This window comes from Diceros bicornis, chromosome 17, assembly GCF_020826845.1.
Source record: "Diceros bicornis minor isolate mBicDic1 chromosome 17, mDicBic1.mat.cur, whole genome shotgun sequence".
NCBI classification, from domain to species: Eukaryota; Metazoa; Chordata; class Mammalia; order Perissodactyla; family Rhinocerotidae; genus Diceros; species Diceros bicornis.
The window spans coordinates 32,381,255-32,453,343 of NC_080756.1; the positions used below are offsets into that span (position 1 = coordinate 32,381,255).

The window sequence follows — 72,089 nt, forward strand, 5'->3', positions numbered from 1 at the left end:
ATTTTTCTGATGTTTAGCAAGAATCTATATTCTTACGATTTTCAAGACTGATTTGGTTCCTAAGCATAAAAACACAAGCCCATTCGTTTTTCTAATGATGGTTCTTCAGATAGTCAAAGATTGCTCTCTTGCTCAATCAAAACACAGCCCCTCCTTCAATTATTGCTTTTATGCTGTGGTTTCCAGGCTCTTGCATCATCCTGATTTACTCTCCTGTGAACTCATTCTAGTTTGTCAATGTCCTTCTTAAAATAAAATTACTTTTGTTACCAGTAATTTGATTTTTTTATAGTATGCTTAAGATGTCATAATGTCATAAGATAGTATGACTTAAAATTTCTATAAATTCAGAGGTTACTCTTTCTAAGAATAAAATTGTGACAATTCTTTAAGTGCAGAAATTTGAAAAGTTAATTTTGATTATGTAATAGATAACTTTTTGCAGCAGCTGTCAACGGTTGTTGGAGGATTGCTTAGATCACATGTCCAATTCTATACCTTATAGCTTAAAATTATCTGATTTGCTCTGACTACTTGCTAGTTGAACATCAAAAGGATTTAAATAACACAATACTGTGCTCATTTTGGTGTAAGGAAAAGGTTTAGTTTTATAGCTATTACCTGTGAAGGAACCAAACCCAATATTTAATAATAATAATCAGCTCTTTCCTGGGCTCAACAAAAATGTTTTGATGTGGTTGGCACCAGCGTCTGATGAGGGTATCAGCCTTTATTTAAAAACAATCATTAGTTTGAGTTGTCATTACAAACATTACTAAATTGCTGATAATATCCTTCGTTACCAAGCAAGAATTGTCCTTTTCAGTCCTTTATATGTAATTCATCCTCCATTCCAAGAATATTATAATAAATTGTACAGTTGCTGACAATAGTTAAGTCTCAAAAGAAGGCAATAAATGCTACAGAAGAAAAAGTAGCAAATAAAATACAATTATATAGAAATAAATTAGAAGAGGTGAAGGGGACTTGAGCCCCTCCACTTCTGAAATGGTTTTACTATCTGGCACATAGTTATGATCATTAAATGTTTGCTAAATGAATGTAAAGATTCAAGCATTATGGATAATTCTACAGCAGGGACAACATGTTATAAGCAAGGTAGTTGGCTTATCCAGAGTATCTGGCAACTTATTTTCAATTTCAATTTCAATTTTTACTATATTTTCAATTTCAATATTTTTGAGAACTCAGTGTGAGTGCAACATAGCACTACAGTCATTAAAAAAAACCCTCAATTTTCCTAACATGGTATAATTCAATCTCCTATAATCCAAATTTATATATTATAAATTACTTCTTTTCTTTCTTCCTTTCTTTTTTTATGGTGAAAAATTCACTTGGGCTATTTAGATAATAGTATTTTAAAGTACCCCATAAATGAGCTATTGGCCCTGGAAAGAGCCAGCCACAACGACATGTTCAAGCAACCAAATGAACAAAAGAAACTTTGGAATGCACCTGGTTGTTCAAAAACAGCAGGGATTTTTTTTTTTTTTTAAGAGTCTGAAGAACTCAAATTTCTCGGATTTTGTTGTTACCTTTCCTACAAAAATTACCCAGATTACTTCTTGACCTCTACTTGGAGAGCAGAGGAAGTCTTGCTGTATGGTATTAGCTCGGTACCTCTGAAGCTTCCAGGTACTTTCTTATCTGAACAGTATATCCTAAATACTGTAATTCCTTCATTGCTTGCACATTTGAACCCATTCCATCCCTGGATTACAATATGTATCCTTCACTAAACTTTCAAGAGAAAAGGCATTCAAGGTACAGCTTTATATCTTATATAAATATATATATTTTTATATATATAAAAAATATATAAATATATCCAGTAAGCAATAATTGAAGTTTGAAAAATATTATACTTGCAATTTTCATACTTTCAAAAGCATATACTAATTTGAAATTATTTTTGGAGGATCTATCATAAACCAAACAAGTGCTCAGGACAACTTTTTAAAATTCTCTTCAAAAAGAAGAAAGTAAGAGTTTACGCTCAGGGTCCTGTTTGCCACCAATGAAAGCCCAGAAATAGTTATTAAGCCTATTCTGCTTTATTTGTTACAATAAAGACAGGCATCACATCAATCCAGGTGATCATTATAACTTTCAAACTCATTTTAGGTTCAATTCAAAAATTCTAAACTAAAGTAAAGCTGTTTTGATTTGAGATAAATCTATAATACATTTGAACATGTCCATTGATTTATTATTTTACAAGCAATTATTCAGACTCCATTATCTGCTGTGCCCTGTCTTAGGCACTGGAGTACAAAAATGAATACAATAGGAAATTCTTGCCCTTAGGAAGCTCACATTTTAGTGAGAGGCGTCAGTTTTTTCTCCTTTGCAGGTATTTAATATATGGTTTTCATATACAGTTACAGAAATAGTATGTTACAGAACCTAAAGAAAAAAAGCATTGGTTGAAAACTTCAGAAGTGGGTTTGTCTTGTATGTACTAGGAATCGGCTGTTGAATTAAATTAGTGTTCCAGAAGTATCTATTTAAATCCATATTGTTGACACTACAGTGAAAGCAGTGAAACTTGTCAGCAGATGATTAAGTTTTATGGCTGATGTCCACACTTTTGTAGCTTGGGACTAGTAAGTTTCTTAGAGAAACATCTTTCCTCTTTCCCCACCCTCCCGCTATTATTAAATCAGGGTCTCAGCCTATTGATGTGAGGTGTGTTTTTGGAATAAAGGTGTATCACAATCGTTTTTCATTTTTCACTTATCAATCTGAGAAGAGTTACTTCAGTTTTTCATTTTTTTTTCCCCTCCTGGGGCAAGAAGTGTTTAGATTGTTGGCTTATTACACATTCCATAAGGGGAAGTCTGCACTTCACTGGCTACTTCCTCAATTCCCAAGACCACCAGTGAGTGGTATTATTTCTGGGCGAGTGGAACACCCTTTACAAGCAGCTGGAGGAGGTATGCACGTCCCCAGATTACTGGCTTTCCACTGACTAGTCTTTAGGAAAGCGACACTGTTCCCACGGAAATTAACAACCATTCAACTCGACAGGCTTGTAATCTTAGGGCCGAAGTGAAGAAAAAAAAAATTGGATTGTTATGGGTTGGGTTACTGTTTGAGGATGGCAGGCGGGAGTTTGTGAATGGATAGAGTGTCAAAAAGGGACTTGATGAAATGACTCATTAAAACTGCACGAAAAATAAACCTCTGCTGGTCCCAGAGGATTTTTTAAAAAGCTTCAAAACTCAACTTCAAACACAATTTAGGAAAAGTGGGAGACGTATAAATTCAGTCTGGGTGCTTGCAAGATCACCTTCCCTGTCACCTCAGGCCAGAAACTGGACACAGGTGTGAGAATCTTGTAAAAACAGCTTTCAAAACTATTTTTCAACGCGAAATGGTGCGCCCTAAGAACTTCAGGGCGGATAGCACGTCACGCAGCCTAGCGTTGTCCCTGGGTTGCTAACCTTTCCGCCTTTCCCATCCCGCCACTCCCCCTTCGCCGCGGCCTCCAGCCAGGGGGCGTTTGTTTACGTGACGTCAGCCGTAGTAAGCAGTCCCCGCCCCCGTCTCCCTCTGGCCGCCGCGTTTCCCGCGCCGCGGCTCTTCTCCCCTTAAAAGGACAATAGAGACCTCGGGAACGCGCGCGGCCGCCGGGCCTTCTCCCCTCCCAGCCCTCGACGCGCGCGCCCCCGTATGCAAATAAGTTCGATTCAGGAGAATTTTGCACCGGGAGCCGCGCGTGCGCAGAGGGAAAGCGGAATCTACACCTTCCCGGCCCGCGGTAGCAACTGCAGAACTGCAGGAGACAATCTTTCTAGACAAGGCAGTTGAGGAGGAGGGAGCGATTGGAGGGGGGGTTGGCCTGGCGTGCATTCCGCACCTCGGGAACGTTCTTGCGCGTGGAACGGCTGCTTTTGGAAGGTGAGTGGCTCTAACCATGACTCGGGTGCAAAACTGTCTCACGAGGTTTTGATTTGAGTGTTTTTTTTTTTTTCTCTTTTTCACCTCACCCTCCTCCCCCAGTCCTTCCACACACACACATACAACACACACACAGGAAGTTTTGTCTTGGAGGTGGCATTGCTGGGGACGCTGTTTTCGTGATCTTCAGACCCCAGATGTTTTGTATACCCAGGTTTAGTGTGTCTTTTAATTGGGGAGGGTCTTTGAGGGAAACCGAAAGTCTTGGGTGGGGGAAGTGAGTGGCGCCTGGAGATGAGTGAGGAGTCGCTGGAGTTGAGGGATCCACGTTGAAGGTGACAATGACTTTTCTCAGCCGCAGTGTTCTCTGGCGAAAAGGAGCCCGGTGGCCCAAAGGCCCGAGAGAAAACGACTCGCTGGCAATTGCGGAGGGGCCCCGGGTCGGTGCACCCGCGTGGGCGCGCGCCCCGGGAGTGGTCGGCGCCGTTGTTGCACCTCGTGGTGGAGTTTCTTGCAGCCCCTGCGCGTGTTTTGATACGGGTGGACAATAAACGCCATTCGCTCGAAAACTAAGTTGCCGTCTACTTGCGAGCTGGCGGGCGGGAGGGGGTTTAAATCGGCCTTGGGGGTCCGCGCCGGGGTTTGCCGGAGTGCACGCGGCGTGGCGTTGTTTGCCCAACTCCGGGGGGATGCGGATGCGACAATGAGAGCAACACGCGGCCGCTCGGAAACGGCCCCGGCTCCCAGACGCCTTTTCCCCCGGACCGCGCCCAACAGCGCGGGGGTCCGAGGTGGCTGCGGAGCCTCAAGTTTTGCTCGCAATTTCTTCACCTGTAGCGTAGATGTGGGCGCCACGGCCACGGCTTGCTCGGCGACCGTGTGCGGCTTAAGATGGCCAGTCCGAGCCAAGTTGACTCGGGGATGGAGGCGGCGGCGGCGTTGTCTGCGCGGAAGGAGTGAGACAACTCGCAGGGCACTGCTTTTTGTGCGGAACATGACAGACCACGTGCTTGGGGCTGCGACCCCGGTTCTCGCCGGAGGTCTGGCTCAGTGTCCGGCTCCGGGTCAGCCGTGCGCTGCGGCCGCTGTCGGGGCCGGCCGGCCGGACAATGTGATTTGCCGATGATGGCGTCTTGCCAGTTTAAAAAGCAGAGTGAAAGTCGCCAACTCTCCGCTGGTGCGGGGCGGGTCATCTGGGCGTTTCTCATCAAGGACATTGCAAAACTTGGATGAAATGGGCCTGCTGCCGAGGGGAGGACGGGGCTCCGGGCTCTCGGGGCGCGGGGTCCGGCCCCTTCCCCGGGGGGACCGTCCAGGGTCTCGCCCCTGAGAAACAATCCGACATCCCCGCTGCTGCACGTAGGCAGCGCCCGGCTGGACAGAAAACAAAGAGCTGCATGTGCCCATGCGGGCCCCGCCGGCGCTCGGGGCGCAGCGCCGTGCGGGCCGGGCCCCCCGAAGTTCGGGCGAGTTTCAGGAGGGGCTTTTGTCCCTCGGCCCGTCGCGGGGAAACTTTGGCGGCGCTGCGGTGTGAGGTGCCATGCTGGTGCGCGGGGAGGCGGCGTGCTTCCGCGCTCCGGGCGGGCGGGAGGGCGCGGGGGGCGGCGGGCGGGGGCCCCGGCGCTGCGGCGCAAACGCCGGCTGCCGCGACGCCGGGGGGCCGGGCGAGCGTGGCCCCGAGTCTCGGCCCGTTACCCGCAGCCCGGAGCCTGTGTCTGGGAGGTCTGTGGCCTCGCCTTTGAAGTCGAACTGTTGCCATGTTTGAATTACGTCAGGGCAAAGCCATGAGGAGGAACAAGCCTCGGCAGCGCGGCGTGCGGGAGGCGCGGCCTGCGGGAGGCGCCGGGCGGGCGGGCGGGCGCGGGGGCCCGTTGTTCCGGCGCAGGTGAGGGGGGCGGCGGCCGGGGACGCGGCTCGCCTCCCGCCGCCCGCGCCCCGCGAGCAGCTCTCCACCGCAACTTTCTCCCCGACCCAAGTTGTTTTCTTTACCAACACGTCCCCCGGGGAGCATTTGCAGTCGCTGCCTTCTTGCCTCTCTCGCGGCCGTCACCGCGTGCCCGAGGGACAAGCGCAGTTCGGGGGGACCCGAGGGCGGTGGGAGGACGGGGGAGGCGTTTTGCTGCTTTCGGGGAACCCGGCGAGGGCGACGATCACCCTTCTCCCCCGCAGCCGAGCCGTGGCCCGGACGTTCAGGGGACCCTGCCCCGACGACACCCGAAAAACCACCGTGGGGAAGTTTCGGGGCTCCCTGTTGTCCTACAAAGGGAAGTGAGGACTGTGGCCGAATTGTGCGTGCTTTTTTCTTTGTGTGGACGTGTGGGAGGGGGAACCGGGAGGGGCGACGTTTGTTTTGGTTGCTGGGGGTGAGGTGGGGTGGTTTCTGGGGTGGTAGGGTGGTGCAGTTTGTGCTGGTAACTATGACCCTAGTAGGTTTCTTTGTTTTTATTTTCTCGCTCTAACCTTCGGTGACTACAGGCACTCGGAAGACTAGGAATTGCCGTTTAGCCAAACATGGACCCTAGGCGAGACAGTTTCACCCCAGCAGTCCTTTCCCCCTGCTCGTCACGTTGTCCTAAGGAAGGTTAAGAAAACTCCCCCCCCCCGTTTTTCTTTTAATAATTAAAAAAATGAATTTGACCTTGTCATTAAAAGTATCCCGAAAGCACCTGTTTTTGAACTGGAGTTTGCCAGACTTGAAAAGGCTTTCAATAATTTTTGTTGCAAAACCGAACAGTTTATTACTTGCTCAATCTAAATTAAATTAAAAGTCTGGGAGTTGTCTCTCGTGGAGTTGGAGAAAAGCCTGATGGCATTTAAAGTATTTATATAATGATTTGGGGAAGGGGGATCTTTTTTGGCCCTAGAGGTATGCCTGGCTCGGTATTTGGTAATTGTTCACTGCGTTATCTCGGGATGACCTTGAAGAAGCTAGCCAAAAGGGAGTTGGGCCTTGGAGATTTTTATGGGGGCAGGGAGGAAGCTGCTGGAGGGGATGACACAAGGTAATGGCTGGCTATCCCTGCTAGCTTCTTCCTAGTTCCTGTGAACTGGGGTTGACCTTCTGGTTACCCCTCTTAGATTTTTTTCAAGCTAATTTTTTTTTTTGGTATGTGGCCCCAGGCATAGCTCAAAAATTATGCTAGTTTGACACATGGATGCTTCTTTGGTATTTGGGGTTTGCCTGCAGTCTAGACATCCGATAAGCAGCACCATGTCTTTTGCTTCTTTCCGGATTTCTCCTGCATTTGGATCATGTTTAAGGGTTAGAATCTAAAAGTGGTCATTACAGAAAAATAATATTCTTGGATGCAATGCCCACACACACCAAAAAATTCATACAAATTGAAATCTGTTCTGTGCTTTTCATTGTTTTGTCATTAAACACATTTTTCTCAAGTTTTGGTCCACCAATTTACAAATACGTAAAGGCAACCAATATTAGTAGCAGTACATTTCTGAAGTGAATGGAAAGAACATGTCAAGAAAATGGAAAACTTTGGATTTAATAACTTTACAGCTTCCCTTTGGGCACTTATTTCTCTGCGTCATGTATTTAGAATGCATATGAGGTGATTTGCAAGTACACTGTGAGATAATTTGTTTTTCTTAATTAGTATTTTATAGTTGAGTTATGGCTGGAATTTCAATATCCTGGGAAAATTCAAATTTCACATATATAGAGCTTAATGGTTTTTGTTTTAAATATCAGGTGATATGTGCAACAGAGATGTGGTTTATCAAGGTGAGTGAGTTGAGAGTGGGAAAGACACAAACAGAGTCTCTGCTGCCTTTCCTTTCTGCATTACTTTTGAGGGAGGTTAGAGATGAAAAGTTCAGTAGGTTGTATATTCTGGAACCTTGGTGGGCAGGAGGCTTCAAGGCTGCTGTTGCTATCACAGCCTGTTCTTAATTCTGTAGATCTGGAACCTGGATGGTCAGTTTTTTCCCAGAGTTGTAATCAGACCCTGGGAAAACCTGGCTCGTGGGGCTCAAACTCAGGCAGATTTATGTCAGAAAAGCAATTTGAGAATGATTTTCCATGTAAAATAAGTTTTTCACTGGGGAAAGCTTAACCTTATTTGAAATCTAAACCAACTTGCTAAGCTGTTTTGGGGACAAATTAATTTACCATGCCAGGCACAGAGTAGGTTGCTTTAAAATTAAGACATTTTCTTTTTTCCTTGGAGATGCTGGGAATATAATTGGCTAAGAAGGAAGGGAACACATTTGTTGAGCACTAGGTTAGTTGTTTAAGAAATCTCTGGGGTTAACCCCTAGGTTCAAAGCTGTGATCATCTGAAGTAAGCCACTTTGTGGTCTAGTTTTCTCATTTGCAAAATAGCAATAATAATAGCTAGTTCATAGAGTTGTAAATAATTAGGCAAGTAATGTGCTTGGTAAATATTGACTGTTGTCCTCACAACTTTGGAAAGGTGACATTTCACAGAAGACACAACTGAGGCCTTGGTGGAGGAAATAGTCAGTGAATGTTGAATGGAAAGAATGAGTGTCTTTCGTCCCCTCCCCCACCTTCAGAAACTGGTTCTGGGAAGACACTACCTTCAACTCCTGGTTGCCTATCCAATTCTGATTCAACCATTTTACACCAAAAAGTCCTGTGGAAATCTAGAAAATGCCATTTTCTTTCTTCCTGATTTCTTTGTCCACAACAGTGTCCTGGATTTCCCATGTTTAGTTTTGACTCGGGGTTATAAATTGAAAATATTTTGTCATCTTTTGGTTCTCCAGTTTCTCTTTTAATTGAATCTGCAAGGTTTTCTGTATTATGGAAATGATCTGGAAATGCATCTAGTTCAAAAGAAGGGAGTGTGTTTTCCAGTGAGGAAGTTTTTCTTTTTGCACCAGAAATACAAAAGTCACAGCCACATTTGCTATTACATATTCAAGTACAAAAGTTACAGTTGAACTAAGATAATTTATTTCTAGCATCATATTTAGCTGTTTCCACCTATTATAAGTTTGATTTTGCTTAATGTTATTTTAATTTGGTTGATGTTAATGTATGCTGAGTTGAAATAGCTCTCATTTTGAGATTCATTTCTCCCCACACTATTCTCCTAATCTCCTCTTCCTCCCCACGTCCCTGCTTGAAATAAGCAAGAAATATTTTTCTTACCAGTTGTTATGAAAGCATTGAATTGTTTCCTATTAATCTTCTCTAATTAAAATAATTCATTTGGTTTACATTTCCTGGAAATCTTTAAACCTCACAATTTTTTTCTACAAAAGTCTATAAACTAAATATTAAAGAAAAATGACTCCATTCAAAACATCAGTTTTTTAAATATATATCTTTATTGTGAACACCATTTCCCATTCCATGCCCTTAAATATGCTGTTCAGGTCTGTTTTGGCTACCCTACTCTTCGAGTAGTTAGCAAATTCCACCCGTTTCTGTGTACTGTGTACAGTCAGTGCCTGGTTGTAATATAAGACTTAGTTCCTGCCCTGCAACAGTTTACCACTGAGTAGAGGAGATAATACGGTAAACAAGTATGTGAAATCCTGTATGTTGGGCATTCTAATAAAGGTATGGAAAGGTTTTGTAAAAAGAAAGAATACTTAAAGAATTTCCCAGATTCAGGAGATGGAGGAGAAACCATCTCAGACAGAAATAGCAGCCTGAGTAGAGATGTGGCTAGTTATTCAAGTTTGTTTGACCCTCCTGGAATATCAGACTTCCAAGTTGAGAGCAGCTGGTAGGCAGGACCAGATCCTGAAAAGCTTTGAATTTCTTGCCAAGAAGTTTAGATAGTATCCTGAAGCCAGTGTTGGTAACTTGGAAGGGATGATTAATATTTGAACTTTAGGGAGATACCAACCTGTTTGAAGGATGCAGGGAAGTCAGTTATGAGGCTCCGACAGGAGTTGAAGCACTGTGATAGGGGACAACCAGACAGCAGGGATGGAAGGGCTATGAACCAGAGAAGTGAAGGAAGAAGCAGAATCTCTAAGGACTTCATCGTGGGCGTGGCAGGGGCCATGCAGAGGATGAGAAGGGAGAGCCCAGTTGACTTCTAGACTTTTTATGTTATTGTATGGATGATAACCAAGACAGGTGAACATAGGAAGAGCATGTTTGGAAGAGAAGGTTATATAATTAGGGCATTTAAATGTTAGGACTGCCAGTCTTTGTGTTGGTGCTTTACAGATATTATTCAGAAGAGTTGGGATTTATCCTTACTTTATAGATGAGAAAATGGAAGGGTCAGAGAGCTTAAGGAACTTTCCTGAGGTTTGAGTCAGACCAGGTGTGTGCTACCATACTCCCTTTCTTAACATTTTTGTCAAGCTTGAAAACGGGAGAACAGCTCCACAGAAGGGAATATGGTCCAGTTTCATGACCTTAAAGTCTCTCTGAAAAGGTTAAGTTCCTCTTTTCTCACAGACCTGGGCTTAAAAGAAAACTTTCCAGAAATCAGCATTCTACCCTCAGTTTAACTCGTTGGACACGCCCTGGGACAGATGGAGTTTATATTTCTGTGATGTGCAAGTCTTACAAATTCATGGAAATAAATGGTATACATACACTGATATTTTCATACTCTTGCTTGACAGCTTCCCTGGAAAGTAGAAGTGAGATTTTACCGTAATATTACAGAGGGGCAAATAAAATTAGAAGTGACTTTCTATTCAGTTGTAAAGACAGAAGCAGAAATAGACTCCAACTTGAGTCGTTTCAGTGCCTTTTTCACCAGACTCACAATAGTTCCATTTCCTAACTGATAATCATCCCTTAAAAGCAAATAAATATGATTTCCCCAACCTTTACAACTTTCTTATCCTCTGGAATCGCTCTTAATCTGGAATTGGAATACCCAGAATTTTTTTACACTATCAAAATGAGAGGACCGAGTATGTTTTTTTACACTATCTAAAACTCAGACCTGGATTTTGTGATATTTATTTTTAACCTCTGCTATTTCAGCTGAGGACTTATTTCTGAGTTTGACCCCTTTCCTGTAGGATGAGTTCTAGGCTCTTCTGCTAAGTGTGGATTCCATAGGCAGCCACAGTCACAAATACTTTACCATATAATTTCTCAGAGACTGGGTGCATGTTTGGAGAAGCTATTGCCAAACAAGTGGGTCCACCACCCCTTTCTCAGTTTTCCTTCAGGCAAGTTTAGATTTGTTGCTTAAAAGTGAATAAGTAAAGTAAATTCAGACCCTTGGATGCTGGGATGTGGGCTGGTATCTAGAAGCAGGTAAGAGGAAATAATACTGTGTAATTGCTCCATGGCTTTCCTTAAGCGCTGATAAAACACATCTCGTTGTTGGGGAATGCTGCGACCAAGTGGCCTAGCAGCAGGAGAACACAAAACGCTTGTATCCTGTTTGACCCTTTGTGAAGAGTGTTGCACCAGGTACACTGTTAGTGTTTGCTGGATCCTGTACTCATATGCGATGAAAGGTAGCCTACCATTGACTAAGATGGTGTCGACGGTGGCCTTACCAATTACAGCAGCTCAGGGTTGCTCAGAGCTCTTGATCAGAAGTGTTTCTTCATGTTTATTTCTCTTCCTTTCCATCCTGTCATTTAAAATTCAGCTCTAAAGAAATGCGTCTCCTTCACTTCAAAGTTGTCTTTGGTTGCTTGGTGCCTTTTGTCATTGTTCACCGCTGCTTCCTTCCCACTTTACAAATCTTTTGCTTGTCTCTCCTCTGCAGTTTCCTTCCCATTCGGCCCTATGTCTGTTCTGCTCTTGCTAGTCTGTTCTGTACTCTCTCCCGTGGAGTACATTTCCTAATGTGTCACTCCGTCTGTATGTCTTTGAGGAAGTTTGTTTAAGCTCTCTGGGCTTTTTCAGATTCCTCTTTAGTTAAGTCAAGGTGTGTGATGACAACTGAGGTTTTGGGGCGTGGTGCTCTTGGTGAAAAAACAATGGTATAGAAGGGACTAAAGTGAAAGTAAGCTTCCTTCATTCTTGCACCCCTCAGAGGCAAGCACTAGTTACTAGTTTTTAAAAATCTACTTTAAAAAGCCAGTTTCTGTATTTAGGGTCTCATTTTAAAAACATCCTATGGGATTATACTGTATAACTATTATTCAGCTTGCTTATTTCACAAAACAAGATAGAAATCTTGAATAGTTCCCTCCCTGCACATGTTGTAGATCTACTGCATTCTTTTTAAGGGCTGAAACGGTATTCTGTAGTATTAAGACACACCGTAATTTAACCAGTCAGAGAATCTATGGACTTGTAGGTTGCTTCCAATATCTTGTGTATTTTTTTAAAGGTCTAGATCAGTTGGTTTTTAGAAAGAAAAAGTGGTAATTAGAAGCTATAGGGTTTTGGTCTATTGACAACTAAGAACACTTTAATTTAGGAATGCTTTAATTTGGGAGGTTATACCCCTAATTTGTGCATATCAGCATTTCCGTTCCCAGGATGGCATGGACAAGTTGTAAAGTTAACTATAAAGTTGATTTATCACCCTTGGTATTCTTACTTCTCTCTCAGTTTTCCTCTATCTGGTTCATCCAGTGGCATTTTGAGTTTTGAAAGGTATTTTTGAATATACCCGGAAGGAATCTAGAAAGTGGAATTGGGGAAGTTATTATGTTGGAGGAACTACTGGTGTCCTTCAAAGCATACCAACTAAGGTTAGCCTCAAACATGTTACATTTATCATAATAGGAACCCTCTCCCTTTTCCTAAATGTAAAATTGACACCCTTATAAGATTGAAAAGACGAGAAAATACTCTGCAGAATTAAGTTCTTCACCTCGCTGACTCCTAATTCCGTATTAAAAAGGGTACTAAAGCCTCTAAAATTTGCATTTCACTCTTTTTCATACTGTTTCCTGGTTGGAGATTAAAATCAAGTATTTGGTATTGTTAAAATTTGTGAGAGATCATCTATAAGCTTAGAATCATTTATCAGAAGACTTTGCTTAAATAGCATCCCTTCAGTATTGGCTATTGCTGTGAAGATTCCTTTTCTTTCCCGTTTATATTATATTGCACTCAGTAAACTTACCTTATGTGTGTTGAATTAAGTGTAAAATAAGACATCAATCCCTGCTCTTTGGCTTCATAATCTCTTAGTTTAGATTAGAATTGGCCCTTTTGTATCTTTGATATACAATGGTTACCTCTCCCTTTCCTGTCTCAACGCTGAGGTTGCATTCTCCATCCTTTCATTAAGTTAATCATTAGATTTATATGAAATTTACAGCTTTAAAGTAGAAGAAACCCCAACAAATGAATCAAAACAAATGTTTAGAATTAATTGTTGTGTGTTAAAAATTCACTTTTTGTTGTCTATGCATATTTTGTTCACATAATTACAGTTATTTCTCTTATGGCTTTTGCTGATTTAGGTATTAATTTGAATCTTTTTAACTTTGGGAGATTGAATTAAATTGAATAGAACAGTAATTTTAGTGTGGTTGATTTGTCTTTAACTGTTAGAGTATTTTAAAAATTTGTAGCTATTTGGCTGACAGTAGCCAAAGAAATAATGTCAATGAAAGTGCTTTTTAACACGTGAAGTGCTAGACAAATGGCAGCTTTTTTAAAAAGTTAAATCAACACATTTATTGAGTACCTACTAAGTGACTGGCACTATTCTAGATGCTTAGGTTACAATGATGAATAAAGACAGGAGAACTTCGGGCCAGCCTCGTGGCTTAGCGGTTAAGTGCGCGCGCTCCGCTGCTGGCGGCCCGGGCCGGGATCCCGGGCGCTCACCGACGCACCGCTTCTCCGGCCATGCTGAGGCTGCGTCCCACATACAGCAACTAGAAAGCTGTGCAGCTATGACATACAACTATCTACTGGGGCTTTGGGGGAAAAAAATAAATAAATAAAAATTAAAAAAAAAAAGACAGGAGAACTTCTAACCCAGTCTATTTTTATTTTTAAAAACAAGTTATTGAGATATAATTCACATACCATAAAATGTACTCTTTTAAAGTGTACTATACACTGGCTTTTAGTATATTTACAGAGTTTTGCAGCCATCACCACTATCTAATTTTAGAAGACAAATGACAGTTTTTAATCAGCATTTTAAGTCTTTCGTGATTTTTGGCTTTATCTCAAGGCTTAATTTTCTTCTGCTTTCGCCAAACATATGCTTAAGGGTGAGAATGTATTGGGTCTACTCTTATCTGTAGCTAGTCATCAATTGGGAAGCAGATGGTATTTGTTTCCTTCTATTAAAACATAGTGCTGAGTGATGTGACACCTATGAGAATAGATGCAAAAGTCCCAAATAGTTTAATAGCTGACAGTGTCACTTAAACAAACAAAATAGATTGTTCTGGAGGAATCGTTTAATATTGCACAAATGTGGCACTACGTAAGAAGTATTCCAAAGAATCACCAGGTTTGTTGAAATGACAGAAATTCCAAGTTTAAAATTAAATTGTGCCACGCCCACCCACCCCCATCTCAAATATATAAAGTATGTTGGTTTCAGAGACATCTTGGCCTTAGTTTTCCTCCAGGGATTAGGTAGGTTTTTTTGCCTTTTTTTAAAAACATTAATGGGTCTATAGATTTGGTAAAAATACTTTCAGTTAATCTCTGGGCTCCCCAAAGCTCAAAATGGTTAAACACCAACCACTGCTTAACCGGGTTGCTGTAAACAAAGCCCAAAATGAAACCCCTGTGTATTCTCTGCAGATTCCCAGGTGCCTCTCAAGGCGAGAATAAGCTCAGAAAAGGTTTAATAGGTTTATTTAGTAATCAAAGGTTCGTGCACTACCTGTGTGTTGCGTCAAGACAAGTGTGTGCCACCTCACTGCATTTAGCACTGCCTGGAAGAGGGTGAACCCTGAGATTTAGCTCCCTCTCAGATGTATAGACAGAAGAATTTTGTTTGGACAAGTGTAAGGTCACAGAGCTGCATGAAAGATTATCAATCAGAAGACATCAGGCTATTTTATTTTCCCTGATGTCTAAGAAGCAAATTCCTCAAACTGAAGAAAGAAAGGAATGTCTTGCGGGGACTGTTGGGTAAGTTTTGTGGAGATCCCCACTAATAAACAAATCATATTGAAGATGGACATTTGATGCACAATAGCTGCTGATGAAAAGGAAAGCCCCAGTGTTTACAGCCCTAGCATTCCTTAACAGCTTGCCAGCGTGATAGTTGGCACAAACTATGGCTTCTTGGTCAAATCCAGCCTCAGTGAAGGTAGTTCATATCTTGGAGATGATCTGAATCCCATATAGTTTTGATAGCATATTTATTTATTGGAAGGGAAGGGGGTTGTGAGGGTAGAGATAGGAATCTATCTGTTGTAATAGCATTTGGTCTGTGTATTAATGGAATGCACTGGCTCTTCTTGCTGTACTTCCTTTGTCCTTGCTGAGAAGGGAGGCTGAAGTTTCGTAGAGCTATTGATGAAGCTGACGACTGTAAGAGGAACTGTGGACTTTTGACCTTGGTGGTAATGGAGGGTGTTAGGGGAGTTTGGAGAGCCCACAGGTTGGTGCAAGGACTAGAGAGAGTTATATTACATTTTTGCCTCAAAACAGGAATATAAAAATTAAAGCAATAACTTCTACTTTCTTAGCACTTTTTTCTTCCAGTTTCTATAATTCTGTGTCATTTAACCTTGTTTTTTCCAAAGCAACACATGACTGTTTTCTTTAGGAGGCCATTTTCTTTTCGTTTGTCATGCGGGTTTGTTGTTAGATTGAAGAAATCTGCCTCATTTCACAGGCCTCACTATACCTTTTCCTGCTATATATAGAGGAACTTCCTCATGTTCTTCTTAAAAAAATCACCAGGTATTTCATTTAACAAAAATAATTAGCATCAACTAAGAGTATTTTGTTTTCCAGTTTTAACAGTTCTTAAATTGGAGTAACTGTTAGTTTAGACTCAATTATTGAAATGCATCAGTGCCTTTCTGCCCCACCCATCTCTCTCCTTTGCTGCCTCCCTTCACCAACAAAAACATTAAAGAAAATCACTTGATGAACAATAGCCCCTGTTTAAAAGGAAAGCTTCAGTATTTAGCTAATTATTTGCTAATAAAATCTTTTCTTAAAAACAAATTATAATATAAATCCTCTGTCTATATTTCAGAATCTCTCAATCATACACACACACACACACACACACACAGCCTGGATATTTGGTTATTTCTCTGAATCACTTTATTTTTTTTAGGAGTTTCATCATCTTCCTTATTAATTTGGCATCTGCCAGTTAATTTTTTCTTTCTTTCTTTTTATTGTGGTAACATTGGTTTATAATGAATCACTTTCATAAATACTTGCTCTGGTATACTAACCAGAGCTGGAACGGAATGGGATCAGATAAGAGACCATCCGAAGACAAATACTGAAGTTTTTGTTTTACTCTCATATATTTGAGTGTATTTTTAAGAGAACTGTAAAAGGTTGGTGATCTGTGGTTATAACTCCTAAAATTATGGGCACAAATCTAATTGATTAATAATTGTCTCTTACTGATGCTTTATCTGATGCTTTTGTGATAATTTGTAATTGGACCCTTACACACACACACCCCCTCTGAATTTGGCCGTTGGGGTTTAGTTTCTATAATCATTGCCTTTTCATCACCTCTCTTGGCCCAGATGTTTGGTGAAGTTGGCCCTTGGTTTGAATATTGTAAATTACTTCTAAGGTGCAGATTTACTGCCTGCTACATTTTTGCTGCATCTAGCCCTTGAGCTTCATTGCTTGATGTTGACATTGTTTTGATCACAGGAATCACAGTTTATCTCACTCTCCATTTCTTGGACATTTGCCTCCCACTATTACTGCTCTCAGGCACAGAGCCTCATAGAAGAGCTCCAAAAACCTCTCTAGCAACGGAGGGGCAGACCAGTGGTCAGGCAACATGAGCTCGTTGTTAATTTGTCTTAAGAATTTATGAAATTATAATTCTTACATTCTAACCCCGGATATTTGTAAATTTTACATTCTCCTTTAGTAGTTTCAGTTCAGGGCCAACTTGCCTGCTTTAGAACTTCCCATTTATGACAGAAGAAATCCCCTCTAATTTCCCGTAGGGCAAAGTAGATACATATTGAGCTTACTTGTGTGCTTAGTATCAAATAGTGGTCATGGTAAATGCTCATAACTTCCCCAGAGGGGAATCACGTTAATGCAAAGGTGCAAAATAAAAGAGGGCGCCTTAGATTAAATTTTAGGGCAGGTCCTTCATTGTGTTTGATTCCATCATTTTATAGGATTGTGAGGAGAGTTTGTTGTATTTTCTACTTAAAAGCTTGATTTTTAAAAAATGCCTCCCTCTCCCCATTTTTGGAATGAGTGTTTGCCAGGAGGATAGAAGGAGGTGGTAGGGGCCTCGTTAAATAGTTGAGCTATTCTGTGTGTTCTCTACACTTGCCATGCTAGTGGCAGGAACGGAGGTGGATCCAGGTCTTCTTCGGAGCCCTCCAGTGTGGCTTGGTCATGTAAAACCAAGTTGCTGGGGGTGGGGTGGAGCAGAGAGCTCTCTCTTAATGGTTTCTTGTTATAGCTCTCAACAAAGCTGTGTCAATTCCCTTGGCTTTACAGACTATTGCCCAGAAGAAAAGATGTTTGGTTTTCACAAGCCAAAGATGTACCGAAGTATAGAGGGCTGCTGTATTTGCAGAGCTAAGTCCTCCAGTTCTCGATTCACTGACAGTAAACGCTATGAAAAGGACTTCCAGAGCTGTTTTGGGTAAGATCATCTGATGTTTGTACCGTTCCCAGAGTGAAAAAGATCACATTATAGGGAAATATTTCCAAGCAAGGCGACAACAAATACTTGGATAAAATAAAGTATTTAACATTGAACCATTTCCCATGTTAGAAATTAATTTCACCACTTTGTTTTTCTTATCAAAACATTTGTTGATTTATGGTTAATCCCAGACTTTGTAGTTATTTTGAAGGTTGTCAGAAAGAGTCTCTACCGACCTTCCCTTTTTAAATTACATTTTTCTCTTAATATCTTCATTTCCAATTGTATACATAATAAATATTATCAGTATTTTTCTGTATGTATTTATAATACAGAAAAAATGTAGTACATGAAAGTTCCTCAGAGATATAATTAAAAACAGCTTGGCAACTAGTCCTATAGACTTTTTCCCTCCTATGCAGATATAATCACTTTTTTTAAATTACAGTGCCTCTCTGGTTTTGTGTTTTGTGGAACTAGAATATCATGGCACATTATTTTACTTAAAGAGTGGCATTTTGTTCCTTATATAGTATCTACACATTTCAAGAAAGATTAATTGGACAGCATTGTTTAAAATATGGTGACCAGGATCTCCTAGGTTTTAAATTTTACTGTTGTTTAATTTTAAAAACATTCTTTATTTTAAAATGTCCAAATTGTGGTATATAGAATTGGTTCATTGGATCTAGAAGTTAATTATATTTCTGAAATAATACAGAAACAGTGGAACTGGATCATCCAGGACAATTAAAAATAGCATCTGTAAACTATAAATGGAGAGTTTTTCCTAAGAGAAATGTACTTGCGTGGTTTCTTTAACATAAAGGAGACTGATAAAGGCTTGATTGTTTTCTTATCAGGTTGCATGAGACCCGATCAGGAGACATCTGTAACGCCTGTGTCCTGCTTGTGAAAAGATGGAAGAAATTGCCAGCAGGATCAAAAAAAAACTGGAATCATGTTAGTTTATCTTTCATCTTTCTCAATTATATTTAAAGTACATTAGTTTTGCCCCTAATTTAGGAAGTAATATGTCCCTAGGGTGGAAAAGTCTGAAAAGAATAAGGAAAAACACTGGTTGCTGCTCAGATATAATCACTTAACATTTCGGCTGATTGGGAAGCAAAAGAGCTTGGTGTGGCATTCTCCCTAAGGCTGTATCCAACATACCTATTTTGGAGATTCACATGTTTTTAGGTTTAACCCAGAAATTCCTAGAGTTAATTAGACGTGGATCCTTTTTTCATCTCTTAGCATAACATTTATCCTGACTTGTGTTGGTACTGATGAGCACATAGTTTTAAAATCAGAACTGGATTTGAATCTTGTCTTTACCACTTACTGGTTGTGAGCTTTGGGCATGTTACGTTTATTCATAAAGTGCAAAGATAACAGCTATCTCACACAGCTGTTGTGAGAACTGAGTGTGAGATGATACATATAAAATGTAACACATAGTAATCACTCAATTAGGGGGAAGCTGTTATTCTCTATAGGTAAAACTAATTGAGATCAAACTGGTATGTAAATATGTGCTCTGTTTGCCCTTTCACTTTATAATGTCACTAGAATTCTTCATAAAACTCTGGTTTTCAAAAACCAGAACACTGTTAAGTCTTATTTAATTCTTCTTTATGCTAGCTTTCAGAAGATTTAGGACATTTATACAAAATATTTGTTTTTAAACAGGCAGGCATTTATTTTTTACCTTTTTTCCTACACTAGCCTTCTACTGTACTTTGGTGACAACATTACATTATTATGATAGGTTTTATGGGTCTGTTAACTTACAAAAAAGTGAGTTTTTCTTCAATTAATAGCTTTTCTGGAGAAGATTCAAATTGTGATTTTGAAGGTGATGGCAACCTTTTTATGTAAGGGGAGAAATCTTCGAAGAGTAAATGCGAATTAATGCATGAGAACTGGGACCATAGGGGCCAGACCAATGGCCGTGCTAGACTGTGGGAGAACATGACCTCAGGGATTAAGGGTATCTAGTGAAAAGAGCATAAAGCCTAGGTCTGAAAACCTTGATCTGAGTCTTGTCTCCCTCCACACCCCCTTGCCCATAAAAGCTTAGTGAATAAGGCAAAGTAGATAATTGAATTTAACTTGTCTTCCTTCACCCTAAAATTGGAGTAACAAGAATAGCCCCTTTACTGCTTTGTGGTGAAGATAAAAGTATATGAAAGCTTTTTGTAAACTGCCAAACATCACACTGTAGAAGCGTTAGTTATTAGGCTTGATTTTTCCTTACCTACTTGAGACATTCTCACCATGTATAAATCTGTTTAAATGTTTTGTCCAGCAGACTCCTGTTATTAACCTACTTCAAAGAAAAAAAAAACAAACCACTAGATAACTACTTATTCTTTAATACCGTGTGATGATTAAAAGTGGCCATGGGCTCTCTGAGTAGAAAACTATGGTTCTCAAATTTGACTCCTTAAAATAGGCATTCGTCCGAACCAAAGGAATACAGAGGTGTCATTTTTTAAAAGGTATTAAATATTCAGTGTTTTCTTCCAGGTGGTAGATGCAAGAGCAGGACCCAGTCTAAAGACTACATTGAAACCAAAGAAAGCGAAAACTCTATCTGGAAACAGGATAAAAAGCAACCAGATCAGTAAACTGCAGAAGGAATTTAAACGTCACAGTAAGTTTGATATTGAAACATGTGTACTTAAGAATAGTTGTTTTGTTTTTATTTTTGTCGGGGAGTGGCATATGATGTGTATGGATCGTTTTATTGCTTTTTTTAAAAAAGAGTGTGGAAGGCAATGTTGACTTGGTAGAGATATCATTTTATTTCTGTGAAATGTTGGAACTCTATCTTTGATTTTGAGCTCGTAAAAGTACTTTCACTAGCTAGCCACTTCTTCACATTGTGCTGAGACCACTCTGATCTCTTTATTGACATCTTAATTTTCTAGAAGATGCATTTTTCGAGCTTGTTTACTTGATTTTTGTGCATAAGAAGTTGAGGCCTGGAGATATGCAAAAAGGTAAATAGTGGACGATCTGAGATCAAAGCCCAGGCTTTCTGGAGTGTAACTTGAGAAATCATAACTCATATATTGCGGTAAAGCTAGCCTCAGGACTTGCGGGTTTAGGAGGCAATGTGTATTGTGTGGGGTGATGCAACGGGAAAGGAATAACAAGTTAATATCAGGTTCATATACTCTGATAGGAAGTCGTTGGGGAGGACGACACCTGTAGTGTACATCTGTATTTAGGAATTTAGATTCCAGATTTTGAAAAGGAAATGCAGTGCATATAATGTTATGTTACATTTGTATCACCCTGGGGGGTTTTGAGGCAGCACTATTGAATCAAACACATTAGTATTTCTGCAGCAAAAATGTAGGAAAATTCACATAGGTGGAATAAATAAACTGTAAATAGGCTAGTCAGGTTGAACTACCTAAATTATAGTTCAGGTCAGGCCAGATTTTGTGGCCAAATGGGTTAGGAATAAACCTTCTGTTTTCGGAATTGTAGATATGGGTTGTGGACCTGTACTGGAGTTTTCAGGATTAAAAAAAAATTGTAGGACCCTGTTAGACAAGATATTATCAATCAATGCTTGTTTTAGAATAATGGAAAAAGACAGTTAAATTTACAGATCAAGTAGAGGGAGGAAGGAAGGAGAGCTATCATCTCTGGAGCATTTTGGTATATGTACTCAGCACTTTACATCCGTAATTATCTCAGTGATTTCTATTTTAGAGATTAGGGTAGGAAGTACAGAGTGGTGATTTAACCTTGACCCAGGTCACTTAGTAAGTGATAGAGATGAATTTGACCTTGGGTTTGTCTAACTTCAAAGCCCTGTGCTCTTTCTACAATACCACCCTGTTCACTGGGGTGGTATGACCAATTCCCCAGGACTCTGGCATCTTTCCAGATCTGGTATCGACTTTGTGCTCTCGAGTAAATAGGTGCTACCAGAGTCCATAGTTAAAAATGATATATTTGATCTTTGGCTAAAATATTTTAGTTCATTTATAGTAAAATATTTAGGTAACTTCAAATATGTATGTATTTTAATTATACATGTTCCTTTTCTAATCATCTATCACTAAGGGGAAAAAAGGACTAACTTTAGCTCTACCCTCCATTCTCACTAGGTGTTTTAATGAACATTTGGGAAAACAGTAATTTTCTTCTACCACTTGAAGGCTAGAGGAATTGATTATTCATATGTTTATTCTTAGCTCCTCCCTTTAATTATAGGGAAAGTGATATCTGGCTAACTTTTTCCTTACTTAAGGGAATATGTCCAGTGTAATTTTAGATTTTTATGATAAAGCTGTGTTCTGGAGGAGCTGGAGACTGAAAATAAGTCCCTTTGAAAAGGTGTGGGTTTTGGAGCCTCAGAGTGAAACAGGGTTTTCCCAGGTGCACTGTGAATTGCTAGCACCTGTGTGCAACATAACTGTTTTGAGATATTTTATTTTTTATACATCACCCACTAAATGGTTTCTCTGCCTCTGGTTATATGTTTGCTTCCATGCATCCTGCATGTACCTGTATTCTTCCTCCTGAGACATTCTTGCATTTGTGTTGTACTGAAAAGGCATTGGACCTAGGGCTTGAAGATCTGGATGTGAGTTATAGTCCTTGATGCTTACAAATATGTGACCCTTGTGTCACTTAACATTTAACCAAATTTCCTAATCAGGGAAATGGGGATAATCGAGTAGAAAGTGGTTTTGTAAAACAAAACAAAACATTCCTATATAAATGTTAGCTATTCTTTTTGTCATCTTCTTCCTAAAATCTGTGGTGATTCTGGTTGCTAAAGAATAAAGTTGGGGCCGGCCCCGTGGCTTAGCGGTTAAGTGCGTGTGCTCTGCTGCTGGCGGCCCGGGTTCGGATCCCAGGCGCACACCGATGCGCCACTTCTCCGGCCATGCTGAGGCCTCGTCCCACATACAGCAACTAGAAGGATGTGCAGCTATAACATACAACTATCTACTGGGGCTTTGGGGGGGAAAACATAAATAAATAAAATCTTTAAAAAAAAAAAAAGAATAAAGTTGAAAACCCCTAGCAAGTCTTTGGAGGTCCTATTTTAGGCAAAGAATATTTGGGCTGAGTCAGGTCCCTTCATGTGCATAGTATATTCTGCTTCCACAACTCTGCTCATTGTCCCTGCCTGCCCCATGCTATCTTAAAATTTTTTTTTATATAATTTTATTTTATTTTTTTCCCCCAAAGCCCCACTAGATAGTTGTATGTCATCCTTCTAGTTGCTGTATGTGGGACGAGGCCTCAGCATGGCCGGAGAAGCGGTGCATCGGTGCTCGCCTGGGATCTGGACCCCGGCGGCTAGCAGCGGAGCGTGTGCACTTAACTGCTAAGCCACAGGGCCAGCCCCTACCCCACGCTATCTTATTACTCCTTTGCGTCTTCCCAAATCCTACCTAATTTTTAAGATTTTAAAAATTGCAGTTCTGTGAAGGACTTTGAGACCTACATTCCAGAAATTTTTCTTCCTAACTGCCTTTGTATATAGTTAGTTATATCCAAGTATCCCAGGTATAGATTAAACCGTATGGAATTGTCATTTTTATGGGTAGAAAATGGTTGAATAACTGCAATTTCAAATGGTTCGTGAATATTAAGCACTTTCCAGGATGATGAGTTTTCTTCAGCAGCATAGAGCTGACCGCTGCTGCTGTTAATTATTTGGGAATTCTTTTAAACACTCCAGTAGACTTAGTCCTTTAAAGCCTGCTACACTTGAGGACTTTGCTTGTTTTTTATGAAGTTAAGCTATTCATATATTGGAAGTAAATGAACGTATTAAAAACACTAATTGTGTTTTAATTGTATCTTTGTTTTAGATACCTAATTTTATGCTATTTTATGTAAACTTTTGTTAATACACAACACTTGTGAACTGTATTCAAAAACATTTTCTTTAGTCTGTTTCTTCCCATGCAGGATATGACACAGGATTTTATGTTTAGTAGATAATAAATATTTGGTTGGTTCTTTGAATTGGAGGATTGCTCTATCCACCTATCATAGGAGGGGACAGTCCTGAGCTAAAAGTAAGATGTCTGTTAGGCTTAACCCCTGTTGTTGATATTGCTGTCACTGTGGAATAGCAGTATGATAGCCCTATAGCATGGTGACTATCAACCAAAAGATTTCTTTTCCGGCTTGTAAATTTATATGAAGTCTTCTGAGCGCAAAAATACCAAATCATGTTTAGCTTGTATTTAACAAATTGCTTTTATTCCTATTAAATCAGGATCTATTGTTTTCCCTTTATGGGTAAGATGTTGTTTTTCTTCTGTTGCTTTCAAGATTTTTTTTCTTTGTCTTTAGTTTTCGGAACTTTAATTATGATGTGTCTTGGCATTGATTTCTTTGAGTATATCCTGTTTGGGGTTTGCTCAGCTTCTTGAATCTATAGGTTTATGTCTCTTGCCAAATTTGGCAAGTTTTCAGCCATGATGTTTCTTTGAGTACTTTTTCACCTCCACCCTCTTTCTCCTCTCCTTCCAGGACTGCAATGACATGAAGGTAGATTTTTTTATTGTGATCCCACAGGTCTCTAAGGTTCTATTCGTTTGTTTTCTCTGTGTTGTTCAGGTTGGGTAGTTTCTGTTGTTCTTTCTTCCAGTTCACTGATTGTTTCCTCTGTCCCCTCTATTCTGCTGTTGAGCCCATCCACTGAGCTTTTTAATTCATGTATTGTATTTTTTTCAGTTTTAATTTCAGTTCCGCTTGGTTCTTCTTTATACTCTTTATTATTTTTTTTTTCCTTGACCTTTTCGCTGAGGCTGTGTTTTCATTTGTTTCAGACATGTTCATGTTGGCTTGTCGAAGCATTTTTATCATGGCTGACTTTAAAATCTTTGTCAGATAATTTTAACATCTCTGTTAGAGGTGTTAATTCTTTTCATTCAGTTTGAGATCTTCCTGGTTCTGGATATGATGTGATTTTGGGGTGAAACCTGGACATTTTAAAATTATATTGTGAGACTCTGGATCTTATTTAAACCTTCTGTTTTAACTGGCTTTTTTGACACCCTTCCAGCAGGGGAAGTGGGGGAGGGGCACTACCTTGTTACTGCCAGGTGGTATTTTTAATACCCACTCAAGGTCCATTGACGTCTGAGGTGGGAGGAGCTCCTCATTGCTGCTGGGTAGGAGTTAAGGCTCCCATATGGCGGGGGTGCTCCTGTTCCTGGTGGGCCGTAGTGCAAGTCCTGACTCTTCAACAGGCTTCCTCTGACACCACCCTGGCGGAGGTGTTGAGGGGGCCTCATAGAATGGAAATCGAGGCTCCCACTTGGCTTTTGCTGGGGTGGATGGGGTGGAGGCCTGTTTTTTTTTGTGGAGTTTGGCTCTGGAGTAGAGTGGTTATTGTCTAATAAAAGTTTCCTGTCTTGCTAGGCTGCTCCTTTCCTGGTCCTTTGGTTAGAGAGAACAGGCTTTTGTTGGCTGGTTTTTTTTTTTTTGTCTGCACCCATTGGCATTTCTCGGTTGCTGGCTTCTTTAGCTCCAAGACTGGGATTTATGAGGCAAAAAGAAAACCCATAAAAACTAGGGAACTCACCACCACGTCCTTTCTTGGGCTTTGAGCTCCCTAGCTGTGGCCAACTTTCAGAGTCTTTAGGTTTGTTTTATATGTAACGTCCAGGGTTTTTAGTTGTACTTATTAGCAGGAGGACTAGTGAAAAGTATGTCTGTTCTTGTCTTCCTGGAAGCTTAAGCCCTCATTTTCTTTTAGAAGCACTTGAGTACAGATGTCTTCAGATAACAATAATGAATAGAAAATAAATTCTTTTTTTCTTCTTTTTACTAACTCATTCACAGTGTTTTATGCTGAGGCTTAGTTGCAGTTGCATATATGAAAATATAAGTTTTTTTCTCTTTATTGCAGATTCTGATGCTCACAGTACCACCTCAAGTGCCTCCCCAGCTCAATCTCCTTGTTATAGTAACCAGTCAGATGATGGCTCAGATACAGAGATGGCTTCTGGCTCTAACAGAACACCAGTTTTTTCCTTTTTAGATCTCACATACTGGAAAAGGTAAAAGCAACAGAAAATCTCTCTCTAACCAGCAAACCTTCTTAATTACAAGCAATGGTTTCCCGCTTCCTCAGCAATTAAATGGCATTTGGCAAAAAGCTGGTAGCACACATGGTTGGAGGTGTATTAAGCAAGAATTGAGCTGAGAGTTGCGATTTTGTGTGTTTTTCCTATTAAAATTGATGTAAAATAAAAATCATGTTAGGGAACCTAAATTTCCTTTAATGAAGTAGACTAGGTATTCGTTCTGACCAACATTCCCACTGAAAAAAGTAAAAGGGCTAGAAATGTATATATTTACATTTGTTTTTGAGGAAGATTAGCCCTGAGCTAACATCTGTTGCCAATCCCCTCATTTTTGCTGAGGAAGATTGGCCCTGGGCTAACATCTGTGCCCATCTTCCTCCACTTCATATGGGACGCCGCCACAGCATGGCTTGATAAGCAGTGCCTCGGTGGGTGCCTGGGATCCGAACCTGGGAACCCTGGGCCGCCGAAGCGGAGCATGCAAACTTAACCGCTACGCCATGAGGCTGACCCTGAAATATATATTTTTTAAGTCTTTAAAATGGCATTAATAAGTAGGCAGGTTAATAAGGAATAATCAGAGGCCAAATGCTAGGTGAATGTGGGACCCCCAAAGTCAAAAAAGAAATAATAGACTAGGAAAGAGGAAATATTCAAAGAGAAAGTCGTTAAGGATTTTCTAGTTCACAGATTCAGGAAGACTAACAAATTAAAAGCAAAATAATTAGCAATTATCTTATGGGTGAAGAAAATTCACCCATAGACACTTCATAATGAAACTACAAACATGAAAGACAAAATAGATCTTTAAGCAGTGAGAAAATAAAGACATTATTTTCAAAGGAACAACAAACACCCAGAGCTGAGTTCTCAGCATGAACAAAGGAAGCCAGCAAACAATAGATTAATATCTTCAGTGGGCCAAGAGATAACTCGCCGCCTAGAATTATATGTATGTAGCAAAGACATCTTTTGTGAACGAGGGCATAAGACTTTGGGACTAGAATAAAAAATCGAGGGTTTGCTGCCAAGCTGACACTCAGTAACGAAAATTCTACAGGCAGAAAAAAGAGATCCTAGGTTGAAATTCTCTCAGAAGGATAAATAAAGTAGCAAATATTTCAGCAAATGTAAACAAACACTGACTGCTTAAAATGACAATAGTTGTAGGAGTTAAAAAAAAAAAAAGAACTACATGACAACAATAACATATAAGTCAAGGTAATAGAAGTGGTAGGAGTTATAGTATCCTAACATCCTTTGCATTGTTGAGAATAAATATATTAAATAACTTTAGAATTTGATTAATTAACTATGTAACCACTAAAAGAATAAAAATAAGAGTGTAAAACCTCCAGAGAGAAGGGAAGGGTAGAGAATTTACAAATATACCTAGCAAAACAAAATGATAAAGAAAACCTCCATATATTTGTAAATTAAGAAACCATGGGTCCAAGAATCAAGTATAATATAAATTAGAAAACCTTTATAACCCCAAAATAACTGAAGAATACCACAAATCAAAACGTGGTATGAAGTTAAAAAGGTAGATGGAGGAAAAGTTATTGCCTTCAATGCTTCTTACAAAAGAAAGACTAAAAATAAACGAAGTGATATATATCCAATTTAAAGATTAATGAAGCCCAATATAAATAAAAATAAAAACAAGGAAATCTGAAAGATATGAATAGAAATAAATGGAGTAGAAAACCAATAGGCAGTGGATAGGATCAGTAAAGCTAAGAGTAGTTCTTGAATAAGACCTGACTGAAAAATTACTTAGAGATAAAGCAGATCAAGGAAAAGATGCTACACATAAGCATCTTAGGAAAGAAACGGGAGAGTTAGCTCTAGATAAAGCAGATATTTAGAAGGCAATGGATAGAACAACTATATGCTAATAAATTTGAACATATAGGTGAAGTGGATACATTAGTAGAAAAAGGCAGTTTACCAAAACTGTCTCGGACTTCTTTATGGTCTCATAAAGAAACTGATTCAGTGGTCAGAAGTCTTCCTTCAGAAAATTCCAGGCCCAGATAGGCAAGTTCTACCGAACCTTCCAGAAACGAATGGTTCTAATCTTGCACTGGCTTTTCCAGATTATGAATAAAAGAGAGCATAGTCCTCAAGCATTTTATGAGGCTAAAATAACTTTGATACCAAAACAGTGTATCATGACCAGATTAGATTTATTGTAGGCATGTAAGATTAGTTTAAACATTAGAAAATCGACTAATGTAATTTGCCACATTGACAGTTTCTAAAGGAGGGGAAAAAATATGTAACAACTTGGTACACTGAAGATGTTTGATAAATTTGAACATTCCTTGAAGGTTTAAAATAAAACCTTTAGTAAAAGAGGAATAGAAGGGAACCACAATGCTAAATAATTGGCATTTTCAAGTAAAGTTGAATGTGTTCCCATTCCTACATTTCAGCAACATAACCTAGAAGAAACCTTTAGACATATGAACCAATGTGTACAGCATGTTTTTAATAGCAAAAATTGTCCCATCAAAAGGAGTGGATAAACTGTGATATAATCACATGGAATACTATATATAAGTTAAAATGAAATCTCTAACAATATGTATGAACCTAAATTAATGTTGAGCTAAAAAGTTGCAGCATACAATGTGATTTTATATATATGTTTATATATATATATATATATATCTGATTTTATATATATATGTGAGAAAGCTAGGCAATATGTTTAGAGATGCAAACATGGTAAAATTAGAGAGGGGCATGGGGCGGGGAAGGAATGATCATTTTTTTCCCTTAGCATGTGTGATCTGTGTGCGTTTTGTTGTCATTTTTTATGCCTTTATGTATATTTGATAGTACATGTATATATATTTTATCTACTCAGTATTTAAAATAAAACCGGCTGCTGTATCAGCCTGTTTATGGTGGCTATTTTTCCTCAAGAGTTGGTGATTTTTGGAAGAAACAGTTTATAACTTTAGGAGCAGCCTCTTAAACTGACTGCTGTCTCTCAGGATGCCTTCTTTCCCCTTAATATTTGATAAGACTCTAGTGTAGGATTTAAGGGACCTGAGTAATCCCCGTTACCTAGCTAATTGGGGTTGCTCCGGGAGCCTGTCATTTGGAATGCCATGAGATTGTACAAGTAGAACCTTTTGGTCATGTTGTCCTAGTTACGTATAATGATGAGTAGATTTTTTTTTCTTTTTTGGTATTCCTGTTTTTCTGCCTTATTAATATATTTTGTTCTCTCTCCGTTTTTTCTTTTAGGCAGAAAATATGTTGTGGGATTATCTATAAAGGCCGTTTTGGGGAAGTCCTCATCGACACGCACCTGTTCAAGCCTTGCTGCAGCACTAAGAAAGCAGCTGCTGAGAAGCCGGAGGAGCAGGGGCCCGAGCCTCTGCCCGTCTCCACTCAGGAGTGGTGACTGAGGTGTATGTAGAAGGGGGACAAAAACATTTAAATTTTGGAAAAAAAACAAAGCAACAAAATGACCCTCCCGTTTTTAACTCGGATACCTGCTATTCTGCCAAAAGACAATTTCTAGAATAGTTTCGAATGGGTTATTTTTCCTCCAGTTCCACCAACTCTGAAGCCAGTGTCTAGCTTACTAAAAGAAAAAAGTGTACATAATATTTAAGATGCTGAGTATTGCATAGGAAAGCTGAATGCTGCTGTAAAGTGCTCTTTAAGTCTTTTTTTTTTTTTTTTAATCCCCTTCTAATGAATGAAACTAGGGGAATTTCAGGGGACAGAGATGGGATTTGTTGTATGATAAACGTATGTAGTTGTAGTCTTTCTATATTGAGAAGCAGTGGTTGGGGCATTTTTTAAGATGGCTGACTATACTTGTTTTCCTTCATGATAATAAATTTGTCATAACTCAGTAACATGGACTTGCCCCTAGAGGTAGTTGTTAATAATTTTGAAATATTAAGGTCTTGCCAAGGTTCTGATGATTGAAACCTGTACTACTGAATATTAAGCAGGACAGATTAAGCTCTCTGGTACAAATACCTTGAAGGAGTAACTTCTAAATAGACAGAGAAGTAACTTGACTGTATATGTTGCATCCAATGTCACCTCCCTCCATATTGATATTTGATAAAGATTTTAATTTATATGAAACTTCTAGGACAGAATCAGCTCCTCTTGGGGAAATGTCAAGTCTTTTGGATAAGCAATCCTATTTGAGTAGTACCAAAGCATTACCATATGGTAGAGAACACACTCTATTAAAAATTAAATTATCTGAAAAATAAAATGTGCAAGTCTTCAGGATGGCACACACACAAAAAGGTTAATACTTCTTGGGGCACATTTCTTAGAGAGCTTGCTGAGTGTGTAAATAATTGACTTTTGTTTGTGTTACATGACTGGTGACTTCATCGAAAATCTGCACAATTCAGTTTTAGCTCTGGATTACTTCAGTTGACCTTTGTGAAGGTTTTATCTGTGTAGAGTGGGTGTTTGACTTGTTTTAACCTGTTAGGGTTTGGGGTTTTTTTTCACTCATATTAAAGTAAAATTCTACTCAAAGAAAAGAGGTATATGTTAATGCTGAGTGGGTTGGTTTTGGTTTGGCTTCTTTTAGTCAGGCTTTCTGAATATTGAGATGTTAGATGATAAATCCTGAACGTGGAGCTCTTCAGTTCTAAAATCTTCATTAAAAGCCTCTTACTTGAACCCAAACCAAAGTACTCTCATTGCCTCTTTTCTAAAAGTTCAGGAAAAGTATATCACCAGTTCAGACTTTTCATAATGAGGGAGGATTGTTTGCCTACCTTATAATAACATGACTCAGTGCTTATTTTTAAAACTGGATTTTAAAGATTGGATAGTATAAATAACAATAAGGAGTGAGCCACTTTTTATGGGCACCCTATAGTTTTATAGTTCTTAATCTAAACTTAAAATTTTATATTTCTTCCTTTTGGAAAAAACTACAAGCCACCGTAAGCACAGACTACGCAGTGAGTTGGGTTGGCTCTCCCACAGCCTTTGAGGTGTATTCCAAGAGTCCTAGCCATTATCACCTTCCTCCTGAGTTATGTTGAAATGGTTTTTTTTTTTTTTTTTTTTGTACATTTTGGCTGCAGTATTGGTGGTAGAATATACTATAATATGGATCATCTCTACTTCTGTATTTATTTATTTATTACTAGACCTCAACCACAGTCTTCTTTTCCCTTCCACCTCTCTTTGCCTGTAGGATGTACTGTATGTAGTCATGCACTTTGTATTAATATATTAGAAATCTACAAATCTGTTTTGTACTTTTTATACTGTTGGATACTTATAATCAAAACTTTTACTAGGCTATTGAATAAATTTAGTCTTATTAGAAAATAAAAGAAGCTGTTTTGTGGCTTTGTTTGAAAGGTGTTCTTAGGTAAGAATAACTAATGTTTTTGGCCTTCACAGATATTCAGTTTAAGCCCTTAGTATTCAGTTTAAGCCCTTAGTGTTCTAACAAGCCATGAAGGAAAAAAGTCCTCTTTACTGAGAAATAAAGACTTTAAAATAAAAGACATTTTAACTGACGTGCACAATAATTACCTAGTGGGTAAGATGATTTTAACAATGAAGGACAAAATGTCGCCAGTGTTTTAATGTTTATGATGTGGTTTCATTATTATTGTCTATGGGCATAGTGGGAAACATCACTGAGACTGTGGGGAAACTATACAAGTTGGTTATAGGGAAAGGTGGATTTTTGGCTTTGGGGTCAAACCTGGGTTCTCAGTTTCCTGGCTCTCCCCCTTATTAGCCATTTGAGTCATCTGGCCTTTGTGAGCCTGCAAACTTCTGTAAAATAATATACAGAATTATGAGGAATCCAAAGAGGTGTAATCCATATCAGAGTTTTAAAAACAGATTGTTTATTACCTGGGAAAGGTAGATCCTGTGGGCCAAACCTTTTATACTACTGTTAGGGTTTAAATTTGAGGGATAGTCCAGGTGATTTTGCCAGCACCTGGTCTAGTTACTGTGAAGTTACCAAGTTGACCTAGGATAGTGGAAAAGGACAGCAGCTGTACTATCTATTGCTGTGTAATAAATGACTGCAAATTTAGTGGTTTAAAAGAAATTGATCTCAGTTTCTGTCTAGGCACAGCTTAGCTGGGTCCTTTGCTCAGGGTCTCACGAGTTCTCAACAAGCTATCAGTTGGGTTGCGTTTTCATCAGGAGACTTGAGGATAATCCACTTCTAAGCTCAATCAGGTTGTTGGCTGAATTCATTTCCTAAGGCTTTAGGATGGAGAACCCAGACTTACTGGCTGGAGGGCCCCTCAGTTCCTTGCCATCTGGGGTCTCCCAGCATGGCTGCTGACTGCATCAAGCCAGCAGGTCTGCAGAGCCAGTGTGCCAGGGAGATGGAGTCTTCTCAGGTGCTGCCCACTTTCAAGTGGAGAGCATTACACAATGAACACCAAGAAGTGGGGTTTGGGGATCATGAGGGGCACCTGAGAGTTTTGTCTGCCACAGCACCTCTTTTTTTCCTAACTGAGTCTCTTGAAATTGGGCCTCTGCCCCACGGTACAAGTGCTTTGTAAAAGCAAATAAGAAAACTGGCTCCCCCATTAGGAAGCACCTACTAGGGGCCAGGCACTTTTAGACATTGTTCAACTGACCTTGCAAAGCAAAAAAAAACCAGAAAACCTGTTCACAGGTGAATAAGTGGGGGTGCAAGGAGGTCATGTAACTTAAAATCAGCTTTCTTGATTCCAAAGCCTTTGTTCTCCACCCTGGGCCCTGTCTCTACTATAGCCGCGGTGCTGTCTTAACCAGAATTTGGAGGTGGTTACCTGGGTCTCTTCTGAAGGCTGAAAATGAGGGGCAAGTTTTACCCTTGCAGAGAGGTTAACCGTTACTCTGTCTGAATTGGTTAATCAAGTTTTGTTTCTTAATTTTGATGTTGAAAGTACGTATTATATGCTGGTTTTTTTATGGAGAAAATAGTCTCCAGGTTTAGTGAAACAACTGGATATTCTAAAAATAAATGAAAGTTGCCAGAACTAACTGCTTGCTCTGCTGTGAAGAATAGAAGATACCCAGAGAGCCTCTTGATTCAGTGTCACTAGAGCAGTTTCCTAATGCCCCAGATTCAGCATTGTGATGCCCTGGCCATCATTTTTGTGTGATGTTCAGTGAACTGGGAAGGGAGGAGAAAGCCAAATTGGATCAAAGATAGATTCTTTCATGGGCTCATGTTCTCAAAGAAAGGGATCTGAGGGTTCTGTCTAACGATTTCTCGAGCTGTGGAGTTCGGTTACTCATTGTGGCCATGAGAATGCTTACGTTTCAAATATCTTGCACCCTGGTTAGAAACTGCTTGTTATTGTAGGTTGAGTAGGGGGTCCTGGACATACTTAGTTGCAGGCTTCAGTGCAAAAGAGCTTAATCTTTCAGTTTAGAGAGAGTGAAAAGATTTTGTCAAAGCCTGCCCCTTGTCTCAGTGTCTGAAAGGGTGAAAATAATTTATTTACTCTTTTAGAACTTCAATTCTCTACACTTCTATAGCTTGCATTAGCTTTAACATTGTCTAGGTACTGGTTTTTGTAACTGCAAAGAAGAGTGGTTGTTTTATGTTTGTACTTAAATCTCAAAAATTAAGACAAAAATCTCAAGATTCTTCAAGTCACCAGTAGAGTTAAAATAGGAATCTCAACAATTGTCCTTTTTCTTTCCTTTTTTTTTTTTTTTAAGATTTTATTTATTTATTTATTTTCCCCCAAAGCCCCAGTAGATAGTTGTATGTCGTAGCTGCACATCCTTCTAGTTGCTGTACCTGGGACGCGGCCTCAGCATGGCCGGAGAAGCGGTGCGTTGGTGCGCGCCTGGGATCGGAACCCCGGGCCGCCAGCATCAGAGCGCGCGCACTTAACCACTAAGCCACTGGGCCGGCCCTCCTTTTTTTTTTTTTTTTTTAAGGTAACAAGTACATTCTTTGCCGCCAACCACCTTACAATCCGTTCCAGTGTTGATTCTGCCCCCACCGGTCCAAGGATCACTAATGGCTCTCTCATGGGGAATTCGAAAACCCTCATTTTACTTGTCCAGCCTCTCAAGAGCACTTGATGCAATTGATGGTTTCTTTCTTGCAACATTCTTGACTGATAACACTGCAGTTTCCGGGTTTTCCTACTTCAGATGCTCTTTGGCCCAGGGTTCATCTTCAGCCCTCTTGCCAGACCATCTCCATTCCCACTGTCCCAAATACCATCCAAAATATGCAGGCATCTCCCAAGTCTATCTCTAGAGCTTTTTATCAATCAAGGTGCTGGCAGGAAATACATGGCTTATTGAAATTGGATAATTTGAGGAAAGTTTAATAAAGGGAATTTTTACAAAGGTGTGCACAGGGTGCAGGGAAACCCCAAGGGAAAGTGCAGTTCCCTGGACTGGTAACATTGGGGCTAGTAATGTTAGGGTGCTGGTCCTACCTCTGGTCTGAAGGGTTGAGGCAAAGGCGTGGTTAATGGAACCAGGAGACAGGCTATGTAAAAAGGATGGGAGATTGAGGGAAGCAGCAGGAATAAATGTTCCTGTCACTCTCCAGATTGAGGAACTCAATCATCAGTGTCTTCATATGTACTGTTTGTTCCCTCTGACCCATTTCCCCACCATCCTTCCTATAGCTAGGCAACACCTACTTATCCTTCAGGTTTCAGTTTAGGCACCACTTGGGGAAGCCTTCCAGAGCAACCACTGCCTCCTCCAACACACATACATACACACACTTGGGGAAGCCTTTCAGAACAACCACTGCCTCCCCCAACACACACACACACACTTGGGGAAGTCTTCCAGAACAATCACTGCCTCCCCCAACACACACACACACACACACACACACACACACACAGAATTATGTGCTAACTAGTTTCCATGAAAGCAGGAGCCATGTCTGTTTTTTCACCACTCTAGCTCCCAGAGTCTAGCACAGTGGTTATTAATGTATAAGTAGGAGCACAATAAATATTTATTAACTGATTGATTACAATTTTGTATTTTCAGAAGTCATGTTCATAGAAGAGTTGAATTTATGCTAACAGTCTTGAAGAATTTCAAGAATTTAAAAAATATTTTAAATTTGAAAAATTTTAAATATACAGAACAGTTGAAAGGATAGTACAATAGTATATAACCTTCCCCTAGATCCACCAACTGTTAACATTTTGCCACATGTACTTGATCTCTCTGATTTGTTTTGCTGAATCATTTGAAAGTAAGTTGTGACAATATGACACTTACTTCATCCCTGAATACTTAAACATTCATTTCCTAGGAATTAGGATATTCTACATAAAGCCACAGTGCCATTGCCACACTTGAGACAATTAACAATAACTCAGTAATATCTAATATGATCTGTATGGAATAAATTGTCCCCATTGTCCCAAAATGTCTTTAAAAATTTTTTTCCGGGGCCAGCCCCATGGCGTAGCTGTTAAATGCGCGCTCCGCTGCTGGCGGCCTGGGTTCGGATCCTGGGTGCGCACTGAGGCACCACTTGTCTGGCCATGCTGTGGTGGCATCCCACATAAAGTGGAGGAAGATGGGCATGGATGTTAGCCCAGGGCCAGTCTTCCTCAGCAAAAGGAGGAGGATTGGCATGGATGTTAGCTCAGGGCTAATCTTCCTCACACACACACAAAAAAATTTTCCCTTACCCAGGATCTAGTCCAGGTATATGCATACCTTTGGTTATGTCTCTCCTCTTTCAATCTGGAATAGTCAGTCCTCCCTGCCTCCTTTTTCTTTTTTCATGACATTGAACTTTTTGAAGTATCCCAGTCAGTTGTATAATGTCCCATATCCTGGATTTTCTCTGGTGGTTTTCTTAGTAAATTTGGATTACACTTTCTGGCAAGACTATAACAGGCTGTGTGGTGTGTCTCTTATTGCCCCACATCAAGAAGCACATAATGTCAAGTTGCCCCACTGTTGGTGATGCTAAGATTGATCACTTGGTTAAGATGGTGACTGCCAGATTTTTCCATTTTAAAGTACATTTTTTTCCTTTTGTAAATGAATAATCTGTGGGGTGATACTGTGAGACTTTTAAAACAACCTTTCAATCAGATATTCATGGAGCACCTATGTCCAAACCCATACTAGGTGTTGTTCTAAATAGTCCCTTGACACTTGAGAAATCATGTAATCCTTAAATCCTCCGAGGATCCTAGCTCGTTAAGGTTGTTGAGCTTATCCTTGCCATTTAATTGCATTTGACTTTTATTTTCTTGATTTCTCTGTAGTTCTCATTCAGAAGTAAAGACATGGTGGATAGAGGGTAGGGGGTTATGTTTGGGCCATGGGCTTATTAGTTAATATCACTAAAACATAGGTAAATAAACAGTGGAATTAGAATCAGAAGACTTGAATTCAAATCTTGGTTTTGGTACTTAATGGCTTTATGATCTCTGATAAACTTTCTCTGAACTCATTTCCTCCTCTGTAAATTGGAGGAAATAATAGCAAACAGAGTTGTAGTAAGAATAAAATGCGAGAGTGCATCATAAAGGGCCTGGCCTATGATAGGTGCACAGTGATATGTTTGTGCCATCATTTGCTCTTTCAACCTTTAGCACTGAGGTCTGATTGGATGCGGTAGAAATGAGAACTTTTTTATTATCTATAGTTACGGTGAACACAGGAAAGGTCTTAAACAGTACACTTCAAGACACTTACCCCTAAAAAAAATCTCTAAAGCTTTCTTAAGTTTCAGTGCTTAAAGGAGAAAATGTATTCACTACAAGATTATAATACTCTGGCAGCACATGAATCCCAGGATTGGGAAATTGTACAGAGGGCATGAAGCGATGCCAGATATAATTAAGCTGCACAAAAGTGTGCTGAAATTGAGGGAGTGGCCAAGATAGGCTCTCAGGATGATCTCTGAAGGGTAAAATTTGGCTGTGCTATAACAGTACTATGGAACCAATTCATAAAACATGCTGAAATAGTACAACATACTTCTTAGCCTCAAGGCCCAATCTCCAAACAGTTTAAGCCAGGCCAGTTGCCTGCTTTGGCCAGCCTAGCCTCCTGGAGCAACTCCAAGAGAGCGCCATTCACATTGCAGCAGAAATGCCACCCCCTTCTCCAGTTACGCTAGTGCTCAAGACAATGCCAGTGGAGTGCACAATTTCAGGGGTGCTTTTGGTTCTAGCCGCTTGTGACTCTGCTTCTTAAATTCTCCATTAGACAGATTTCAGGTCTTTTTGTAATGCTTTTTTTCTTTTCCAAATAAGCCAGTGATGAGGGGTGCAGTAGAAATATCTGGCTGTTTCTAGAGCATCCTGGGCATGTCAGTCTTGTCAGTTGTTAAAAAGAAGAAATCTGTCATGGTTAAAAAATTAAAAATTTCATTTTATTCTGAAGAACTAAAGCCATTTCATATACTCCCAGTAAACTATGAATGATTGAGGAGGCTGCCATGTAGAACTGCCAGGAAGAACTAAGACCTTTGCTAGTATTTTTTTTTTTTTATTGATGTTTTAATAGTTTTTAACATTGTGAAATTTTGGGTTGTACATTTTCATTTGTCCATCATCATATATATATCTCCCTTCACCCCTTGTCCCCACCACCCCACCCCCCAACCCCCACCCCCATAGCCCCTGGTAACCACAATACAGTTTTCTCTGTCCATGTGTTGGTTTATATTCCACATATAAGTGAGATCATACAGTGTTTGTCTTTCTCTTTCTGGCTTAATTCACTTAACATAATACCCTCCAGGCCCATCTAGGTTGTTGCAAATGGGACGATTTTGTCTTTTTCTATGGCTGAGTAGTATTCCATTGTATATATATACCACATCTTCTTGATCCAATCATCAGTTGAGGGACACTTAGGTTGCTTCCACTTCTTGGCTATGGTGAATAATGCTGCAATGAACATAGGGGTGCAAGCCTCTTTGGATTGTTGATTTCAGGTTCGTTGGATAGATTCCCAGTAGTGGGATGGCTGGATCATAGGGCATCTCTATTTTTAATTCTTTGAGGAATCTCCATACCATTTTCCATAGAGGCTGCACCAGTTTGCATTCCCACCAACAGTGTATGAGGGTTCCTATTTCTCCACATCCTCTCCAACATTTGTTGTTTTTTGTCTTGGTGATTATAGCCATTCTAACGGGCGTGAGGTGATATCCTAGTGTTGTTTTAATTTGCATTTCCCTGATGATTAGTGATGTTGAACATCTTTTCATGTGCCTATTGGCCATCTGTATATCTTCTTTGGAGAAGTGTCTGTTCATTTCCTCTGCCCATTTTTTGATCGGGTTGTTTGTTTTTTTGTTGTTCAGTTGTGTGAGTTCTTTATATATTATGGAGATCAACCCCTTGTCAGATTTATGTTTTGCAAATATTCTCTCCCAGCTGGTGGGTTGTCTGTTCCTCTTGATTCTGGTTTCGTTTGTCTTGTAGAAGCTCTTTAATCTGATAAAGTCCCACTTGCTTATTTTTTCTTTAGTTTCCCTAGTCTGGGTAGGCATGTCATCTGAAAAGATTCCTTTATGACCAATGTCAAATAGTGTGTTGCCTATATTTTCTTCTACGAGTTTTATAGTTTCAGGCCTCACCTTCAGGTCTTTGATCCATTTTGAGTTAATTTTTGTGAATGGCGATAGGACCTTTGCTAGTATTTTAACCAGCAGTTTTTCTATCCTGGCCACGGAGCTTCCCTTATCTCATATTACCATATGAATGTCCACGAGGTGGTGCTAGTCACACATAATGCTCTGAGAATGCTTTAGGATCATCCAGTTTAGCATGCTCATTTTACAGAAGAATTTACCTAACAGTCACCTAGCTAGTTAGTTAGAAAGCTAAAACTGGAGCTAACCCATTGCTTCATCCACAGTCAGCCTAAAGAGTTATTTTAGCTTAAATGTAAGCCTTAGAAACATATTTAAAATGTTTGGAGAATCTATTTCTATTTCCTTTTGACCAAGATAATTTTAATCTTTAGTAAGAACTAAAAGGTAACTCTTACTGTTTTCTGCAGTTAATTTTAAATTATTACAAAGAAAGAAAACATACATGTGTTCTTCTCCAAAAGCCCTTATCCCAGAAGACTGCCATTGTGGATAAACACATGCTATTGTGGGACTCAATTCTTCAATATCACAATTCCTAGATATCATTCTTAGATGCTGTGGCCAAAGTCCTAAAAGTTTAGGACAGCCTAGATGTCTGTCCAGTGTATTTTTGGAGATTAAGTTGATGCCATACAATTGAGGCCAGAAGTTACCAGGCCCTCCTTTGAGCCTCTGATTGATCTGGTTGTGAATGCAGCATGTTGCCACTGTTTGTGCAGCTGAAGTTTCCAGAGCAGTATGCAAGGCCAGTGCATTGAGGTAGACAAAGGAAAAATTAGAACTCCTATTTCTGTTTATTTTTTCTCATCCTTTTTTTCTCCTATTTTTTTTTTAATTGAGGTATAATGGACATATAACATATTAGTTTCAGGTTTACAACATAACGATTTGATATTTGCATACATTGCAAAATGATCACCACAATGTCTAGTTAACATCCGTCACCATACATAGTTACAAAAAATGTTTTCTTGTGATGAGAACTTTTAAGATATATTTTTTCCTATTTTTATTTGTTTTATAATGTCCGTAATACTAGCACAGTGCTACATGCGCATAATATATTTTAAAAAATGGGGTGTATATACCCCTTTTTTTAGTCATTGGAGAGAGATCAAAAAGGTTTGGAGAGAGTTGTGGACTTCTCTGTATGTGTATTACATGTCAATAAGAAGTTTACTTTAAAAATATATGAAGATCACTACTCTGGAGACCAGGGAGTGATGGAGGGTTGGGAGTGGGGGCTGTTTATTTTCAAGTCCAAGAGATCATTTTGGTGAAATGTTAGAGAAAGTGGGTTTATGGACCTTTCCTAGATTTGAGGGAGAAGGGGGAAAGACAGTTGCCAGCACTGTTCTACATTACACGCTTATCAACCGGCTGTTTCCTCTCCACACTGTAGTGTTCCGTCTGCCTGCCTTTATCTCAGCGTGGTGTGTTTTACGGACTGGGACATCCTCCCTCTGGAGTCATGTTATTAAGCCTTGTCATTGATGGAAAGGAAGAAAAACCTGGCTTTACCTGGGGACTGCTAGTTTCTTCCTTTGCCTCCCAAGCAGTGGGATACCCATAACTCTTAGGCTCAAATTATTTTTTCCTAATCGTGTTGAAACTCGGTAGAAAATGGTAGGGACAACCAAACTGGCTTATTCATCAAGGATAAGTCCTCACATTTGCCAGACTACTGAGGACACTGAAATGGGCCAGGACAGATGAAATTACTTGCAAGGCTTTTTAAGGAAGGTGGAGAATGGAAGGTAGAAAGCCGGTTATTTAGATTTAGCATTGTAAAAATGAAGCTCCACAGCCGCCCTGACGTGACAGGTCATAAAGAATATGAGGAAATAGTGCAAAGAGGTTCTCCTGGAACAGAATCAAGTCGGAACTCTTTGGGAGAAGTTATTAGTGGATGGTAGAAACCAAGAAAACTCGTTTCAGGGAAAATGAACGTGATTCCATAACTTAGCAATAAAATAATAGATGTTGCAAAGTGTCATAAATTTATTTATTCAATCATCTGTTTAATAACTATTGAGTTCTTATTCCACACCAGATGCCGAACGAGGGGCTGAGAATATTGTGGTAGACTACACACTATCTCTGCTCTCAAGTGCCTTACAGTCTTGGAAAATAGTAACAAATGCTAGGACAGGGGTAAGTACAGGGGGCTATCTGAACGCGTGGAAACGGTTTCTAAACCAGTCCCACTGGTTTGGGGGAAGGTATTAAGTTACCATTTATTGAGCATTTTGCACCAGGCACTGTGTAAGCACTTTAAAAATCACATTGGCTTTTAAAAACTTACTCTACTTTAAAACTAGAGTTTTTAGGGCCGGCCCTGTGGCTTGGCGGTTAAGTGCCTGCGCTCCGCTACTGGCGGCCCGGGTTCGGATCCCGGGCGCGCACCGACGCACGGCTTCTCCGGCCATGCTGAGGCCGCATCCCACATACAGCAACTAGAAGGATGTGCAACTATGACATACAACTAGCTACTGGGGCTTTGGGATAAAAAAAAAAAAAGAGGAGGATTGGCAATAGATGTTAGCTCAGAGCTGGTCTTCCTCAGCAAAAAGAGGAGGATTAGCGCGGATGTTAGCTCAGGACTGATCTTCCTCACAAAAAAAAAAACTAGAGTTTTTAATAAACACTACCGTTGTCCTCATGTTACAGATGAGAAAACAGAGGCTCAGAAAGGCTAACTAGTGAGAAACAATTTTAATGCCAATACCAAAAATTCTGTAAGTTAAGTAGAAATCTGAGAGACTAAAAAAATAATTTGAAAAGTATTTATAGATAAACCATATAGCCACTAAAAATGTAAGCTTCCCTGGGTACATTTATTTTCAAACTTTTCATCAAAGTGTAATACATAAAGAGACGGCACTATCATAAATGTACAGTTTGATAAATTTTAATAACTGAGCACACCCAGTTATTAATAACTTGCATCCAGTTCAAGAAACACATTATCAGTTTTCCAGAAGCCCCCCATGCTCCTTCCCAGTCACTGTCTTGCCCTGACTTCTACCAATATAGATTAATTTTGCCTGTTTTTGTACTTTATGTAAATGGATTGTATAGTATGTACTCTTTTCTGTCTAGCTTTTTTTGCTAAACCTTGCTTGTGAGATTCATCTATATTGTTGCATAGAGTTTTAGATTATTTTCTCCTTGCTGTATAGTATTTTATCATGTGAATGCACCATAATTTTTTCACAGATATTTGGGTAGCTTCAATGAACCTTCTAGTACAAGTCTTCTGGTGAACATATGGATGCATTTCTGTTGAGTATATACTAGGAATGGAATTATTGTATCATAGGATATGCATATGTTCAGATTTAGGAGACATTGGCAAATAATTTTCCTAAGTGTTCATACCATTTTGTACTCCACCAACAGTGTAGGAGAGTTCCAGTTGCTCCATATCCTTGCCAACATCTGGTATTTTGTATCTTTTCATTTTAGCCATTCTGGTCACATTCTAGTTTTAATCCACATAATTCCTCATGACTGATCAGTTGAGTACCTTTTTATATGTCTATTGGTCATTCATATATCCTCTTATGAAATGTCTTTTTCTTTTGGATTGTCTTTTTTCCTTATTGATTTGTAAGCATTTTATATGTATTCTGGATACAAGTCCTTTGGGGGGTGGTATGTGTGCATATATATATTGCAAATATCTTCTCCTCCTCTGTAGGTTGCCTTTTAGATCTCTTAATGGTATCTTTTGAACACATGTTCTTGATTTTATTTTATTTATTCTTTTTTTGAGGAAGAGTGGCCCTGAGCTAACATCTTTTGCCAATCTTCCTCCTTTTTTCCTTTTTTTTTTTCTCCCCAAATCCCCAGTAGACAGTTGTATGTCATAGTTGTACCCTTCTAGTTGCTCTGTATGGGACGCTGCCTCAGCATGGCTTGATGAGCAGTGTGTAGGTCCGCGCCCAGGATCCGAACCAGCGAACCCTGGGCTGCCGAAGCTGAACACACAAACTTAACTGTATGCCACCAGGCCAGGCCCGATTTTAGTTTATTTTTGGGTGGTGTGTAGGGAAGTGCGTCTGGCTTGGTCAACTCTAGGTTTTGAGGAACTGAGACCTGAGAACTGCTGAGTTTTCATAGTAGTTCCAAACACTTCCAAATACATAACTAGGGTGAGAATTGTTGGTTTTTTTCCAGCTTTATTGAGGTATAATTGACAAATAAAATTGTAAGAGATTTAAAGTGTACAATAATGATTTGATATACGTACTTATATGTATTGTGACGGGAGTTCTCAATTGAGTTAATTAACACAGATGTTCTTAATTTTAATACAGACTAATTTATCACCTTTTTCCTTTATGGTTCATGTTTTTACGTCCTCTTTAAGAAATCTTTCCTACAAGGTATTCTATTAAATGGACTTCATATGTCGTGGAAAAGGAGGCTTGTCATCGATAGGAAGTAGAGGAAAAAATAATGTCATGTGGAATTGTCTCTTTCCAATCAAAGGAGCTCAGAGAAGCAGCATTGCTTGCAATTTACAGAGTATAAAGTGAAACTGCAGAGTGTGCTCTCTACAGAAAATACTGCCCACTTGACCCTGATTGTAGTGCATGTTCCCGGCATCAGCTGTGCCAGATGGCTCAGAGAACCAAGCTGCCTGATTTTTTACTCATCTGAGGGAGAGAGCTTTTAGACCTCAACTATGTTTAAAGCCTACAGTTTAGTTATTTATTTTTTCACATTGCGAGAAAACTCAGTTACTACTGGGGTAGATATAGGTTTCTTCTTTAATTGATTTAAATATATATATATTAGATGAACAAGTTCACACACTTTTTCTTGACAGTGGATATTATCTTCACATTATGTAGGGTGCAATGGGTGTATTAAATATGACCCTCTTTACACCAGAACACATAACCATAACTAAGAAGCCAACCTGTCTGGCTTTAAAAAATATTCTCATTGTAAAGATAATGGAACAACATTGTTTTTAACAAACTAAAAAAAAAAAAAAAATCACTTGTAAATCCAACTCTCCACTCCCTAGCCCCAATGCAATAATAGCCTTGATCTTTTGTCTTCCAATCCAGAGCTCACTGTCCAGCTCCTGCTCTTTCCCAGTAGTGGTTTGTGTTCCACTGCTGCATAAGCCCTTTTCCAAGTCAATAGATGGCAGGAGAGTCAAGGCCGTTTTTTCGCTACAGCTTTATCAGCACTGATGAAACATGGCAGGATGAAGAGATGGGAACATCAATGGTTTCTATTTTGTAGCTGCAAGGAAAGAAAGTTTAGGGAAAGGGGAGGTGATCCGTGTTTGGAAAATTAGAGGATAAAGGAAAGTTTGTTTTCTTAGATGATCAAGGGTTGATAGCCATAAATGGTTTCCTCAGGTTCTCACATTTGTGAAGAGCCTTGTGTCCTCACCCATTCCTCCATGCCGTCTCTTCATGTGGAATCTTTAAAGAGATGAAACAGCCACAGTGATTTGACAGATAAGGTCTCAAATGAATTCTCACAGTGATGGTTCTAAAAAGCACCAGATAGAAGTAATTAAGATGGTAGAGGTAGCAGACAGAAATAGCAATGGCAGATGAGTTAGGTGGCAATCCAATAATTTCTTGTTGATTTTGGTCCTTTGCTTATAAAGAACATTAACATAATGTTTTGTTGGAGACTAAGTATACTCTGGCCTCTTTTGTCTTCACTGATGATGGAGCTGTGGCTGGAATTGGAAATCTAACTTCTATGTTTAAAACTGAAGCATTGTATGTCCTCTTTCTAGGAGTCTATCCAAAGTAGATACTTAAGATTGCATATAAGGTTTAACTCACAAAAGAATGAATTTGGATGCTTACCTCATGTCATAGACAAAATTAAATCAAAACGGGTCGAAGACCTAAATGTAAGAGCTAAAACTATAAAATTGTTAGAAGGAAACATAGGTATAAATTTTCATGGCCTTAGATTAGGCATCAGTTTCTTAACTATGACACTGAAAGCACAAGCAACACAAGAAAATAATAGATAAATTGGACTTTATCAAAATTAAAAACTTTTGTGCATTAAAAGACACTATCAAGAAAGTGAAAAGACAACCCATAGAATGGGAGAAAATATTTGAAAAATAATATATCTGATAAGGGCACAGTATCCAGAATATATAAAGAACCGTTACAACCAACAATAAAAAGACAACCCAATTAAAAAAATGGGCAAAGGATTTGAATAGACATTTCTTCAAAGAAGATATAGAAGTGGCCAGTAGGCACATGAAAAGATGTTCAAGCTTCATTACTTATTCGGGAAATGTAAATCAAAATCACAGTGAGATACCACCTCACGCCTACTAGGATAGCTATAATGATAATTTTAAAAAAGGAAAATAAGTATTGATGAGCATATGGAGAAATTAGAACCCTCATACATTGCTGATAAGATATAAAATGGCATGCCACTGTGGAAAACAGTTGGCTGGTCCTCAAATAGTTAAAAATAGAATTACCACATAACCCGGAAATTTTACTTCTGGGTATATATACTCAAGGGGATTGAAAACATACACCCACATAAAAACTTGTACAAAAATGTTCATAGCATCACTATTCATAATAGTCAAAAGGAAGAAACAACACAAATGTCCATCAAATGATGAATGGATAAACAAAATGTGGTGTATCCCTACAATTGAATATTATTCAGCCATAAAAAGGAATGAAGTACTGACACATGCCACACATGGATGAATCTTGAAAACATTTTGGTAAGTGAAAGAAGCAAGACAAAAAAGGCCACATATGTGGTACAATTCCATCTGTATAAAATGTTCAGGATAGGTAAATCTATAGAAACAAGAAGTAGATAAGTGGTTGATAGAGGATAGGGGAGGAGGGGATTGCTAATAGTGTGGGATCTCTTTTTGGGGTGATGTAAATATTCTGGAATTAGATAGTGGTGATGGTTGCACAACCTTGTGAATATACTAAAACCTATGAATTGTACACTTTAACACGGTTAAAATGGTAAATTTTGTTTTGTGAATTTTATCTCAAAAAATTACAAAAAAAAATTTGGCTACAAGGATGTTCACTAAATTGCTATTTTTAATAGAGAAAGAGAAGGACAAGAAAAAAATTCAAATGTTTAACAATGGGGTTAAATGTTCCACATGTACAAATTTGTAGAAATTAATTTATTGATGTAAAAAGATGTTCATGAGATTGAGTAAAGAAAAACCAGTTACAAAATAATATTTTAGAAATGATCCTATATTTTGAAAAAATAACAAAAGCAAAACCAAAGTACACGAGAGAGTGAGATACTGGAAGGTCTTACACTAAAGTGTTAGATAGCTCTGGGTGGCTATTTTCTTTTTCTTTTTGCCTCCTGGTGTTCTTTAATTTTTCCACAAAAAACTTATGTCGTGTTTTTTAAAAGTTATGTTAAAAACAAAACTAAAGAGCCAGAAGGATTGTTTTTCATGGCAAAGGCGATTCCAACGCTAGCTTTAAAACTTGTCTCCCTAGGTTTCTTCTACCCTTCTTCTCTTCCATAATTGATTATGGCAAAAGAATTGGCTAAAATGGAGGAGTCTAGAAATTCTGAAGGCCTGTGTCACCTTGACTCTGGCTCGCCCAAAGCTGTGTTTTCCTCAGAGTCAGGAAAACATGAGCATTGAAGGGGAAGGAGAAAGAGTCTCTAGTAATAAAGAAATCGATGTAGAAAATGTCGTTACGCAAACGGTACCTATCATTGCGAGGCTGCATGCTGTGTGACTGTTTCCTCTGGCCTTTCTACCTCCCTAGCGAAGGAGGTAAAAAAGAACAGTGTGCTGGCAATAAAATTGTTATGGCAGCACCTGGGAGAGCTACTGTAATTATGGCTCTCTGAGCACTTTCCTGCAATTCCAGTTTTCAGATGTTTAAAACTACGCTGTAAACTCTTCATCCACATTGAAACTTAGCACCTTTGACGGTAGCTCAGCGATTTAATTGTTAAAAGCAACAACACCCTTTGACTGGGGAGAAAAGAAAAATAAGATTAAACATTTCTGGAACGTGGACTATATTCTCCCACATCATTTTGCTTTTTAAAATGAAAACTTTTACATGATAGTCTTTTTGTATACTTAGCAGGTTTAAAAGCAATATAAAACACAATATAAAAAAAATTTTTTGTAAATGAGTTATTGAGGAGAGTTGAACGTTTCTAAAAACTCCAATAAGTTATAAAATAATTTTTAGTATCAGCCACGAGGAAAATAGGAGACATTTTTATTAGCCCTTTGCTAGTTATGTAACTTCGGGAAATTTACAGAACCTCTCTGCTTCGTTTTTCCTTCTCAAAAACGGTGATCATGATAAAACCTACCTCGTTGTGGCATTATGAGGTGCAGCGCTCAGATCTCCCTTCGAGAAAGGACTTGCTGTTCAGCTCTGAGGAATGCTTGAGCTGTTAGCACCTTCAGGATCCATCTCAGATTGTGAGGCACAATCGTGATCCTCTAGGGTAGTCCCCAGCCAGTGACTGAGCTCACCGGGGTACCGGCGTAGTCATTTCAGCCCAAGATGGGGCTCCTCTAATGGGCAGACCTTGCTCCCAAGTTCCTGATGGTCAAGACCTTGTGAGGCTCTCTCTGCCCGACCTGTTGCTTCTCCTTTCCCCTTAATAGGTGTCTGATCTCCAGTGTGGCCTGAAGACTCCCTGCCCAATCCTGCTTTTCTTGCCTTTTATCTTTCACAGGGGTTGTGCCTCCACAAACTTGTTGCATGCCCAACTCTATCTGCTTCCCAGACGACCCAACTGACACCCTCAAGTTTGTTGTAAGTCCTAAGTGTGTGTTACTACATGATAAGTGCTACATGAGGCCTGGCTCATAGGAAGCCCTCAGTAGATGTTTACTATTACCAGCATTATGTGATTGATTTTTAAAAACGAGTTTTTATTTTTGGTCACCATTATTTTCTCATTTATTCCTGATTTGGTTTCCACCATCCTTTTCTACTGGCATATAAATACAAGATTGCGTATACATTGATTACAGTTTTTTAAAATGAAAGTTTTATTGTTGGTGTCCTTCTATGAAGAAAAAAATGTAAACAAATATTGACTAGCGTTTGGCAAAGAAGTTCAAGACAATAAAATAAAGAGAAGAGAATAAAGTCTGCATGAAGTGGAGATGATAGATTCTGTGAGGACAGGAAATCCTATTTAATGTTTAAATAATGTTATATGTCATGTTGTTTTAGCTACTCACCTGCCCCGAGCCCCCGTCTGTGCCTCATAAGAATTCTTTGTCAGCATTTAAAAATTCTTTTTTTAGAAGATTGTTGGTTCGTAGCTTAAATCCATCACCATCTCTTGCTAGGCTAGGCATTGTTTTTATTCCCCAAAAGATTTTTCAGAACTACTGCCTTCATTAGTTTGTTCAATTCAAATTTGGGCTTTTTTAGCTTTTATACTTCTCGAAGAGATTAGGTTAGCTAGATTTTTCTATGTTATTCCCGAGCTTATTGACCGCTTATTTGAAGTCATTTTTTAAATACCTCCTGTGACGTGATTCTCATAATCACATCATTGGAAGCGCTTCCTGGATGCTGATGGATAGAGCTGGCCATCAGAGATTTTAGAAATCTGTGCTTTTTTGTAAATCCAACACAAAATACGCAACGCAGATTTCCACCGCTCGTTTGCTGTGTGTGCATCAGTCTGTCCCTTTTTGTTGGTGGAACACACTTTATGAGTAAGATCCACCAGAGAAGTTGGTCAGGCAGCTTTTCGCCCTGGACATCCTTGGTAATTAGTTGGAATGTAAGAAATGCAACTTTGTCAGAAATATTCTCTCCAAGAAATAGAACCCTAAAGATCATCAGATACAATTTGGGTTCCTTGAGTCTCTGTGACTAATATTAAACATGGCTGACATTTTCATATCATGTCAACTTAAACATGTCAGCTGTTTTATATTCCTGGCTCTTTTTTTGTTTGTCTTTTCTATAAGATGCTAGTTCTTCCTTGCCACAGTGGTTACTGGTCACACAGTTTACTTCTTAGACAGAGAATGACGGCCAGAGTAAAAGCCACCAGGAGTCTACAGGAAAGGCACAGCACTCTAAGCTTTGTAAGGGCAGTTATTGTTGTGTATCTAATTGTATTTCCCACAATTCTCAGCATTAGTGATGTGCACATTATAGTTTCTGAAAACAAATTTAGGGAGTGTGTTCAAAGATGTGTGTGTGTGTGTGTAAATTGTGGAGTGAGCCATAGTAGTTTATTAATTTTTATATGCTTATTAGAAGGTTAAACAAAATGTGGGGCCGGCCAGGTGGTGCAAGCAGTTAAGTGTGCGCGCTTCACTGCGGCAGCCTGGGGTCCGCCGGTTCGGATCCCGGCTGCGCACTGACACACTGCTTGGCAAGCCATGCTGTGGCGGCGTCCCATATAAAGTGGAGGAAGATGGGCACAGATGTTAGCCCAGGGCCAGTCTTCCTCAGCATAAAAAAAAAAAAAAGAGGAGGATTGGCAGATGTTAGCACAGGGCTGATCTCCTCACAAAAAAAAAAAAACAAACAAAAAACAAACAAAAAAAACCAAAATGTGTACACCCACAACATGTGGATATGACTATCTTATATATGGTAAACTCCTGGCTCTTTTGGTATTATCTGGTTTGTAATTTTAATGAAATCTCCAGCTTTTTTAACCAAATATTTTCCAAGGTGTTATAATATTGCTGAAATGTTGCCTTCAGCAGCTAGCATGGTCAAAGACGGCACAGTTTGCTTTGCCAGGAAGTGAGCAACTGTTCTCTGGGGGTACTATGAGGCTGTTCAGGGCTATGGCAATGGGAATAGATGACCTCTCAGTAAGCTCTATTATAAGGAACATATTCCCTATCCCCTGCAGCATTCAAGCCAAAACTAATTGACCATTTATTCGAATCCTGAAGAGGTGATTTGTATATGAGAATCAGACAGGAGGAGAAGACTGCTAGGATTCCTTCTGTATTAAAAACAACTGTCCTTGAGAATTAGATTCACAAAACTAATGATGTTTAATGCTTCATCAGGGGCATTCTTAAGTGAAACTGACTTTTTTTTTCCGTGGGCCTCACAGTGAAGAGCACAATGGCTATTAGCACAGTTTGTTGTCACTGCCTTGACTTGGGCTAAGGTGCTAGTAGTTTCCCCATCATTGCTTTTTCCACCATCAGTGCAAATGTCAACAGAGTGAAAAAAGCAAATAATGATTTACTTTTATTATGAAAACAGAATGATTTTTTAAATCCAGTCTGACAACCATTCTCTTTAAATTAGTTAGTTTACAATTAATGTAATTACTAATATATTTGGATTTAAGTCTATCATCTTACTATTTGTTTTCTCTTTTATCCCATGTGTTTTATGTTCTTTTTTTTCTCACTTTTCTTGCTTTCTTTTGGAGTAATTATTTTTTATTATTCTATTGCTAACACTCCCTCCCTCTCCACATTAGCTTGTTACTCCTAATCCTTTTACTGCTCTTTTAGTGGTTATTCAAGAGATTTATAACATGAAACCTTGATTAATTAAAATTTTAATATAAATAAGTCCTTTTCCCACTTCCCAGACAATGTGAGGACTTTAAACACTTTTACTCCATTTACCTTCCTCCTGCCTTTAAAAAATTTTCTGATTTTGAAAAAAATTTTACACCTTCAAAAAGTTGCAATAATAGTGCAATAAACTTCTATATGCCCTTCACGTAGAGTCACCAAGTGTGACATTTCTCTCTCTCTCTCTTAGTTTTGCTCTTAAGGGCTTTCAACTGATTGGATGAGGCCAACCCAGATTCTCAAGGATAATCTCCTTTACTTAAAGTCAACTAATTGTAAATGTTAACCATATTTAAAGAATACCTTCACTTAGATTAGTGTTTAATTGAATAACTGGGTACTATGGCCTAGCCAGTTTGACACATAAAACTAACCATCATAAAACACATGAAGTTTCTTTCTTGCTGTAGTTCAGGGAATATAACAGCCATTTATACTTTCCATTTGTTCATTCATTCATTCATTCATTCATTTACTCAAGAACTATTTCTTGCATACCAGCCGTGTGCCAGGCACTGTGATAGATGTGTGAATATGTGTTCTAAGATCCAGACAACTGACTTAGAAATAACTGTTACAATACAACCTATTTGTTAGTTGGGACCCTACTGTATATTTTTAAGGCTATTGCCTTATTTCTTTTTGACTTACTTTATTTCCTCTAGGACATAGATAGGAATGTATTTATTTTCATGACTTTCATAAATCTGCTAGCATAGTTCCTTGTCAAGTAAATATAAATATCTTCTATCAAAAACAACATTTTAATTAAGCCAATAGTTTTACCAGAAGGGTTGAGCTTGATGGTTATTGAAATGGAAGAGATATCTCTGCTCAAAGCAGCTTGTTTCCAAAAGCAGCAAGAGAGGACCAGCCCCATTGCATAAATGTTTTCAAGCTTCTGCTCGAATCACGTTTGCTAATGTCCCATTGTCCAAAGCAAGTCACAAGGCCAGTCCACGTTCAATAGATCGGGAAATAGACTCTATATCCTGATGGAAGTTGCTTCAAAGAATTTGTGGCCATTTTTGTGTTTGTCCATATACTACAATAGTTTGCAGGTAATGTGAAGCACATGAGAGTTTGTTTGCAGCTGGTCAGAGGATCACACCAAGGGAGCACAACTGGACACATTCTAGGGTATATGGGACTTTCTCTGCCATACTATGATACCTGGTCATTTCTTAACATAAAGAGGAAAGCTGGTGATTATGTAGTTAAATCAGACAAACCAGATAATTCAAGCATAAAAAAGAAAATCTCCTTTGAAACCTGAGTCATTGGTTTTCCCATTACATCAACCAGACACTTTGTCAACTGTGCCTTTTGTTTTGAGGACATTAGACCTACAATTTAAGTTGCTGCCTCTTTCCTTTATCCCTATGCACGTAACCATTTCTTCAACCCTTGGAAAATACCCAAATTTCCTTCTTTTTCTTGATTGTACACCCTCTAAAAGATTGTTTTGTCATTTAGATTCAGAATAAACATTCTACTCACCTGGCAATCCCTTTTTATGTTTTCTTAAATAAGTACGGAGGAAGATATATAATACGTGCTGTGATAGTTCCCTTCCCCATGGGAGAATTACTTAGTTTTTATAACACAACATGCCAGGCTTTAAAATTTGGCAAGAAATAATGAAAATATACCCTTCAACAAAGTTCTGCTAAGGACAACTGAGTAGCTAAGATACTTAGCTAGGCAAATTCAACCATAAAGGTTCTAATTTAACTGTGCACTAACGTTCAGGATCTTGCAATGTGACCCTGTTGACCTGGAAGAATGAATGCACCTTCAAAGAGGGAGTGGATTACTTGCTTCCCATTAGCAGGCTTAAGCTCAGTATTTTCATGGCTGTGTAATTAAGCTTTGAAAAGAATACTGTTAGAATGATAACTACTAGCCAGAGAAGGAAAAGATTCAACTGGAACATATTTCAATTCTCTTAAACAAATTCTGCCTCGGGTGTACACACATACAATTGGTTGCTCTCCTCTGTGAGTGTTGTACAACCACATGCCCTGGAAGGATTTGGCTGTGTTCAGTTCCAATTAACAAAGGGTACTTTTCAAACATCTCAAGAATAATATAAATAGCTGGGAAGGATGTTAATTGCAGAAGTACGCTGGGTCATCAAGTGAATAACTATGTGAATGAGCTTTGCAAACTCTACGAAACATTCTCAAGATATCTGTTGTCATTCTTTTTATACTTGTGTACATAAAACGTGCACACGGACTAATACATTCCACCTTCCACAAAATGATTTTGCAGTGTGTTGGACTGAAAACGAAATAATTTTGGTAATGTTCTTCCAAGATCAGTGAGTTTAAATTGTTTTGCTTTCTTGCCACTAGAATCTAGGCACAGTGTCCCAATAATATTTGTCGTTCCTTGAAAGGATTATTTCTGATGATCTACATCATATACACCCATTTTAGAAAATTTTGAAAATGGAGAAAAGTATAAAAAATAAGTAATCACTCATAATCCCATCACTCAGAGGTAGTAGTCATTAATATTTTAGTGTGTTTTCTTCTTGTCCTTTTTCTATACGTATAAATATATACATAAACATGAAAATTATATATATTTCACATGATATTATGATACTATATGTAAGAGGTGATACAGCATAGTGGTTAACATCGTCAGATAATTTATGTTTGAATCCTGGCTTCTCCACTTTCTAATTATGGTAATCTGGGCAATTTACTTATTATCTCTGTAACTCAGTTTCCTTAGCTGTAACATGGAATAATATTAGTGATCTACTTTGTAGGGTTATTATGAGGGTTAAGATAATTAAGGCATGTAAAGCACTTAGAACAATTCCTAGCCCATTATAAATACTCCATGTTATAATTATAAACAATTTTTATTTATCACATAACACCAGGGCATAAGTATTTTCCAAAATAATTTAAAATACTTAATGAACATATGATTGACTATCATATTCCATTGGATAGATGTGCCGTAATTTACTTAACCAGTTCCATTGTTGAATACTATGTTTCCAAATTGTTACTATTATAAATATTATCTTGATGAATATCTTTTTTTTTTTTTTTTGCTGGGAAAGATTGGCCCTGAGCTAACATCTGTTGCCAATCTTCTTCTCTCTTTTTTTTCCCCCTCCCCAAGCCCCAGTACATAGTTGTATATTCTAGTTGTAGGTCCTTCTAGCTCTGCTATGTGAGCTGCTGCCACAGCATGGCAACTGACAGATGAGTGGTGTGGTTCTACACCCAGGAACGGAACCCAGGCCTCCAAAGTGGAGCATGCTGAACTTTAACCACTAGGCCATCAGAGCGGGCCCTCGATGAATATCTTTTTTTTTTTTTTTTTTTTAATTTTATTTGTTTATTTTTTTCCCCAAAGCCCCAGTAGATAGCTGTATGTCATAGCCGCACATCCTTCTAGTTGCTGTATGTGGGACGCAGCCTTAGCATGGCCAGAGAAGCGGTGCGTGGGTGCGCGCCCAGGATCCGAACCCGGGCCGCCAGCAGCGGAGCGCGGGCACTTAACCGCTAAGCCACGGGGCTGGCCCCCTCGATGAATATCTTAATGCATAAAGTTTTGTCTGCATTTCAGATCATTTGATTAAATTAGATTCCTACAAGTAGACTCTGGTGACCAGCCTCCGATATGGCCCCCAATGATCCCTCTCCCCCGGTATTCTTGTCCTTGTCTAAGTTCTCCCCACCCCCAACTCCACACCAAATAGACCTTTTCTGTGTAACCAATAGGAAATTGCAAACATGATGAAGTGTGACTTCTGAGGCTGGGTCACAAAAGTAATCGTGGCTTCTTCCTTGTTCTTTTTCTGTGGGATCACTCACTCGGGCAGCAGACAGCCGACACATTGTGAAGACATTTTAGCATCTTTAGGGAGAGGTTCCTATGGTAAGGAACTAAGGCCTCCTACCAACTGCTATGTGAATGAGTTGTCCTGGGAGCAGATCTCCCAGCCCCAGTTAAGCCTTCAGCGAACTGAAGCCCTGGCCAACAGCTTAAAAAGCCCTGAGCCAGAACCATCCCGCCTAAGCTGCTCCCAGATTCCTGACCTGCAGAAACTATGTGAGATGATAAATGTTATTGTCTATAGTGAATATAGACAACCATATTGTATTATAATCATCAAACTCACTAAGAGACTATAACTTAATTATTCCAACCACTAAAAAAAATTATAATTAGGTAATGTGATAGAGGTGCTAATTGTTGCTACAATGGCAATCATATTACAATATATAAATGTTCAAAATTAACATGTACACCTTAAATTCATACAATATTATATGTCAAATATATTTCAATAAAAATGTTATTATCCTATATATATATTAGTAATATATAGACAAACTGGATTAAAAGGTAGCATATTTAAATATGCTTGATAGCGTTAAATGGCTTTCCAGAGATGTTATATTGATTAACTCCCATCAGAAGTATGTGAGAGTGCTTATATTGCTTATATTATTATACTTTCGTCACCGCTGAATATTCATTTTGTAATCTTTGTAACTTCACAGAAAAAGTGGGCATTATGTCATTTTAAAATTTTGTTTTTGTGTGATCTCTAGAGAGGTTTTTTTTCTTATAGTCTTTTTTTGTTTATTTTTTTGAGCAGTTTATGTTCACAGCAAAATTGAGAGGAAGACACAGAGATTTCCCATATACCCCCTGCCACCCACATGCATAGCCTCCCCCATTATCAACACCTTCCATCAGAATGGTCCATGTGTTACAATCGATGAACCTACATTGACACATCATCACCCAAAGTCCAAAGTTTACATTAGGTTCACTCTTGGTGGTGCGTGAGGTTAATTTTTTCATGTTTATTTTCCATTTGTAGTTCCTCTTCTGGGAAACTTCTTTATATGTAATTTGTTCAGTCTCCTATTGGGGTCTTAGTATTTTTCTTAGCAATTTGTATGAACTCTTTATATATAAAGGATATTAACCAATTGTTATGTTATGTTTTTCAACTGGTTATTGCTTTTTGGTTTTATGTTTAATGATATATAGATGTTTTAAATTTTTATGCAGTCAAATGGATTGTGATTATCTTCTTATGTGTTTAAGCTTAGAAAAGTCTTTTCCTATTCAAAGAGAAGATAAATGTTCATGTTATAGTTTTTAGTTTTGTTTTATATTTGGATCTTTAATTCTTCTGGGACTTATCTTTTTTTTATATCTCAAGCTACCTAATTTTATAACACCATTTATGCAATAAATAGAACATTTTCCCTCTTTCCTGTTGATTAGTAATTATTATATATTAAGTTCTTTTAAAATCTAGTGTCTGTTTCTAGGCTCTCTACTCTTCTTCACTGAAAAGCTCTTCTTGTGTCAATATCACTTCATTTTAATTATTGTGGTTTTATAATGTTTTAATAACTGGAAGGACTAGTTAGTAGAATGACCTTAAGAAGTATGACCTCATGGTCTCTCAAAGCCACCGAGCTTCCCAGAATGCAATCAGATGCCATTTAAAAATGTTCAAGAGTTGGGTGGTCCTTCACATAAAAGAATATGAAAGAAGGCAAAATTTCATTAAGATCAGAGGTCTATAGAGCTGGCCAGAAAAAACATTTTAACATTCTAAAAGCCAAAGAAATGAAAAGTTCAATCAGGTGTTTTAGCGGCCTGAGTGAGAGCTGCAGACTTCCATGAGTAAATGGAAGAAAGAGGTCATGATATGATTCCAACCCAGGGATGTAAATGAGTTCTGCTGCAGAAACAAAGTCTGGTCAATGAATTAGTTTTCATATTTTTGCATATCTTTGTCAAGCTATGGAAATTTTGAAATAATTTACCTGCAAAGCTATCTGAGCTTGGAAAGCTTCTGTAGACATTCCTTCAAGAACTTAATTTTTTCTTCAGTTGTAAGTTTCAAGTTTACAACTTTTGAGTCAATTCTAGCCGTTATAATTTTTCTATTCATCATCCAGTTTATTGAGATTTCTGTTTATCTGCATATATTGATGTTTGTTATTTTATAACAAAAATTTCCAGCATATTTCTCATTTCTTATCTTATTTATGTTTTTCTCTCCTGTGTGTGTGTGTATTGAATTTGACAGGAAGATGTTTCTTTTGTTGTATTTTTCCCCCAAAACACCTGCTATTGGATTTATCAGTTTTACTGTTTTTAATTTTCTTTTAATTTATTTCTATTTTCTCTTTTCTGAGATTTATTTTATCTATTCTAATTTTATAAGTTGAATAGTTCAATCTTATTTTTTAAGAAGGAAAGCATTTAAGGTTTAAGGTTATTTACCACTGACTGTGGCTTGATCACATGTCCTAAACTAAGTTTTCTGTGTATTATTCTCATTTTCATTATTTTGTAAATAGTTTGATATTATATTTGTTTTCCTCTTTGGCTCAATATTATTATTATTATTTTTTAAATAATTTTATTTATTTATTTATTTTTTCCCCAAAGTGCCAGTGGATAGTTGTATGTCATAGCTGCACATCCTTCCAGTTGCTATATGTGGGATGCGGCCTCAGCATGGCCGGAGAAGCGGTGCGTCAGTGCGCGCCCGGGATCCGAACTGGGCCGCCAGTAGCGGAGCGCGCGCACTTAACCGCTAAGCCACGGGGCCGGCCCTCCATATTATTTTATTTAAACAAAAAATGAAGCCCTGACCAAGGAAATCTCTGGTCACTCTCTCTCTCTTTTTACCTTTTTTAAAAAGTGGAACAACTCTTTGTTCTCTTCCTCACTAAAAATAGTTTCTCAAAATTATGCCATAGAAGAATTTTAGGACAACCAATAGAAGTCATTGCATTTGAATCATTCAGTTCACTTATTTATACTACTTCCACATGTCCCAGATTAAAGCAATTGGTTTTGAGAATATAAGTTTTATGCTGTTTAACATGAAATGAAGAGCGTAAAGTAAATGGCTTTAGGAAAAGGGCTATTTTTGACATCAGCTAATTCATGCTATGGCTATTATTTTGGATCCATAATTTAAAGGCAGCACTGTAACTGAAACAGCTGTTTCGTTTGCCTAGAGCACAAAATAAGCAGCACATACGATGTTGGTGGAAAGATGAAGGTTATAGAACACAGAACCCATGAGAAGGAAGAGGTGGATGATCATCATCTTTTGGGGGAAAAGCAGCCGTGACCCCAGTTGTTGAGCCCTCAGGCCTCCACAGCGGTCACTCGGGTGATGAACATCCCTTATTGCTGGCCAGAGCTGCTGCACCAGCTCCACTGTAGCCAGTTACCGTGGCGACATGGCCAGCCTCGGGTGGATCACAGGACCTCTGGGCCCCTTTAGACTGAGGCACAGCCTAGAGCATTAATCTGTGCTTTGCTTCCTTTCCTGTATTGCCAAACTATGGTTTTAGGACTGGGAAAGATCACTGCCCTACTAAGGAAGAAGCTAGCAAAGTTGACAAAATACCCCCACCCTTAAGTACTTAGCTCCTGTATCCTAGCTTCTGAGCCCCATCCTGATGCCACTGAGTCTCTGATCAATTCCCACCATATGAACCCAAAGAGGAGAATAAGGAGATGAGCCCCAAAGAAATCACCATGGAAAAAACAGTGATGGGTTAGCCTCATCCACAAGTGGAGAGAGCTTCTAACTTCTTTACAGTCCCCAAGGAAAGGCCGCCCTCCTCTGGCGCTCTGTGTATTCCTGAGCCCAACTCAGTGCTCTCCCCCTAGAAGAGATTTGGGCCATGGACTGTAGCCCCTGACAGAGCAATGGAACCGGGAGTGAGGAGACCGCGGATCTATCACTATGGCTCTCTTATTGCAGACAGATTACTGTGTCAACTTTTGAAAGCCACATAGCCTCTCTGGCCCCATTTTTCATCATTTTTTAAAAAAAAAGGGGATTGGGTTTGATGATCTCTAGTTCCCTTCCTGATCCAAAATCCTTGGTTTGATTTTCAGGAGTTTGGTCCTGGAGCACAGCCCGGATTCTGCCATTCCTACCCCTCCAGTAATGTCTCACTTATCACAATGGCCGATGTGTACGGAAGGCCTTTTACCTGTGAGGCACTCTGTTGAGTGCTTTACACACTTACATGCGTTGAAGACCTGCAAGTATCTTAACGCTGTCTCTATTTTACAGATGAGGACGGGGAAGCTTCTAGAGATTATGGAATTTATCCAGATCATACAACTAATAACCCATGTAACTGAGTCCAGATCCTGGTCAACCCGACTTCAGAGCCAAAGTATTCTACTTTGCACCACTTTGCAATTTGACTCTTCTTATTTCCTGCTTGCTTCTGCATTGTTTTGTCCCAGTCCTTACCAAGTCAAGATATTAAAGTGAGAAAGAGTAGAAAACTTTCAGATTTTAGAAGTCACTGAAGAGGAGAAGGAGAAGATGGGGGACGGGGAGAGGAGGGGCAACAGATGTAATTCTGTTCAGGACAGTTCAGAAAAAACAGCAATGGTACAAAGTTCCACATGGGAAAATTTGGAAACTAGTACCCCCACCCCCGCCGTCCCCCCCAATTCCTTTTTGAAAACAAGGGCTTACTGTAGCTAATGACACTATAGAGGGCACTAATCAATAGCATAAATCGTGTTTAAACATGGTGTTGATAGTGTGTCTTCTATTCTCAAGCTGTTGGCTTGTTTTAATATATGAAATCAAATCAAGATACGCTAAATTCCTTACAGTTCATCATGTTGTAGCTCCATTCATTATAAACACATTTTAAAATAACTCTCAACTAATGTATTTCTAATTATTGCCTATATAAATTCTGCTGTTACATTTCACATGCCAAACTTGATCATTTTATAGGTCACAGAAGGTTAAAGTTGGAGGGGACTATATAGATCATAGAGTTGACTTTCTCTTTCTAAACACGAAAGGTGACACCATATCTGTGAATGCACTAGAATTACTGCACAAATATTTCAAATGTTCCAAAATGTTTGTAAAGAGGTAAGAAGTTTCTTAAACTCACTTTAGAATTTTGCTTAAGGTCTAACCTTCTATCTTCAACTCAATGTATCTCTGAGATTTAAAAACATGCTCAGACTGACTAGACAAATTTAGACACACAATTAGTATACATGTCTGAAATATATTTAAGCTCAGAAATTGAGGCTATGTGTAAAAAAGTATTTATTTGTAACTATCTCCCTCTAGTGAGAATTATTTAAAATTGCATGATTCATTTCTGAATCTTCTTTGACCTGGTAAAAATTTTTGAGAGCAGTTTTCAATTTTTAAGGACTACAAATTCTTGAATTTTATTCTTTATAGAGTCCCACATTATAGACTAATAAATTATTTGGTTATTATAGGGCCTATTTTAGAAATTAATTTATGATGAAAAACAACTCAAAGACACATGTAATAAATTAGCCAAGTCACAAAACCATAATTGCAGCTTTCTGGAGAAATAATAAAATTGTCTTTAAAGTGTCAACCTGCAAACACAGAAATCAGTTTGAGAGGCAAGGTGTTTATTTGCAATCGCAGAATTGCAATTGGGGGAGCACAGGTTCAGGTAAAAACCCAAATAGGGTCCTGCTAGGGAGTAAAAGTCAGGAGCTTTTAAAGGTAAAGAAGGGAGGTTGTAATGCAAAGAATTTTAATTGGAGTTGGAGGCAGAGAGCTAGTCTTGGCTAAACATTAATGGACCATCGATTCTATCTTCAGAATAGACAGAAAGTCCACAATCCTCAGTCTTTGTGATCAGGGTGTCCGTTCTCCTGACTTCTCAAACAATTGCTTGTAAAACAATTGCCATTTTAGCCCAGTTCAAAGGTTCAAAACAGCAAGGCAATTGCTCTGGAAAGGCAGATCTGACTCCAATTTAAAATGGCTCAATTTTGACAGAAGATAAATCTCGGTAGAGAAGTAAAATACTACCTGTTCTTGAGATGAGACGTGAGTATGGGGCGTAATAGAAAGATGGTGATGAGATTGCTTCAGAATTCAGGCTAGAAAGAATAACCTTGTTAACAGTTCACAAATGGCTTGCACTTGTTTTCTCATTTACTCTTTTGGGTATCAGATGAGGTTGGTATTATTTCCTTGTCCCAGCAAGTTCAGTGACGTGCTTCATGTCGCAGAGCATTGTGGATGCTGTGGTGTTTCACCCAGTTTCCCCGTCGAGATTGAGAAACAGCGTATTCCTCTAGTTGTCTGGGGAGTTGTTGGCTGATGCCGCTCAGCTGGGCTCTTCTGCTGACTTGCCGTCAGCCAAAGAGAGACCCTTTGCCCAAGCTTATGCTCCCTCCCCAGGGACAGTGCATATCCAACCACTGCTTCATGTGGAGGACACCCTGTGTCCACCCTGCCTCAGTCTGGGATTTCACAGAAGGGCCCGCCAGCCCAGCTCTGGAGCTCCCCATGGTATCCGCTGAGATCTCTGCTGCAACAGCATTGCACTTCAACCTTTTTCTCTGCCCGGTCTTTCATCTTCACCAGTCACGGGTGCTGTTTCTGCAAGGACTCTCCAATGACCTCTGCACAGAAACCTCAGTATCACAGAGGTGAACCCACCAATGACAGTTGGTCCTGGGTGTGGTCCTAGGAACCCTCTCTCAATGGGATTTTGTTGCCGGGCCTGGCTGGCTGCAATAAAGTCCCCATTGCTGGTAGTAGGGGGAGCATGAATAGCCCAGGCATACAGTTCCAGTGCAATTTTGGAAATGTAAAACTTTTACAGGTGATAAATTGGGATGGGATACTGATGGAAGGTGATGCATTGGCAGGTGCAACATCATAGGAGTTTCAGGGGAAATTAAGTAAATGTAAGAATTTTGGAATTAGATGGCTGTCACTTGGGGCCATTGATACTTTGGAGAGAGATAATGAAAGGCTGAGGATGATTACTCACCAATGTGATGGGAAATGTGAAACCAGAGTGCTTTCTTGGCTGTAGATAAATCCCGTCTCCTGTAGCCTGGGAGCAGTAAAGCTGAAGACTTAGAAATGGTAAAAGCAGCAGAGTTCCAAAGAGTGTTGAATGCTCTACTCTAGCTGGTCTGCTGTATTCAGGTCAGGGCCCTAGTTTGGATGGGGACATCTGGGTCGATGCACTAAAACATCTTGAATCCTCAGATTCCCTTGGACCCTCTGGGCCTGCAGAAGTGACCCACTCCTCTTTGTGAAAGGCTAGTGCCTCTTGTTTATTTGCAGATGATGCAGAGGATCCTGCCTTGCAAGAAAACCGGTGCCTTGCTTAGGATGCATCTCTACCTCCCCTCTGGGCCATCAGACCCATAACTAGGGTCAAGTTACAACCTAACCCGGCCAGAGAGGCGCTGGGCCTGCTCAGCGAGAAAGCGAGTATACTCGGAGGTAGCGTGACCACACCTGGTCAGTGTGTACCGTCAGGAGCTGGGACTGGATCCTGAGGGTGCTGAATCAAGGGACACAGAATGTAACATTGGAAAAGGGAGAGTTTGTTTACGTGAGAGAATTCTCTCGTGGTACAGGATTTACACCTCGGCAAAGACCCCAGGAGATGGCGCTACTACACTGCAAGGGTGCCCCTTAGAAGCTTGAAAAAAGTGTTAGCCCACATTGGGTGAGGTAGGACTGGAAGAACGGCCATGGCAAACGGTGGAAGAAGGAATCCAAATGTCCAGAGAAGTGGGCAAGCTAGACTGAATATACTATGCAGGCCAGAAAACCCACCAGCAGCTATGTTCCATGGGAGAGCCCAGAGGACACTCCATTTACCCTGGTCACAAAGCGTGGCCTAGTGAGAAGGTAGCAATATCACTGAGAAGCTCTTGCAGCTGCTGTCTAGAGCTCTGATGGCCAGGGTTGCTGGTAGGAGATGCTGTTACAGACTGGGCTCACTGATAGTAATGCGGATGACAGGGTCCTGAAATAATAGAGGCCAGGTGTTGAAGCTCAAGTGCTATAAGCAAGGCGGGTGCAGTTATCGTAATGAGCAGCTGAGAGCCCACTGGCTGTAAACACAGAATGACAGGCTAGAGTAGGCAATGGCTTTCCTCCCCACTCCAGAATCACGCCACGTTGGCTCAGTGAGGCCTGAGATTCCACTAGGTGAGATCTCCATTTTTGTTTTAAATGTTAGGCTCCAATGCTTGTTTTCTGTTATTGTTACTGTGTTTTTTTCAAATACTTCTTTGCTAGAGGCCTTTCTCAACTGGGATTCCAAGAACAATTAAGCCCTAGTGCCCTACGGCATCCATTGCATGGAACTCGTTAACTTCTCCCCCATGCGTCTAGACCGGTGCCACCCTTTCCAGATTCTAGACTTACTATTCTTGTGAGAACTGAGAAATAGTCACTCAAATCACATTACGTGTTCTGAGGTTCAGATGAGGAACTCCAATTGAGACAAGTTGCAGTCTACCTATATCCTTAACTTTTTCTTAACCTTTTCAAACAATGATTAATTCACCTTCTTTCCTCTGAAGGCTCAGTTTTCCCCTAAACTTCCTCAGGGATTTTTGGTCATTCTCACATACCTTCTATTTCTCAAGCTTTGAATTGGGCTGTTATCCTTTCAATAGCTTTCCTCTCTCTGTTCTCTCACCTTTTAGCAAACAATTCTTCCTTTGGGATCACTAGAGTCACTCTTTGGAATTGTCTTCTCTTTGTGACAACGTCTCAGAGAGTCTCTCCTGGAGGCTGCATCTCAACTGAGTCTCCTTCTCATTCTCTTTCCTACTCTTTTCTCTGTCTTCAGGGCACTCACTATTTTGTCATATTTATATAAAAACATATAAATAACCTAGTTAATTATGTAAATTTAAAATTGTATGTAATTATTTTATTATTATGATTCTCCATCCCCAAACTCAGGTATGCAAGCAGTATAACTTTAAAAAATTTCTGTATCAGGGAAATATCTGACTCTAAACCCTCATTCAGCCCAGGTATGAAGCTTAATCTCAGTCATCTCTAGGGTTTTCTACTGTCCCCACTCTCTTGGGGGTTTATTCAAATTCAGATAGTTTTGCATAGTTCCCTGGGTGGGGGTCACTCATTTGGCTTCTCTGGCCACTGCTTCTCAGTCTTCTTTGCCGGCCCCTCCCCTTCTGTTAGACCCCTACATTTTGAGGTAGCCCAGGGCTCAGGGATGGGGCCTCTTCCCCATGTACACTCTCTCCCTAGATACTCGCCGGCAGTTCTTGGATGCTGAAGGAACCCGGAATATGTCACCCCAAAATATGCCTCTTTGACATAAGAATTATTTTGAGCTAAAGGCAATTAAGAAGCAGCAAATGCAGGAAAAGCTCTGTCTACCCTCCCCCTTTCTGCCTAAAGGCAAGATATAAATTTTCCTTTACTGCAGACATTCTAGACTTATTAGCCCAGAGGCAGCATCAGAGGAATCTGCAAGCAAAACGTACTCCATTCATTTCCTCCCGTATATTTACCTTTCCACAGTTTGATGCTCTTGGAAGCCTAAAACTACTTTCCTTTGTCCTGTTATTTCTCTACAAATTTAATATTCTTTGTTGAAGATGGTATATAAGCCAAAGCTCTAAGCCACCTTTTTGAGTTACTCTTTGCCTGAGTCTCTCCCATCCATGTATATGTGAGATATACATGTTAATAAACTTCTGTTTTTCTCTTATTAATCTGTCTTTTGTTACAGGGACCCAGCTGAGAAATTTGGAGGGAAGAAGGAAAGGATTTTTTTCCTCCCCTACAAGGCTAAATGTCATCTTTATGTTGATTTTTTCCCAACCTCTAGGGCAAACTTCTCCCCTGAACTCCAGAGGGTTGTATCCATCTGCTCACTTGATATATCCGCCTGGATGCCTAATTTTATCTCAGACTTACATGTTCAAAAGAGAAATCTCGATTTCTACCCTTAGACATTTTCCTCCCTCATTTTCCCCTGTGGCTCAAGCTAAACACCAATAAGCCAAGAAAACAGTACCTCTGTTTTCTTCATCCAATTATTCAGTAAATTCTATTGGCCCTACCTCCAAAATATATCCTGGTCTGTCCATTTCTTTTCATCATCAATGCTTTCAACCCACTCTAAAGTATTATCGTGCTTCACCTAGAATACTAGAGTATTTCCCTAATTTGACTTTCTGCTTCACTCTAGTATTCTTATAAACTCATTCCATGCAGTAGCCAAAGGGTTTTACTAGGACTAAGACTAGGACTAAAATGGTGACACTATGTCATAGCTCTGCTTAATACCCTCTATTTACTTCCCATTACACTTGAAATAAAAACTCAATCTCCTTATCATGACCTTCAATGCCCTAAGTGATCTGGCCCCTTGATTTCCTTTCTAACTCTGTTGTACATCATTCTTCTTCTTGCTGGTAGCTCTAACCACACAGGTTTTCTCATCCTGCTTCCTCATTTTAAAATAATCCAAGCTTATTTTTGCCTAACACCCTTTGAACTTTCTATTCCTGAAATACTCTTACTCAGATATTCATAAAGCTAGTTTATTTAGGGGAGGAGGAGTTGAGAAAAAGAGACGAATTAAGGATGATTTTTTTTGGTAGGCTTTGGTTTGATCGGCTTGGATGGATGGTAGTCCCATGTATTGAGATGAGAGTACTAGGGAAGGAGATATGAAATTTGAGATGTCTGTTATTAGCTTACACTTGTGGGGTGCTTGAGTATTGTATTAATTATCTACTGCTGCATAACAAATTAGCCCCAAACTTAGTGGCTTAAAACAATATTTATTTTCTCACAGTGTCTGTAGGTCAGGAATCTGGCTGTGGCTTAGCTGGGTCCTCCACCTCTAGGACCCTCACACAGGTGTCTCAGGACTCAACTGGGAAGGATGCTCTTGCCAGATCACTCCAGCAGTTGCTGGCAGAATTTATTTTCTTGCAGGTTGTTGGACAGAGGCTTTATTTCCTCACAAACTCTTAGGCAGAGGCCTCCCTCAGTTCCTTGCCACATGGGCCTCTCCACAGAGCATCTCACAACATGGGAACTGACCTCATCAGAGAGAGTGCCAGAAGAGAAAGTGCTAGCAAGATGGAAGTCAGTCGTTTATAACCTAATCACAGAAGTGTTATTCCACCACTTTGGTCATATTCCATTTGTTTCTAGAGGCAAGTAATTAGGTCCAGCCCACACTCAAGGGGAAGGAATTACACAGGAGCTGAATACAAAGAGTATTCAGCTATGTCAGAAGCTGCCTACCACAGGCGTGTAGGCACTATTCTAAATGCTTTACACATCTTAATTCATTTAGTTTTTACAACACACCTTTTTACAACACAAGTTACAACATACCTAACCTGCCTGAGGTCACACAGCTAAGTCAGTGGGGTACAGAGATTTGAACCTAGGCTGTCTGGTTTCAGCATTTGTATTCTTAACTTGTCAGCCTCACTGCCTGAAGCAGAAGTGTCAAGTAAGAGCTGGAGTCTGGACTTCTTGGGAGAGGATTGGGCTGGCAAAAGAGATTTGGAAGATGAAATTAACTAATCCTAGGGTAAGGATCACAGCTGATTCCCAGTTTGTTTCTCTGTAGCACCCAGACTCCTCCAGTGCTAAGGAGATAAAATAGATTTAAAGCTTTTCTCCTGTTATTCATTTCTTCCTTCCTCTCTCCACCCCTTCCTTCCTTCCTTCAACAAATACTGACTGCCACCTGTGTGCTGGGGAAAGTACTAGATCCCGGGGATGTATTTTTAGCTTTCCGCATACAAAAGATGTATCATTTTGAGAAGTTTTTGAAAAACTGTAGTCTTCCCTGAAATTATCTACTTAACTGTTATCTATTTCAACTTGAACCGTCTTCCTATTAAATGTACCACTATTAAGTGTTGTGACAGTACTAGAAAATAAGCAATTTGTAAAGCACTGGCACAAATTGTAAGTGGGCTTAATACTTTGGCTTTCTCTATTATCCACCTAGCAATCAAAGCAACTCCTTAATTTAACATATGATGTTGAAAATAATTTTACAATAGTTCCAATTAAGTTAATTTTCACATTGCTTTTGGGTTCTTTGTCGTCACACTTAGAATGATGAAATTCTGATTTGCATGTTATTAATGAACGTGGAGTGTGTTTTTCCATTTGGCATCCTAATTGCTCACTACTGTCTAATTTCAGAAATGAATTCAATACTCAATCTACAGATTATACGGTAACTGACCTACCCAAATGAACCACAATTTAGAGTTAAGCTCATAAGTCACTTTTTCTACGTTTGTGCCAATCTGCAGCAAGCCAAAGCTCATGATCCACTTCAGCTAAATAGGTTGGACAGAATTTAGAAGTTCATTAGCAAGAAGTTTGACCTAGAAGCAAGATAGGCCATCACAGAAATGAAGAAAAGATGAAATGACGCAGTTCAGGCCAACAGTTTCCAACCTCTAATTTATGGTTGGAAAAGGTCGTTGAACTGGCGACCCCGCTTCTTATCTAATAAAAGACTTAAAAACAATAATTGTACTGCTCTTAAGTTCTGCTGAATATTTAGACTATTACCAAGAAAAATATGTCGTAAAAACCAGCGTATGGCGAATATCAGGAAAGATAGTAGTGCTGCCTGGGAAGCTCTAACCAACTGCGATTTTGATTAGCGTATGAGCTACCAGTTTGGTTATACTGCTAGGATATTTGGATAAAAAACAACTACTTCTAAGGGATAAATTGGAGATAGCTCCATTTGGGCATTAAAAAAAAAATGTGGTCATGTTGTTGCCATGGAAATACTTTGATGATTTACATGGCTGTGCCAGAAGTCTTTTTTATTGTCTATATGAGAATCATGAGAACTTCCTTTACAAAAGTGCTCATTTTTATGTGGCTAGGAGGCCAGTACAGATATTCTCCGAAGAACATCATCATCATGAATCAAATAAAACTAGCATATGAAAGGAGTCACATTTAACTGCTGAAAGTGCTCTGTGGGTCTGAATCAGTCCATCAGTCAAGGCTTTATTAAACATTGACTAAGTGCTTAGCATACTTCTAGGTACTCTGGGGCTGTGCGACGCCACACCTGCTGAACACCAAGATCTAATGGAGCTCTTTATCAAATCAAGATTCCTTCGGTCCCTCTTCTGAAGAGTCTTATCGGTAGATTTTGGTACGAGGCTCCCAGGAATCTGTTTTTTTTTTTTTTAAACTTCCCAGGTGATTCTGATGATTAGTCAGGATTGGGAACTTTGTCTGCAGGGGTTGTCAAAGTCTGGTCTCTGGATCTGCATCATCAGCATCACCTGGGAATTTGATGGAAATGCAAATTCTCAGGCCCCACCCAGACCTACTATATCATGTATTCTGGAGATAACAATCTGAGTTTTAACAAGCTCTCCAGGTGATTTTGATGCTTGATAAAGTTAGAGAATAGTGGCCTTTTCTCCAGACTGGGATGGACGCCCAAGTTCTTCATTCTTTCTTTGCTGCAGAGCTAAGGGGATAGACTTGCTTTTTCTCCTTAGGTGTGTAGCCAGCCACTCTACCCTTCTCTTCACCCTCAGTATGCCTGAAGAAGTGTGGAGGGGAAATAGGCTTCCTCAACTTCCCACTTCCTTGCTGCTTGGGGAGATGATCCATAAAGAGAGGCCCTTTTGCCTTCAAGGAAAACAGGAAGGGGATAAAAAATAATAACCAACATGAGAAAATGGCAGAAGTTCTGAGACTTAAAAAAGTCTTTCTGTCCTTTTCCCTGGTCTTTTATCCTCCACTTTGATTCCTGAATAAGAGGGGAATATGCGCAGCTCACACCCTTCCCCTTTTCTCACTGCACCTTCAACAAAGCCATATGACTTTTCACAGCAACTCAAGACCTAAAAATAAAATAACGGCAAGCAATCGATGTCCTCTTTTGACATAAAAGTTTTCTATTTTACTTTTTAATGGAAGTCATTTGAAAACAAATTTTATTCAGTACATTCTGGATTTTTCTTGATCCTTGAGTGTTATAATGAACATTAACTGTTATATCCTACAACAAACAATGATATCATGGACTGTTGAAGATTGAAGACATGTTTTTCCATCAAATAATCCTGGATGTCTAGGAATTTTTTTCTTGTATTTCTTTATTTTTGTCTTTCCTCTCACCCTGAAGCTATCAGCAAACATGTCCAATTATCTTTTTCGATATCCTTTACCTTGCTTCTATTTTTTGCTTTTGGTTTGGGAGAGCTGGGAAATCAGAAAACAAGCTTGTTAGAACTATATTTAAAATGAGTACAAGTTGGCACATTTTATCTTTTACTGATAATGCTAGTGAAGTTGTATTAAAGTCAATACTTCTTGATATTGCTCATGAAAGTCTTAATTAATGTAATCCTTTGGGAAAGCAATTTGGCAATATATGCCAAGATCCTTAAAATACTCATACTCTTTAATATGACATTTTTACTTCTAGAACTAATATAAGGAAATAATTTATTGTATAAAATATTTTTCCACAATGAAGTTTGTTGCTTTATCATTTGTATGAGGAAAAAAACTAAAAATGATCTAAATATTTAATAATAGAAGAATTTTTAGGTCACTTGTAGAAACTTTAATCAATGAAATTACATATAGCCATTAAAACTAATAAATACAAAAATTTTGAAATAATTTTATCATACACGCATATAATATAACATTAAATGAAAAAGGCAATCCCTCCATCCACTGCAGAGCTTAGAAATAATATAATAATAATGGCTAAGTATTTAAGTCAACTCTCTTAAGCCTCTAAAAACCTCTGTAAAGTAAGTACTATTATAATTTCCATTTAATAGATGGAGAAACTTACTAGAAGTTTAAGTAACTGGCAAATAATTGTCAGAGCTGGTATTCAAACCCAAGTAATGTGGGTCCAAGATCCTGTGCTTCTAACCACTGGGCTTTAAATAGGGACATCTCAGTTTATGCCTGCTGTACTCGCAAAATTATTCATAGTGCCCCATTTCATTCTCAAAAGTCACAATTAAGATGATAAATCATATGGTTTCACTAACTCTAAGTGAACACAGCCATGCTCAAAAATAAGAAAGAAATTCTCAGTGGATCAGAAAGTGTGAGAGTTTTCTGAGACCGAATGAATGTAGAATCAGATGGAAGAGGGAACTAGTAACCCAGAACATGACTGATGTAAGGAAGAGTATGGTCACAAAGGATCAGTAACCATGTGGGCCTCACGCCTGGAGGCTGTCAAAGCCAAGAGGGGGTCCAGGGGCAACCAGTATGGGGAGTCGTGGGTTACTACAGCAAGAATAGTGACTTCAGTTGTAAGAGATTGCAAAAATGGTCACAATACATCTCCCACCAAGAGGTGGTGTCTATTTTCCCACCTCTCAAATCTGGGCTGGCCTTATAACTTTCTTTGACCAAATGATGTGATGGAAGTGAGACTATGTAAATTCTGAACACTGCCACCCTGTGAACAAGCCTGGGCTAGCCTGGTGGAAGATGAGAGACCAAGGTGGAGAAGGAACAAGGTGTCCCCGCTGACAGCCAGCCACCTGTCAGACCTGCAAGTGAGGCCACTTAGGACGAGCCAAACCCCAGTAGACCAGCCAGCTGACTGCATATTCAGCAGCTGACTGCAAATGCGTGAACAGGACCATAGAAGAACTGCCCACTGAGCTCAGCCCAAATTGCTGACCTACAGAATTGTGAGCTGAATAACTGGGTGTTATTTTAAGCCACTGAGCTTCAAGGTAGTTTGGGATGTAGCAAAAGCTAACTCATACACCAGGAAACCCTTGCAAATGTGTCCAATTCCACTTCTCAAACGTCTCAACAGTGTTTCTTTGGGGATGTCTGTGCCAGGCAGGGGTAACATTTGGTACAGAAGGGCAATGATTGTGTGTCTAGAGTCACCTGGGAAAAAATGAAGATCACTGAGCCCAGAAAAATCCACTATGAAATATCTTATCCAATAAGATGTATGTGGTTCCTTTTTCCAGAAGATAAATAATATATATTCCAAAATGAGATAAGAACAGGGTAAATTTTGCCAAATATCTAAGAGAAGTCTTTATCCAGAAATTATTCTATTTTTTATTGTTTGATGTTGCTGGCTGTTGAAGAAGAGCCTGCCCATCCGGTCTGTTCCTCAGTGTAACTCAAGTACGAGAATTACAACTGAATGTTACTACAGCCCGCAGTTTTTGCCCCAAGAGATGTTATAAAAAGAGAACACTTTCCCCCTTTGAAGCAGACACTTGGTCGTGCCCACAAGTTTGGCTGTAAATTGCAGACAAACCTCCTGTTTCATTGATAAGTAAATGAGATCAGAACTGCTTACAAGTGTGCAAAAACTAATCCATCTCACTAGCAGAAGGCGATATCTAGCATTGTTTTATTTATTTGTTTTTATTGAGGTGAAATTCACAGACCACTCAACTGTTATAAAGTGTACAATTCAGTAGCATTTAATATATTCACAATGTTGTGTAACTACTTCTCTCTAGTTTCAATACTTTTTCATCACCCCATAAAACACCCATACATTAACTAGTTACTGCCCTCTCATCCCCTGGCAACCACTTATATGCTTCCCATATTAGTCGGTCTCTGTAGATTTGCCTATTCTGGATATATCATGCAAAAGAAATCATTCAATATGTGATCTTTTGTGTCTGAATTTTTTCACTTAGCATAATGTTTTCAAGATTTATCCAAGTTGTGGTATATATCAGTAATTCCTTACTTTTTATGACTAAATTATATTCCATTGTTTGTATATACCACAATTTATCTATGGATGTATTTGTTGGTGGGCATTTGGGTTGTTTCCACCTTTTGACTATTATGAGTAACGTTATTATGAACATTCGTGTACAAGTTTCTGTGTAGACATTTGTTTTCATTTCTCTTGGGCATATACCTAGGAGTGAAATTGCTGGGTCATATGATAAAAATTCTATGTACAACTTTTTAAGGAATCTCTAGTATTGTTTAAGATAGTTAGAGAATAACGGGAAAAACAGAAGTACCCTTTGACTGGCTTCTGTCTCTTGGTGCCCTGAAATTTTGGTGCCCTAAAATTTTTTCTTATTGTCCATTATAAAGAATTTAAAATAGGCCTAAGAAGAAAAGATTAACGCTACTTTCAAATGATGCACAAAAATCAGAAAAAGATCTATTTAAAAAATATATGTCATGCAAATAACAAAATAGTATTTACAGGTGAAAACATTAAAAGAGATAAAGAAAGACATTTCATGATGAAAGGAACACTTATCCAAGAAGATATAACAGTTACAACGTTACATAGAACCAACTACAGATCTTCAATATCCATAAATCAAAAGCAGGTGAAACTACAAGGAGAAATCGACAAATTTATAATTATAGTACGAGATTTTAAACGTACTCTCTCTTGGAAACTGACAGATCATGTTTGCCAAAAATAAGAAGTTTTTTTGAGAATTCAATGAACACAATTAACAGGCTTTATCTAGTAGATATGCAAGAATCTAAGCCAAACACATTGCTTTCTAATGGGTAGTGTCTAAGCGTTGTTTGGCACACTCATGCTACTGAAGCCGTGTTCTTCAGCTAGTGTCGCAGAAGGAGTGCTGGCTGATGCGGCCAAAGCGTTGGGCTTTATTTCTAACTCCATCAATTTGCAGAACGACTTTGACAACTCTGGCCCTTGACCTCAGATTCCTCATCAGTAAAATTCATAGTTTTACTGGATTCAGTTAATTAGGCTAGTATTTATTGAGTGTCTAAGATGACTCAGGCACTGAGCCAACGCTGGGGATAAAATGTCGACCCAGACATAGTCATTACCTTCAAGGAGGGGCTGACAGACAGGGAAAAGGGACATTTTCATGCAGGGGTTGAGATCAGAACAGTGGGAAGCCAGGGTGCTTTGGAGCCCTTCTTGGAGAGCCAAGAAGACATTGTGGAGTAAGTGATGCCTCAGCTAAGACTTAAGCCTGACTGTGAGTGAGACAGAGACAAACAGAAAGAGAGGAGGGGAAAGCCTTCAGGCCAGGGGTCCACTGTGTGCAAAGGCCCCCAAATGCGGGAGAGCTTGGACAGTCCAGGGAATTGTTGCTGTTCTGCATGGCTGGAGGGCTGCATTCTAGTGGGAGAAGAGGAGCAGTGAGGCTGCAGAGGGGCCCCTCTGAAGGCTCCTGTGAGTTTTCTCATGAATTTTAGGCTTTATGCTAAGAGCAAGGGCGAGGGGCTGGCCCGGTGGCACCAGCAGTTAAGTGCCGGTGCTCCACTGTGGCGGCCCGGGGTTCGCCGGTTCGGATCCCAGGCGTGCACCGACGCACCGCTT

At 39.3% G+C, this 72,089-nt stretch overlaps 1 protein-coding gene across 2 annotated transcripts; it reads left to right on the forward strand.

The window, feature by feature from the left end:
- Positions 1-3,798: 3,798 nt before the first annotated feature.
- SINHCAF (SIN3-HDAC complex associated factor) lies at positions 3,799-31,229 on the forward strand. 2 transcript variants are annotated; one of them, XM_058558550.1, is made up of 6 exons: positions 3,799-3,927; positions 17,462-17,609; positions 18,476-18,575; positions 20,145-20,271; positions 25,522-25,672; positions 28,964-31,229. In XM_058558550.1, the coding sequence occupies exons 2-6, from the start codon at positions 17,482-17,484 to the stop codon at positions 29,121-29,123; spliced, it is 666 nt and encodes a 221-aa protein (XP_058414533.1). In that variant the 5' UTR covers positions 3,799-3,927; positions 17,462-17,481; the 3' UTR covers positions 29,124-31,229. The 2 variants fall into 2 exon arrangements, with proteins under 2 accessions (XP_058414533.1, XP_058414534.1); XM_058558551.1 differs by lacking the exon at positions 3,799-3,927 and adding an exon at positions 6,116-6,215.
- The last annotated feature ends 40,860 nt before the right edge of the window (positions 31,230-72,089 follow it).

Coding starts and splice junctions, on each gene's coding strand:
- SINHCAF (XM_058558550.1), top strand. CDS start 17,482: ATGTTTGGTTTTCACAAGCCAAAGATGTACCGAAGTATAGAGGGCTGC. Junction 17,610..18,475: donor GACTTCCAGAGCTGTTTTGG/GTAAGATCATCT, acceptor TTTTCTTATCAG/GTTGCATGAGACCCGATCAG. Junction 18,576..20,144: donor CAAAAAAAAACTGGAATCAT/GTTAGTTTATCT, acceptor GTTTTCTTCCAG/GTGGTAGATGCAAGAGCAGG.